Genomic DNA, 62,798 nt, shown 5'->3' with positions numbered 1-62,798 from the left:
CAAGGATTTGAAGAGATATTGACAAGGTGGAAGAAGCATTGTGGGTTTGAAGTGATTTGGAGGGTTTGAGGTTGTTCTTGAGCAAAGAAGGTAAGATGGTTTCCCATCACTTGAATCTAGCCTAGATCTAGGTTAGAACCATCCTATAAGACCTTGAAGGTGTGAAGAATGGGTTGGGAAAAGCCCCATTTGAATCCCCAAAGAATGGAGAAAGTTGGGAAGAAACAGGGTGTTTCCCGCCAAGACCGGTGGGTCCAACCGGTGGGCCCCTACCCGCCTGTGGGCACCCACCTGAGAGGGCAGGGGCCTTCTGGCCCAACCGGTGGGTGGAACCGGCAGGCCCTACCGGTGGGCCCCTACCCGGACCGGTGGGCCAGACAGCCCACCTGTCTGACCCACCCGTGTGGCCCCGAAGGTGATTCTTATGTCCGATTGGACCAAAATCGGACGTGTGACCTTATTTTGACGTTCTAAACATGATTTTGTCATCGGATTTCATTAATTTTGATCCTAAAATGGTGAAGTACTAACCTCGCTCAATTATGTTAGGTTCACCAAATCCTACCCGATTCGCACCGGATCTCACCCGTACCGAACGAGAATCCTTGTACGCTACAGGTAAGTGGGAGAGGACTCATGCATCATAATATGCTATGTAGATATCATTCCACAATTGATGTGCATATGTGTATGTTTACTTTCCAAATGCCAATTGAATGAGATTTTATATGGACATCATTGTGCATGTCATTGATAGACTAGATGCCGTAGTCGGTTGGAACGAGTGCATTGGTGGCCCATGGAATGGGACACGGAGGCACTATGCAATCGTACTATTGTCATATAGGAGCATGCGGTATTAGGATTTTCACCATCCCGTGCTACGACCCTTCCCAACAGGGGTTAAGGTGTTGGGTTATCATTTGGGGGGAAGCAGTGGTCGCGGGTGTCGGGTCACTGTGGCGGTTAGACATAACGCCCAACGGGTCATGTAGGACAGTCGGCAACCCCGGTGGTACATTTAAGAGGGCCAATCGTACTGCTTTTAAATTGCTGGAGTCAGCACCTTTATTTTCAGTAATTTACATTTCTGTTGAGAGCCAGTGGACGGCATTGTCTTTACTTTTCCGAGTACTCATGGTGGGCCTTCTCCGATAGCCCTATGGGCGTATTGCGGGAGGGAGTTCGCGGCTCGTACCCGGAGTATACGTGCACTGTGGTTGTAGTAGCACTAAAACCAAGGACTTAGTAATGTTACTTAGGTGGATGTGATTTAAAATGTATAGCATGGCATGTAGTGCATATGATGTGTTGTGATGTGTGGACTGCTGTGTGGTCCATCTTACTACTTACTGAGCTAGTGAGCTCATCCCACGTATACGCCCCTTTTTAGATGATTTTGCAGGTCATACATCTGAGGAGCATGGGGTGGGTCCCACAGTCGAGTTTCCTGAAGAGGACTGGTGGACCCCTGGAGTTAGAGCACGGCGCTGACTGCTCGTGTGAGAGTTGTGCTGCGGGACAGTAGTTCTGAGGCTGAGCTGAGCTCCACCTTTGAGGCCGTGCTGAGCTCCACTTCTGAGGCCGAGCTGAGCTCTACTACGTGATGCCGAGCTGGGCTCAACCCTTGATGCCAAGCTGAGCTCTAGCCTTGATACCGAGCCGAGCTGTGTACTCTGATTGTTTTGGTGGATTTCCTTATGTACTTGATATTTGAATTTTATTCTTTTTGTGTAAATATCATGCCTTCAGGCTCAAATGTATATAATTATTGTATCACTATCTGGGTATCAAGTATTATGGGATTATTCACAGGTAAAACTTTGTCTTCCGCTGATCTGAGGAGTTTATATTAGTTGTGCGTATGCTGTGGTGGAATACAGTATCTGATGATCCTGGCAGGTTTGGGTTAACCGGTGTTAACTCGGTCACTAGCCCGGTTCAGTGTGAACGGGTTGTGACAGTAAGTCTCTGAAAAGGGAAATTTATGAGCTCATCAAGGCCGGATACCTCAACCAGTATTTGAAGCAGAAATATGGTGGGTACTGGCCTGAGCTGAAGAGAGATGATGCCCAGCTGAGCCGAGGTATGGCCGAGCCATCCAAGGACCCAACCACTGACCAAGCTGACGCGTATGATAACCAGCCTGTGGGTCCAGCCATTCTAACCATCATGGGCGGACCCACGATGGAATCAGTCAGAAAAGTCCAAGCACACGCGCGGTTCGTATGCATCACGGAACAACCTGTCAAAGCCCTCATTACGGATCCACTCATTACATTCTCTGATCAAGATCTGAAAGAGTTGAACTGGCGTCACAACAACGCTGTCGTAGTTCAATTAGTGGTGGCAAACCACCCCTTCCATAGGGTCCTAGTGGACACAGGAGCCTCCGTTGACCTCATGTCCTACAAAGCCTTCACAAAACTAGGGCTTGGCACTGGGACCCTAAAGCCAGCTCCAGGACCCTTGTACGGATTTTCAGGCACACCAGCAGAGCTGGAAGGAGTTGTAGACTTGCCCGTAACCATCGAACAGGGAGCTTAGACAACCACTACCATGATTTCTTTTATAGTTGCCAAGATCGCCTCACCCTACAATGCAATCCTGGGCCGACCCGGTCTCAATGGCCTTGGGGCGATTGTGTCCACTAAGCACATGAAAGTCAAATTCCCCGCCAGCAATGGAGTTGGGGAATGCAAGTCCAGCCAGAAGGAATCCTGGGAATGCTATGCAAACTTCATAAAATCTGTCAAGAAACCATGCTCGGGCCTAGCATGTACAGTAGAAATTGTTGATTGCCAAGATGAAAGCCTCTTGACCCAAGCCGAGCCAGTTGAACATCTGCTTACTGTCCCAATCACTGAGGCCAGTAGACACTTTTATCAGTTGACAGTTTTATCAGTAGATCGCATTGAAATCCCATTGATTGGGTGTTAGTCTTGTAGATTTAATACTTTCAGCACCTTAGCTTCTATATCTAAGTTATTCAATTTTTATCACGGAGCGGATTATAGTCCAAGCAAGGTATTTGTCCCAAGTCCATGCCACACATCAATATACTATGAAGCTTCTCTCAAATATCTGACTCTTCTAAGGTTGAGTACAGCTCGTCGGCATCAAAGACCTTAACCACTAAGGCATAAAGACCAAGCTCCAGCTCGGTACCACAAAACCAGACCCTAGTTTGGCGACTCAAAGACCTTAACTAGCAAGGCACGAAGAACGGGCCCTAGCTCGGCACCACAAAACCAGACCCTAGTTTGGCGACTCAAAGACCTTAACCAATAAGGCACAAAGACCGGGCCCCAGCTCGACAGCAATTAAGACCAAGCTCTGCACCACAAGACCAGACTGTAGTTTGGCAACTCAAAGACCTTAACCAGCAAGGCACAAAGATCGGGCCCCAGCTCGGCATCATCTAAGACCGAGCTCTAGCTCGGCACCACAAGGCCAGACCCTAGTTTGGTGACTCAAAGACCTTAACCAGTAAGGCACCCAGATCGGGCCCCAGCTCGGCAGCAACTAAGACCGAGCTCAAGCTCGGCACCACAAGACTAGACCCTAGTTTGGAGACTCAAAGACCTTAACTAGTAAGGCACAAAGACCGGGCCCCAGCTCGACAGCAACTAAGACCGATTTCAAGCTCGACACCACAAGACCAGACGGTAGTTTGGTGACTCAAAGACCTTAACCAGCAAGGCACGAAAAACGGGCCCTAGCTCGGCATCATCTAAGACCGAGCTCTAGCTCAGCACCACAAGACCAGACCCCAGTTTGGTGACTTAAAGACCTTAACCAGTAAAGCACAAAGACCAAGCCCTAGCTCGGCAGCATCTAAGGCCGAGCTCTAGCTCGGCACCACAAGACCAGACCCTAGTTTGGCAACTCAAAGACCTTAACCAGTAAGGCACAAAGAACGGGCCCCAGCTCGACAACAACTAAGACCGAGCTCAAGCTTGGCACCATAAGCCAAGACCCTAGTTTGGCAACTCAAAGCCCTTACGAACTAAGGCATGTAAGCCCGAGCCCCGACTTGGCACCTCAAGCCCTTACGTACTAAGGCATACAAGCCCAAGCCCCGGCTCGGCACCTCAAGCCCTTACGAACTAAGGCATGCAAGCCCGAGCCCCGACCCGGCACCTCAAGCCCTTACGAACTAAGGCATGCAAGCCCGAGCCCCGACTCGGCAGCTCAAAGCCCTTACGCACTAAGGCATTCAAGCCCGAGCACGGCTTGGCACCTCCAAACCTTGCGTTATAAAGCATGCAAGCCCTAGCATTGACTCAGCACCACAAAAGACCTTAACGCAAGGCATATCAAAAGATTGAGCCCCAGCTCGGCACCCCTATGGCTAGTCCAAGGCTTAGCGCCTCAAGGCCACACTCAGACAGCTGTACTTATCCTTATTCTTCCAAGAAGTTACTCATTTCGATCCGCGCCTAAAGCACAAGAAAATAAAGAAAGAAGCACAAGAATACTGAGAGATGAAGACATCAAAATGAATTTTTCATTAACCAAAAATGGGGAAAAAGCCCTCAAAGTACATCACTACTGAAGGAGACATCTACATAAATATGGATATATATATATAAGGCTAATCTTGGGGGGCTAATCCACGGGCCTAGCTCAGCATAAGAAAATCCTTCGAGTCGGATCACCTCTTTACCAACATTGATCGAGCCGCAGAGCTGCACCAAAGTAGCAGGGATGGGAACGCACTGCTTATAGTTCGTCAGATTGTAGCTTGGCATCTTACTTAAGATGAACCAGATGGCATTGTTCGAGCCGACCTGAAACGAAGCAATGCTAACGTCATCCAATCACTTCTGATAGGCCTAGGGGTTCAGCCACCTCATTGGCCTCTAACTTAGCCCAATGTTGCCTTTCCAATTCGCCAACCCTAGCTGCGAGCTCCTCCTCCTTGCGAGCTCCCTGAGTCTCGGACAACTCATCCTAGAGAGCATCATTCTCCTTCAAGTTGCCATTGGCATTGAGCTACTTAGCAACCTCTTATTTTGGCTCTCTAGTTATCAACCTGACATCATTGGCACGGACCTCCTCAGATTGGGCCATTTTCTTCTAGACCTCCAGTTGGTCTGTGATCTTTTGTGGCTCCCCATGAAGGCACTTTGCATCCTTTTCCTTCGAACAAGCGACAACCATGTCCTCGAACCGTTGAGCAGCCTCGGCTGAGAAAGTGAAGCAGTGCATTTCGCATCGAATTAAATGCTCTAGCAGGTCGATTTGAACTGCTAGAGCGGGGGGCTAGTGATGAGGCAAAATATGTCCCCTTCCTCAGCACGACTGAAGTGTGTATGCAAACCTGAACAGGACTGACCTACTACCTCGACGTCCAACAAGCTATGCTACCACCTCGGCCTCCATCTGGCAGTGCTACCACCTCGGCCTCCATCAGGCCATGCTATCACCTCGGCCTCCATCAGGCCGTGCTACCACCTCGGGATCCATCAGGTCGTGCTACCACCTCGGCCTCCAACAGACCGTGCTATAACCTCGGCCTCCAACAGGCCATGCTACCACCTCGGCCTCCACCAGGCTATGCTATCACCCCATTCTCCATCAAGCCGTGCTATCATCTCGACCTCCATCGGGCCATGCTAACACCTCGACCTCCATCGGGCCGTGGTGTCACCTCGGCCTCCATCAGGCCATGCTACTACCTCGTCCTCCATCAGGCCATGCAACCACCTTGGCCTCTATTGTGCCGTGCTTTCACCTCATCCTCCATTATGCTGCACTGCCTCCTCGACCTCCATCGTTCCATGCTTCCACCTCGGCATCCATCAGGCAGTGCTGCCACCTCGACCTCCATTATGTCGTGCTGCCACCTAGGCCTCCATCAGGCTGTGCTGCCACCTCAGCCCGACGTCAACAACAAGGTTTCCAGAAACGTGTGTTCGTCCACCCCTATATTTAAGGAACGTAATCCCTATTCCGGAGGATAAGACTCTATCCACTACACGTCATCATAGACGTCACACGGTTGGCATTTACGAGTTAAGAGGGGAATATTTCCAGAATCACAGAGCCACTCCCCTTGAGGACTCCATGCCTAAACAGGACTCTTCACAATCATCTCCTACTGGCCCTCCATCAGCAGCCTATAAATACCAAGGTAAGCCTCCATCAGAGGGGATGGATCACTCACTCCTCTTACTGGGAAAGCTCTCTTGAGCATCTGCTGAGGAAAGATCTGATTTAGGCATTGAAGAGTACCCCGTTGGGTCAGCCCGGCTCTCCCCTATCATCTCTTCTGTGCAGATCAGCCAAAGCACCAGGAACTACAGGGAAGGTCATCCGGTCAATTTTTACCGTGTCAATATGTATCTAAAATTACGTCCTAACCATTCATCATCTAAGAATTTAAAGACACAAGCCACGCAATTAAAATTAAATAAATAAATAACAGAAAATAAACAACCCACGCAATTAAAAAAAACAATAAAGAAAAAAAATGCTGAAATAAAAATTAAAGTAAAAGAAAGGGGATAAAGCTTGAGAGAGACTCACAAGTAGGTTTCTCTACTTAGCCCGAGGGATGCATCATAATATGAGCTTCCCTACTTGACCAGAGAGTCACTCTTACAAGGGTTACTCTACTTGGCTTTAGGGAAAGGGAGACAATTAAAATAAAAACAATAAATTGATGGTTCTATGGCCAGGAGGGGCAAAGCCAACACATACACTAGCCATGAACCTTGGGGGAAAGGGATAGCAATAATGTAACGACTGAAATTGAAATCCTAAATTAAGAAAGAAAGGGTAGTCGGAAGAGGGAATGGGATGGGGGAGAGAAGACTATTAAGGGTGCCTCCTTACTTTAACTTCAACCCTTGAACTGAAAACTTGATTGATTTGAGATACTACTAATACTAAAAACCAGATCTGGAATACACCAAATCTGAAATTTCTAGTACTAGAGAAAATAAATCTAAAGAAAAAAAATGGAACTTGAAAGACATGCTTCATAGCTTGTTCTTGTCACCTAGAACTAAGCCTAGAACTAGAACTTGAAAATGACAACTTCAATTGCTTAAACAATAAAAATAAAAAAACTGAATCAAAAACAAAAGTGCTTGCATTAATTGAATAAAAAGAACTTACAAAAGTGTTTAAAGCATAAACCTAGAACTATAGCTAGAGAAATAGAAAACTAGAGAAAGAGATAGAGCAACTAAAAATGAAAACCTAGAAGAAGAATGAAGTGTCTCCCCTCTTCTTACATGAGTTGTATTTATAGGGAATGGGGAGGTAGGGTAACAAATTTCTTTTTCCTAAAAGGGAGAAACCCACAATTGGTAGTGAGATCTTTTGAGACCAAAAGTGCTAAGGTGGAGGAGAGAGAAGAGAGAAATAAACTTGAAGAAATTTCCTATAATTTTTTTTTATTTATTTCTCTTCTTTTTCTCCCTCAAGGGACGATTTTCCTTCTTTCTTTGTGTGATTTGGACAATCTTTTGGTGATGAGGAGAGAGAAGATTTGGACAAGATTTATTTCTCCCTTTTTTTTTCTTTCCTTTTTTTTTTTTCTTCTCTTCTTGCGCAGGAACCCCTTCCACGATTTTCCTTGCTTCTAATTTGATGTGGAAATACCCCCATGCCCTTAGTGCTTTAAGTGAGTGAAAAGTAGGAAATCTTTAACAAAATTCTCCAAAAAAAGACAACCATGAGATTCGAACTTGAGACCTCCTAGTGAGCAAGGGAATTTTGCACACCATAGCTCACTAACTACACTAGGAAGTTGTTGTTGGAGAGATATGACGTCCGATAATGTTTAAAGCCTTTAAAATAAAAAACCTGCAAAAAGAGAGTAAAACCCAAAGTAGCTCCATTCTAAATATATAAAATGCATGTTTTATTATCCTAGATTTCACACATAAATGTGCTCATCAGCCCTCCATCAAGCCGTGCTTACACCTCGGCCCTCCATCAGGCCGTGCTGCCACCTCGGCCCTCCAACAGGCCGTGCTGCCACCTCGGCCCTCCATCAAGCCATGCTCCCACCTCAGCCCTCCATCAGACCGTGCTGTCACCTCGGCCCTCCATCAGGCCATGCTTCCACCTCGGCCCTCCATCAGTCCGTGTTGCCACCTCGGCCCTCCATCAGGCCGTGCTACCACATTGGCCCTCCATCAGGCTGTGCTGCCACCTCGGCCCTCCATCAGGCCGTGCTACCATCTCGACCCTCCATTAGGCCGTGCTGCCACCTCGACCCTCCATCAGGCCGAGCTGTCACCTCGGCTCGACCAACCTGTCAGCTCAGCTCGGCACAATCAAGTAATGCACCCAGAAATGTGCACACATCCACTTCGACATTCAAGGGACGTGATCCCTGATCATAGGGGCGATGACTCACTTCTTATTTTACTGAAAAATCTCTCTTGAGCATCTACTATGGAAAGATCTGACTTAGGCATCGGAGAGTCCCTCGTCGGGTCAGCCCGGCTCTCCCCTGTCATCTCTTCTGTGCAGGTCCGCCAAAGCACCAGGAACTGCAGGGAAGATCACCCGGTCAATTTTTACCGCATCAGGGCCTAATGCCCTATAGCAGAAAAACCCAAACTTACCCAGTGGATAGGGGTTTCCATGGTGTACATATTGTACGTAGATGTCGAGATGCAATGGGGCCATGTGCTGGAAATAACCTATTAATATGATATTTCAGTTTTCACTAGTTGTACCAAATGGACCCTAAGGACTATTTGGTATGGTTGGTAAATTCTTCCAAAATTGTCTTAATTGGAGCTGGAGCATGTTCCATCCATGATTCCAAGGGCTTTCCCGCTCCAAAGAAGTAGGTAATGTTGAAGGAAAGCCCAAGCTTGAGGCTAGGCACATATAAGTTGCTGAATTTTTTGAAAACCCTGGACAACTTGTATGATTTGGATAATTGCATGCTGAATTGAGTTGGAATTTAGGGGTAGGAATTTGGGCTCTAAATTGACCCTATAGGTTGGTTTAGGCCCCTCCCATATTGCCAAGTTAGATGGCTTGAAGAGCTGTGCACATGTAAGGCAGAGCAGCCACAACAAAATTGATTGCAAGCTGATAGGAAAAACCTGTAGACAGCTGGTCACCAGCTGTTGCCTACAGTTGCCTGTGACTCTACAACCCATCTGCCAGTGGGGTGTCTGCAGAGCTCTGTAGCCCCAGCTTTTGCAGCCAGTGCCCTACCTACTAATGGGTATTTTTACACACTACTGACCCCGGTTTTGGTTCTATAAGGTGGGTTAGTGCAGGGCATCATTGTGGGTAAGTAAGTGGACTTGGACTTTGTGCATGGGCTAGTACAGGTCTATACGAGTTTGCATAGGGTTGTACAGAGAAGTACGTCTAATGGCCTACAACTATACATGCTAGTGTACTAATTTGCATACAAATGAATTTGGAACTTAAATTATTTAGGCGAGGATATGCAATTGAAGAGGATTTACCAAACACATCTAAATTGGGTAGTGAGTTCAGTGGGTGTTGACTTTAATTTGCAAAGTGTTTTTGTGTTACTTTTTTAGTTTGCATGATCATTGAATATACTTACTTTTATCTGTTATTGATTATTGTTGGTATTTGTGGACTTGTGAAGATGCTAAGTGGTGGTTTGTGTGACGGGACACGATGAGGCTAAAGGGGGAATTCTGGCACCATGTGCCCGGTGGTTGTGATTACTTGGTGTGATGGATTGTGGATGCACAACATCAGTTAGATTGCATATGGTTACACTATCACAAACCCTGGTGCTACAACCCCTTGTCAATAGGGGTTATGTACTGACTAATCCTAATGTGGTTGCCTGATTAGCATTACACGTAGACGGGCAGTATCCAGAGGCGAACGCAACACGATACGACATAAAATACACATGGTTGCGGGGTTACTAACCTAGAGGTTGGTTGGGGGACCAAGGTTCTTTCTGGGACCAACTGACTCCTACCTGCAACTAGCTTGTATCACCGAACCCGAAGTACAAGGGAAGAGGGTACCACTTATGTTGCGTAGCACTAATACCAAATATGGACATAGTAATGGATCTAAGGAAATTAGTGTAACCAAATGGACTCATGTTCATCATATAACTGTTTTAGGGCATGCATTGCATCATTTTAATTGTGTGTGCCTTCCCCTTATTGAGCATGGTGAAGTTCACCCAATTATTATTGTTGTTTTTCTTAAATGGAGACAATAGTGAGCTGTAGTTTCCAACACAAACACTTGTGGAGCTGCATTTGATACTTGGTTGGTTATTCCAGACACAGAGACGGAGCATGGACCTGACTGCGGGGTATGACGATTGTGTATATGGAGGCTAGGGCTACTAAGTGACTTCAGTAGTTTTATTTTGTAGTTGTATGTGTGTGTGTGTGTGTGTGTTTGAACTTGTAAGAACTATGGAGACGTACTGATTTTCGACTTTTGTGTATTTATAAGATCAGTATCATGCAGTTGACACCTATTATATATATATATATATATGATCTTAGGTTATGTATATGATTTAGTAATCTTCATGCATTGTGTGTGTTAGACTACAACTTTGTGCTCTTAGTGAATCAGGCTAACTGGATACGGTAAGGTGTCCAATGCTGTATGCCTTAGCCTATTGGAGGTTGGGTGTGACAAGGAGAGTGTTAGGATTTTAGGACGAAAAGAAAGAGAGAGTTGTTGTTGAACATTGGTGGTATTTTTTTGCTGTAACTGAGAGAGAGAGGTTGTCACACCCTACTTTCATTTGGATGCATATGGTGTGACTAGAATGCTTACCCATCTTATGACACTACTAGGATCTTTGATAGTAGTATTTTAACCGTCACAATCATAAAAAACAGAACCAAACTAAGATCATTGCAACAAAGTAATACTATAAGAGATCAACTCAATACTGGGAAGAACTAAAGTGATTATGTAATATCATAACAATTTTATATCCAACTTTCCATTACAATACATATATATATATATAGTAATGTTCACAAAATATAACATCCAAAACACAACGGAATGATGATAAACAACTCTATCTTCGATCATGGTGCAAAGTAGGCACAACTATCATAAGCACAATCTACGTTGTGCTCCTCGGCCTCTTATGTCCACCAATCACCACTATATTCGCCCATGGAGGAGGTGTCACTTATAAGTCATGATGCAGTTCATTTTATTATTATCCACCTAACATACAAAAGTTGGGTTAATGTCATCGCGACACATTAGGTAGTATCTCTGGTCTCGGAACTCGCACATTTGTCACCCAATGATACAAACCCTAGTCATGAATAAGAGTCTGCCGATCCCGAAATGCGTCCTCGGTCACTGATGAGCACATTTATGTGTGAAATCTAAATAGTAAAGCATGCATTTTTACATATTTAGAATGGAGCTACCTTGGACTTTATTCTCTTTTTGCAGATTTTGTATTTTAAAGGCCTTAAGTATTATCGGGCATCATATCTCTCCAACAACAACTACCAAGTGTAGTTGGTGAGCTATGGTGTGCAAAATTCCATTGCTCACTAGGAGGTCTCAAGTTCGAATCTCATGGTTATCTTTTTTTTTTTTTTTTTTTTTTTTTTGAGAATTTTGTTGATGATTTCTTGTTTTTCACTCACTTAAAACATTAATGGCATGGAGGGGATTTTCACATCAAATTAGACGATTGTCTAAATCTTCAAAGCAAGGAAAATCGTGGGAGGGGTTTTTTGGGCAAGAAGAGAAAAAAAAAAGGAACAAAAAAAAAAGGGAGAAATAAATCTTGTCCAAATCTTCTCTTTTTTCCACATCATCACTAGAAGATTGTCCGAATCATACGAAGCAAAAAGAAAAATCATCCAAGGGAAAGGAAAAAAAAATTGGCCAACAAGGGTTGTGCGCAAGATTTGAAGAGAGGGAGAAAAAAAAGAGAAAAATAAATAAAAAAAGGGAAAGAAAATAAGCAAAAAAATTATATGAAATTTCTCCAAGTTTATTTCTCTCTTCTCTCTCCTCCACCTTAGCACTTTTAGTCTCAAAAGATCTCACCTACCAATTGTGGGTTTCCCCCTTTTAGGAAAGAGAAATTTGTTATCTTACCTCCCCATTCCCTATAAATACAACTCATGTAAGAAGAGGGGAGACACTTCATTCTTTTTCTAGGGGTTTTTTTTTTAGTTGCTCTCTCTCTCTCTCTCTAGTTTTAATTCTTCTTTGTTTTTGCTTTTATCACTTTTGTAATAACTTTTTATTTCAATTAATGCAAGCACTCTTTTATTTTTATTCAGCCTTTTATGTATATGATTTATGCAATTGAGTTGTAATTTTTAAGTTATAGTTCTAGGCTTAGATCTAGGTGAAGATCACAAGTCATGGAGCATCTCTTTTTTTCAAGTTCAATTTTTTTTTTCAATATTTGTTTTCTCCAGGCTTAGAAATTTTAGATTTGGTTCATTCCAGATCTGTTTTTTAGGGTTGGCAGTATCTCAAATCACCAAAACTTTCAAGTTCAAGTATTGATTCAGGTAGGTAGGCTTCTTCAATAGTCTTTTCTCCCCCCTCTCATTCCCTCTTCTGACTACCCTTTCTTTCTTAATTTAGGATTTTAATTTCAGTAATTACATTATTGTTATCCCTTTCCCCCAAGGTTTATGGCTAGTGTATGTGTTGTCTTTGCCCCTCCTAACCATAGAACCATCATTTTATTGTTTTTATTTTAATTGCCTCCCTTTTCCTAAAGCCAAGTAGAGTAACCCTTGTAAGAGTGACTCTCTGGTCAAGTAGGGAAGCTCATATTATGATGCATCCCTCGGGCTAAGTAGAAAAACCTACTTGTGAGCCCTCTCTAGCTTTATCTCCTTTCTTTTACTTTATTTTTATTTCAGCATTTTTTTCTTTTATTACTTTTTAATTGCGTGGGTTGTTTATTTTCAATTATTTATTTATTTAATTTTAATTGCGTGGCTTGCGTATTTAAATTCTTAGATGACGAATGGTTAGGATGTTATTTTAGATACATATGTTTAGGATGATAGTTAGAATTAGATCATAATCATTAATCGGTTCACTTTCGTATTATTAAAAGAAGCAAAAAATATAGTGGCTACTCTCCCTGTGTTTAACCCGTAGCTACACTAATCTGTATATTTGCGGTTACATTTTAAATCCTAACAGTCGCCCAAAAAACCTCTAATAATCCCATCCTAGCAGCTACAACATCACCATTGATCATATAGGGCTAGTTTCCATTTCTGACAACAATCACATCATACCACGGAAGTGGTATCCCAGAAAATCTCATAAACTTGCCATAGTGGGTTATCCAACACCTCATCCCTATTGGCATGGGATCATAGCATAGAGTAATTATACTTAAACATAATAGTATACATACCTTTTATATTTATACAATTAGTATGGACATGCAGTTCCAGAATCACCATTGGCCACACTTCATTCCATGTCTAAGACTAGTCTAGCATATATGCAATTAGTATGGGATACACGGTGCCAAAATTAACATCTGCCACACCATTTACCTTATCTAAGCCTGGCCTAATGCACACACAATGTATGATGCAATCAGCAACACGACAATCACGGTATCCAAATTCCCTTTGGCCATACTTCATCTCGCTTATACACAACAATCAATCATATCAACAATTCATATATAATAATTTATATAGCTTAAATAGAGTATACATGTTATGGAATTTAAAGCACATGCTTGCAATGGCATACATCATTTTTAATTTAAGAGCATTGCAAAGTAAAGTCAGACCACCACTCACCTTGTCTACTGACTCGGTAAGAATTAACTCAGAAATTGTCACACCCCAATTCTAGTAGACCCAACTTACCATTAGGAATATCGGCGGTGTGAGTAAGACACATACCTGTCTTACAAACCTACCAGGATCTCTAATAGCAGTACCTTAACATTTTCACAATTTCACGTCACAAACCAACATAAGTAGTGAAATCAGAGTATAGTAGCGAAATCATAAATAATACGGGGAACCGTCTAATGATAATATAATAGCAATATCCGAGTTATTCTGTTACATTTATTTATGACATATAATATAATCTAAAAAATACACAATCCACAGTTATACCCAAAGTATCAAAGTATGATGTAAAATCTCACGATGCGGCGTAAGCACAGTGGTCACAAGCACAGTCCTAATTGTGCTCCTCCGCTTCTAGCATCCACCAGTCGCTCACACCATACTCTGACCCAGAAGATATTGGGTCAGCCGCTATTAGCACCACGGTACCTGCATCATCATCTAAAAAGGGATGTATACGTGGGGTGAGCTTTCCAACTTGCTCAGTGAGGGGTGGGATCAAGCACATCTAAGCAAGACAATAGAAGTAATAATTTATGATGCATGATTGTGAAAATTAAACACATAGACCATGATGCTCGTCATGCAGTTCATTTATTTATTATCCACCTAACAATACAAACTAAGTCTGATAAATACTACTGTGATGCATTAGGTTGTATCCTTCATCTCGGAACCACCATCGACTACGCAAGGATATAAACCCTAGCCATGAACAGAAGTCTGTCGGTCACCCAACAAAACCCTAATAACCCCCTCTTGATAGTCACGGCATCGGTACATCATCGGCCACGTCGGACAAGTTCCCACCTCCTACAACAATCGCATCATACCGAGGGTGTAGCATTTCAGAAAGGCACATCAAACATACCACAATGGGTTATCCAACACTTCATTCTCTGTTGGCAAGGGTTTGTAGTATAGGGAGTGATACCTAACCACAAATATGCTACATGCCTTCATAGTGATACATTTAGTATGAATTACACGATACCGGCAAGACCTCGGCCACAAAGTGTAATCCATCTCCAAATACAGTCCTGGGTACACGATACCAGTGAGACATTGGCCACAAAGTAAAACTCGAGACTGTTTACCTAATCTAGCATACATATCACAGTTGAGTATAGACTACGCGACACCAATGCCAATCATCGGCCACGAAGCGCATCCATTTCTAAATGCAGTCCTGGGGTACACGATACCAGCAAGACCTTGGCCACAAAGTGTAACCCGTGACTACAACTAACTCTAATACACATAATCAATGCATGAATGCAATATACATACGGTAATCACAACACTGGTACCACCTCGGCCACGTCAAATTCCATCTCACACATACAATCAAACACAAAGCGATCACGGTACCGGTACCACCTCAGCCACATCGGATCCCGTCATACATCTCCATATAGTTCATAACATGATTGTAAAATGACAAACGTAACATATCATCATCGTATTAGAGCAATTACAATTGAACATATAATTCTAAGCATGTGAGTAATTTAATAATAATAAACATTCTAAAAATAAACACAATTCATCCCTCACCTGGTTTACGATCGAGTGTGTTTAGGTTCAAGTACGGCCACCGATCGATCAAATAAATTCTGGCTTCGGGGCACGTGTGCGTCACTATCCTAGACACAAGGGAATCGTAAATCAGTATGCATTGAGAATATCAGGAGGGACCTACACAGGTCACCCCCAAAGGGTACAGACACTGTTCCTAAGTGACAATACTGTCACTGGAAACACCCATCGAAAACAGGGCATTTTCACCGAAAATATCAGTCCTGTTTCTAGTGGGGAAGTTAGAGAGCATATAAGGCTCACCTGTCCACTAGATATATGCCACCAAAAACAGACACAGTGGATCCGATGGGCTGTTTTCGGTGGTGGTTCAGGACAGTCCACCCATTTTGGGGCTTTTTGGCTTGGGCCTGATCGTCGAGATTTATTTCGTGGAGTTTATAAGGGATGTTTCTAGCGTCATTCGAAGCCAAGAAAATTCCAATTCCACTGAGCCGTTTGGGAGATTCGTCGATCGAACGATCGAACCCTAGTTGGTCTATGGGCAATACATATTATCGGAGCTCACCGGGCTTGGTTTGAGCTCGACAACAACACCAGGAGGGTAGAACACACATTCTACAACCTTAACATGGTTTGTACACTAAGATTCCACCCATACCTAGGTCAAAATGAAGAGAGAGAGAGTGGTATGGGAGGTTGTACTTACCTCCGACAATGATTCCTGCAACAAGGCGACAGTTGGCACCAAGGTAAGCCTCTAACCTTCTTCTTCTTCCTCTTCTTCTTCCTTCCTCTTCTCTTTCTCTCCTCTCCTACGTTGAGTACATGGGAAATGAGGAAATGAATCCTCATTTCCCAACTTATAACTTAAGTGGACCTTAGGGTCTGTTTGGGTTGGACCCCTTTTGGACTAATCGGGTAAAAATGAATTTCGGGGCACAAGGACCCTACCATTTAGGTCTGTAAAGTGCTCACGTCATGAGGAAGGTGTGGAGGATGATTTTGGATCATTCAAAACCATTTACTATGCGAGTGAAGGGAACCGCGGACATCAGAACCCCGACAGCAGCCTGTCAAGCCACCAAAAATAGGCACCTGATCCAGGCCTAGGCTGCTTCCGGTGGCTTGTTTCCAGTGGTCAAGATAGCTTGCTGTCTTGACAGCTTGTTGTCCCATGGCTGTTCTCGCACAAGTGGTTGCCCTCGGACATGCTCAAGGCCTTTCGACAAATTTTTTGATGTGTCAGAATCCAAGTGTGGGGAGTTGGGTCACTTACTGTCTGGAATCGGAAGGTATGAATTCCCTCTAGTTAGATAAGCACGCAATGCATGAACATGTGGGGTCAACTCTACCCCGTCAGTAATGCACATCTACGAGCCAAAACCCGATCGTACTTCCGATCTCCATTCCGAGGTCTGTCACAATAGTTCAAATTAGACCAAATTAGGGCACAGGTGTAACAGAAATAAGCATCCAAAAGTACCCCAATAGGCCTCACCGAAGGTTTGGTTTAGACCTAACAATATGGTGTAATTCAAGTATTAATGAAGGTGTTAAAGACCCCCCAAAAGGATTCCCTAAAAGATTCTAGGAACAATTCATCAAGACCCACAGGTAGGTGGACTAGTGGCTTCACCAATCTGTTGAATGCCCATCGATAGGTCAGTGATCTACTGCTTTGATTTATCGGTGGCAGTCCAAAGACTTTTTTGGGATAAACTCTCAACCACCGACCTTCTTAAGGCCATTTTTTGTCCATAGAAATTGTAGAGGATCATTCGACATTTCATTTGAACCTAACAGATCACATTGAGTAGCCTTTTATCTGCCTTAGAAATCAATTCTATTAAAGCTCATGCATTTATTTGAATCTTGGGGCTTAGTTCCTCTCCCTATATTATGTATAGTCGACTAATTTTAACTCCCTATTGGGGCTTAGTTTCTATCCTATACTATTCCGCTCGTGTCAGACAAAAGCTATCCAAAAGAGTATGCGTGCTGTAGTTTTTCAGTTGGTTGCTCTGCTAATTGTAGCGCTTTAACGTGTGGAGACTTTATCACAATCATATGAATCTAAAGAATTTCCTATGGTAGAATCGGGAGATCCGATTGAATATCCGTTGAAACCCAAAAAAGTGGGTTTATCACCCAAACTACCTATCCTAAATTGGTTGAGCTCGAATCTTGGGTTGGTGGGTGTGCATTGGAGTTCTACAAGCACAAAAGAGTGTGCTCATTTGAACCCCTTGGCACTAGGTTTAGCTCTCGAACCCAACTAACAAACCCGAAACCTAACTATTCAAAGCATGAAAATGGAGAGGGGGAGGTGGAGGAGAACCCCCTACCTTGCGTGTGCAAATGTGGGAGGTAAACACCCAAGTCCGGAGCTCTCCACTTTCTCCTTCTTCTTCTCCTTCCTTTCCTCTCTTTTTTGTCCCTCCAATGTTCTTTGGCTTAGGAAATAAATGAGCTTGAAAAGCTCATGAACCTATTTATAGGCCAAAGCAACTAAGGAATGTTTGGCTAGTCAAAATGTCCATATCCATTATTCTAACTATTGGATCATGTGGACCCACCACTTTGACTATATGAGAAATTAATTAAGTGCTAGGACTGGTGCTCCATACATGGGAAACTTGTTAGAAGGTATGACTGTGATACGTTGGGTCCCGCAACCAATAATTCAATTCGACAGTACAGACCCACCGGTAGGTCTACCCACTAGTAAGTTGATCAACCGGTGGACCATACTGCACCAGTTTTGACTATACTTCTTTGGAGCATTTACCGAATTGGGGATAGGGTTCATATGGGGGCTTGTGCACATAAATTGGAGTATACCCATTATGCTTGAGTAAAGTAGTAAGGCTAGGATACTCACTACTAAGGTTTCGGAGGTCTGAAACCCTTCCAGTTGGATTGGCAACACTTGCATTGGCATGAGGGGTCTTTCCGTCCCTATAGACAATGTAATGTTGTTATCCACCAGTCACCGATACTGACACTCTTTGGTGCATCACCTATCATTAAAAGTCAAATTTGATCGGATTAGGGCATGGGTATAATAGAGGCCTCAAGGAATTTCAGGGCAGGAATGTATTGGAACTCTAGTTATTTGGCATTGGTGGTGTAATAGAAGATTGGTTGTTGTTTGTAAAACCCCTTCTGAATGCATAATGCTATAGTGCAATGCATATATATAAACTATGTAATGCAATGGATAATGTTGTAATACTATAGTGCAATGCATCCTCATGTAATGTATAATTGATTAAAGATGTTATGATTTGTTTTTTCAATGGTTCATTAGTACACTTTTAGAAGTATTTCATGGAGATGGTGATAGGTATGGTAGGCTTCTCATTCAACTCTAAGGAAGCTTTTGAAAGCTACCCTTTTGCTGATGAAAGGGAAGGGATCCCATTTGAATAGCTCACGAAAGGGAAGAGATCCCATTTGTTCATGTGGGTGGGGGTCCCCTCTACCTACCTATAACTCTTCCCCTTCAGAATCTATTTCCAAAAACAGGTGTTATCAAACACCAATACCTGCTGAAATGTTTCCGGAAACAGATTTATTAAACACATTTTCAACTCCAAAAACTATTTCTAAACACATAAACAAAAAACTGTTTCTGTTGTTTCTAGACACATAAACAGCAAAAATGTTATTAAACATGCCCTTTAATTCTTACCCTTTAGGGAAAATGAAATCTTAAATGTTATTTATTTATTTATTTAAATCTTGGATTCCCATCTCTCAATCTTAGTCGTCCAACCCATTAGTTGTTTATAATTAATTCTCTCCACCGTCACTTGCTGCCCTGTTCCCTACCACTTTGCAACCCGCCACACTTTCACATGTTGGGTCATGTGGGCCCACCACCTTGGCTCCACAAGGTTTTAATTGATCATAAGGAGTGGTGCTCTATGCATGGGGTAACATACCAAAAAGCACGACCATGATCACAGTGCCTCATCACCATTAACTTGATATGGGCCATATAGATACACCGGTAGGTCTCACCTATGGATCACCATCCACTTGTAGGTTCTGTTGTACCGTTTTAAATAAATTTCTTTAATACATTTGCCTGATTGGGGAGGGGGTTTCTATGGACTAGTGCACAATAAATAAGGTATATCTATCATGCTTGAGTGGAGTAAAGCAACGGGATGAGGTTACTCACTACCAATTCGGAGGTTTGAATCCTTCCAATTGTCTTTGCCCTAGCACGAGGAGTCATGCAATCCCTCCAAATAGTAGACCGTTGCTATCCACTGTTCACGGGTATTGATAAAATCCGGTGCATCACATATTATTACAAAGTTTAAATTATACTGGATTTGGGTCTGGGGCTAACAAATCATTGGCGAAGAATTATATATATATATGAATGCTTTGATAATTTGATTGTGGAGTTAGATAACAAAACTCTTATTACTTATCTTCAAGAAAGCCCTTCGAAGTCATTGTTGGAGATTAGATCTGTTTTGGAAGACATCTTGCATGTATCTTCATATTTACTACTTGTAATTTTCTATGTGTTCCAAGGGAGATGAACAGCATTGCTGACCCCCTGGAAAGACGGCATTGTCGGTTTTGTGTATGAATCAGGCCAAATTTCGATCCATGGCTTGTGGAGATGTGTACAACTCCAGCCTTGAGCTCTACACGATGAGTCTAATAATACTTATCTTTACCCAAAAAGAAAAAGAAAAAGAAAAAAAGATATTGTCCAGCCTATTGAGGGGAGGGAAGCTAGAATATGTAGAGTTGCTAGCTTGTAATTCTGTGAATTGTACATTCATGTACCAAAGATGAATTAGGAAGACAATCACAAAAATAAATAAAGTAACCTTATAATTTTGGTTGATCGTTAAACTTGTAAGCTTGTAAAAGAAGTTCCAAACTTTAAACCGCACTTGAGTTGATATAAACAATATGATTAACGATAAACAGAGAATCATAAGAAAAAAATCTCAAACATTCAAAAACTAGAATGTAAATGGCCCAAGGAAACTTTGAAGACTTCACTTACATGGAGTGTTGTAGTTATTAGTGGAACTTTATTTTACGATTCATTTCTCACCTATTAAGAGGTTTATATGTAAAGTAGGTTTAATGCACAAAGCACAAAGCACAAAGCACAAACTTTGAAACATTTTATTTTTTTCCATTGGACTACAAGAAGGTTTCAAAATCCTTTCAAAATGATAGATAATATTTGCCTTTCCAATCAAAACAAAATTGGATGAAGAATGAAATTGAATGAAAGATTTGGTTTTAATAGTAAAAAGCGATAAATAGATTTTGGATCACAATTTTAAAGATCTACCGAAAAATGACTATGCATTTCAAATGTTTTGGTGTACCTTTTAACAAAATTTATTTATCTTAAAAAAATGGACAACAAGTGTTATTTTTAAAATAAGGATTGGAGCTACGAATGGAGAGACAAGGGCGAACAAGGGCGAACAAATGCCAAATCAATCATGCAATATTGGGTGTCAAGTGATGAATAATTCCTATTTCTTATCCTATTTTTTTTTTTTAATAATTGATCTAAAGATATATGAAAAAAAGAAGAAAAGGGGAGGTGTGGAAAAAGGAGAGAAATAGTCCTAAATATTATTGTTTATATTGAAAACAAATGATGCTTAATATATTGTCTTGGTCCCGTAGCTCAGTTGGTTAGAGCGTTGGTCTTATGAGCCGAAGGTCGCGGGTTCAAGCCCCGCCGGGACCATGATGATGTGCTTTATTATTACTCTTGTAATTGATAATACAATAATAACAATTTTCATTTTGATTGTGCTTTTACTAATCCTTTTGTGACAATTAAATGTTAAATCAAGATGAAAAATTTGACATCCATAATTTTAATACTAAAAGATCTCTAGCCTACTGTGGAGGTGCATTATTACCCTCCTTCTATTTATTTCTTCTCCTCATATTAAATAACTTCTCAGAGCGTTATACATGAAACTCTTTTGTCACTACTCATTGATGCACTCCCCTATACTGTTTGTTTAGAAATCCTTTCCCTTAAATTAAATAAAAATATTTATCACACAAATTATATAAAAAATGATAGATATACCCTTTTTTATATTCTAGAGGTAATCCTTGTCATTCCATGTGTCTACTATTAGTGCTGGTATAATCAGATTGTTCAATTTTAATAGTTTTTTAACGAGCAAAAGTGTTTCACGATGATGTGCTTTACTATTACTTTTGTAATTGATAATACAGTAATAATAATTTTCATTTTGATTGTGCTTTCACTAATCCTTTTGTGACAAGTAAGTGTTGATTGTGCTTTCACTAATCTTTTGTGACTCATAAGTGCTGAACTAAGATGAAAAGTTCAGCATCCATAATTTTGTTTTTCTTAAAACAAATCAAATATATCATTTACATGGTTGAAAATACTAAAGGATCTCTAAACCTACTGTGGAAGTGCATTATTACCCTCTCTCTATTCATTTCTTCTCCTCATATTAAATAACTTCTCAGAGAACTATACATGAAACTCTTTTGTCACTACTCATTAATGCACTCTCCAATACCCCTTGTTTAGAAATCTTCTCCCTTAAATTAAATAAAAATATTTTATCACACAAAATTTATATAAAAAATGACAATATACTTTTTTTTTATATTATGAGGTAATCATACCTTTTTTTTATATTATGAGGTAATCCTTGTCATTCCATGTGTCTGCTATTAGTGATGGTATAATCATATTGTTCGACCTCAATAGTTTTTTAATGATAAAAAGTGTTCCATATATGCATTATCATTATGTGCTAGAAACTTGGTTTAAAAAATGGGATTGAATCAGTCAGAATTGTTTGGATTGAATTGGTATTGGCCAAGATCGATCCCCAATATTGAATCCTGGTGGATTCAATACCGATCCATTGCTAAGGTTTAAGGGTAAAATTGGTAAAATTATATATACATACGTATATATATTAACGGGGTAAATTCGTCCGATCTAAGATAACAATCCCAAGTTTTAAAACCTTACACAAAAACTTTTTTATTTATTTATTATTATCCTCATATGTTGGTCAAAGTACTACCTTAACATTTCACCTATTATATATATATATATATATATATATTGGTGAAATTTCACCTATGATATAGAGCAGATAACCAAAAGACTATTAAATAAAAAACATTCTTTTGCATAATGGACTTGATTGGACTGTGAGACAAAAAATATGAATCATGTTAGTATTTAATTTGGGCTTAATTGGACTGAGACGAAGAATATAATCATGTTAGTATTAATTTATGTTTTTTTTTCCCTTTTTCTGCCCCTTTTCTTCTTGGGTGCGAAGAACGGGAAAATGCAGTTATTTATTTTTATCTTTTTTTCCTTTGGCGCGGAGAAGGGTAGGTTCATAAATCTTTTTTTGGGAAAAAGAACATTCTTTGGGCATGCGGCTCCTGAGCAAGTATGGAGGCTAATGAGGGGGAGTTATTTCACCATCCTTGATTTGTGTTTGGGTGTAGGGGCTACACGACCAAGGAACGTTCATTTTTTTTTTTTTGTGCAAACAAGATCCATAATTCAATGATAAAATAATTGGGCTCTCTTTTCTTCTTTTTACATGTTTATTATGTATACAAATTTTCATAAAAAAGTACAATAATAATCATTAGGAAGAGATCCCCAAACTGATAGTGTGGGGATGCTTTCCCATACATAGTTAGTAAAAAACAAGATCGACATAAAAATGGAAATAGATTGTATAGATTTTAAATGGAAAAAATTCCAAATGGTACGGTAAAATTTTTTTTTAAAAACAGAGAAGGGTGAAAACGAAACACATACGGTACATGTTTAAAACGTGTAGATTTACAAAAAAAAAAAAAAAAGGGACAAAAAAAGGAACTATACTTATATGAATCAAGGAATTATTACATAAATAAATGCATCTAATGTTCAAAACAACTATAACATCCAATATTATATATATATATATATATATATATATCTATGATTCATTATAAGTTCTATAACATGTCATCCAATATCATCCGACACTAATTCTGAGTTCATATTTTTCTTGGTTAAAACCAATTCCAAATTCATACACCATATAGAAAAACATGTCCATAGTCTTGTTGAGCAATGGGGCTTGGCTATGATATTATTTAGGGAAATTTACAGTGCTACCCCCTACAGAATGCCACAATTATAAGAACACCCTCTCTGTTTCACCAAATTAGATCAGACCCCCTACCGTCGGTCATTGTTAAGGAATATACCTTACATGTTGATATCAGCTACTATATTTTATTTTAAATGCCAAAATGCCCTTACTTCTATTAGCTGGTGAAGACAGTTTGCCATGATTACCAAGAAAAAAATCAAAAGAGAAAAGAAGCCTCTGAAGCGTCCGGCCCCCAAAACTTCCAGCCAGTTAGGGCTAATTCCATGGCGTTTCCAAACCCAACGATAGTTGGAAGCCTCTGAAGCGTCCCGAGATCAGCAATAACTACCAAATCGACCTCCTTCACAGAGAAGAATGAATCCTCAGTACAATACCTAATATCACAAACTTGAACAGATGGAACAGGGGGAGAAGATTTTTTAGAGAAAATATAAGACAAGTCAACGGCACGACGGGGAAAAAAATGAAATCGTAGCCTGCTGAAGGGATTGCTATGCTTTCCATTCCATGTTTGGTTCCAAAGAAAAGTACTTGAATACTAGGGTCAATAGTCTTGAGTTCATCAGAAATGGTGACGGTAGGGTAGATATGGCCACCGGTACCTCCAGCAGCAAACATGATCCATAAATTATCTCCATTTCTATTGAAGGAGAATTGTTCACCATATCAACAGCTAAGCAGCAGAAAAGCTTGAGATTTCTAAAACAAAAATAGAGTAATCAGACAAGACTAGAGAGAGAAAAGAGTATATGAGGAGAATGAAGCACTTACCTTGTGGTAGATGTCGAGAACGGAAGAGAAGGGTACTTGAGCTTGAGTTTAAGTAGTAAGATGGAAGAGATGGGAGTAAGTGAGAGAAGAGTCATGGAATCCATTGAAACAAAGGTTCAAGATGATTGAAGCTTTGCTTCATTCAATACATTCGTGTGCTTGTGATGTCAACAGTCAACCTCCTTCGCCCTTTGGGGTTGTAACATGTGAAGGAAACCAAACCATGAGAATGAGCTTTTATCATTTTCTGGGAATCTGCGTCTGATTTGTAGCTGGCATGACGAATTAGGTTGGGATTCATAGGTCAGAGGGGTTTTGCCTGTTCGCTATGAGTTCCTACAGATCACCGTGAGATCCTGTTGTCGCCGTCCGTTGTTGATGTTGCCACTGCCATGATCTCTGGTGCTTTGAATGATCGCCTCTGCGTTTGATGTCTCAATGAAGGTGAGTATAGGTAGGGATGAAGAGGAATTGGGTTAAAACATGAGTTTTAATAACAAGGGTATAACGGTCATTTAACTCTTTACTTAACAATGACTGACGGTAGGGGGTCCGAGTCTAATTTGGTGAAACGGAGGGGGTGTTCTTATAATTGTGGCATTCTCTAGGGGGTGGCGCTATAAATTTTTCTATTATTTATTGTTGTCAACATAGTCAACACAATCCTAGAGTGATGAATGTTCAGTTGGAGCTAGGAGTCATCACTTTAGAAACACTCTTCAACATATGTATCATATTATAACTCAATTTTAGGGTTTGTGTATTAAATTTTAGTTTAAGGTGATATCATAAGAAATATAGGCCTTTGAGTTATCTTCATGTTGGTGAAAGAATCAGGTTGATCGGATTTCATGATAGAGAGATATGGTCAATTAAGTAGAATTATGTTAAATAAGTCTTAAGTCTTAAAAAATGGAAAAAAAAGGGGGAACGAGTTTTAAATGTGTTTAAAATGGGAATGCTTTCTGTAATATCCCGCTTCTTAAACCCGGTCTGATTTCGCGATTTGAACCGGTTAACTATGCAGGAACCGAGCCAGAGGATATTAGAGCGGGCTCCTTATGGGCTATGATGGCACGGGTGACCTTAAACACCGGCTGGCCCGACAAGTCCGAGCCAGTGCCAGAAGTGACGGGAGTGCCCAAACCGTGTACGTGCACCTATCATAAGGCTATGTACGGATAAAACAGGTATTATATCCGTATTTTAAGATATATACGTATGCTACATCGTATGCCTGGGGTGGGGTTCGTGCCGAGGTCCGAACCCGGTCAAAATCCCAAGTTTTGGCTCTCAGGCGGGTATAACAGGTGGGTACACCCACCCACCTGAGTGACCCATCCAATACTATTCACTTAAGTAGGAATAGTATATAAAGCTTTATGATTTCTTTTCTTTCCATTTATTACCCTCGTACGTTTGGTGAGAAAAGTAAAGAGGAGAGAGAAAAGAAAGGGAAGAAGAAGGAAGAGGAAGAAAGGAAGGATTTCAGTGGCGCCGGAGCTCGATCTTGCCATTCCGGTGCCGGGAGAGTAGTTTTCAACTCTAGATCTACGGTTGGAGGTAAGAAAAGTTGGGTATTACGAACGTTCACCATACCCAAGCTTTAAACCCTTGATTCGAGTATGGTTTCTTGAAATCTTGTAAGTACCCTTTGAAATGATGAATCTAAGGTTTAATAGATGATTTATGTGTTGATCTTGAAGGATTTGAAGAGATATTAACAAGGTAGAAGAAGCATTGTGAGTTGGAAGTGATTTGAAGGGTTTGAAGTCATTTTTGGGCAAAGAAGGTAAGATGGCTTTCCCTCACTTGAATCTAACCTAGATCTAGGTTAGAACCATCCTATAGGACTTCAAAGGTGTGAAGAATGGGTGGGGGAAAGCCTCATTTGATTCCCCAAAGGATGGAGAAAATGGAGAAGAGAAAGAGTCATTCCCGCCAAAACCGGTGGGTACAACCGGCGGGTACCTACCCGCCTGAGAGTACCCACCTGAGAAGGCAGAGGTCCCTGGCCAAACCGGTGGGTACAACCGGCGGGTATAACCGGCGGTCATAACCGGTGGGTATAACCGGCGGGTAGACAGCCCACCTGTCTTACCCACCTGTGTGGCCCCGAAGGTGATCCTTAGGTCCGATCGAACCCAAATCGGACGTGTGACCTTCTTTCGACGTTCTAAACACGATTTTGACATCGGATTTCATTAATTTTGATTCTAAAATGGTGAAGTACTAACCCCGCTCAATTATGTTAGGTTCACCAAATCCAACCCGATTCGCTCCGGATCTCACCCGTACCGAGCGGGAATCCTTGTACGCTACAAGTAAGTGGAGAGAGGACGTTTGGCCTTGTTTCAAGGCATTTGTTTGGCATTCATATAACTATATCTAATCTAGTCATGTCATCATGAATATGCTATATTGATTAGTCATTCCACTCATTGATGTGCATATATGCTATGTTTACTTTCAATTGCAAATTAAATGAGATGTTATATGTTGAATGTGGGCATCATGGAGCATAATGCATTGATAAACTAGATGCCGTGGTCGGCTTGGAAACGAATGCATTGGTAGCCCGTGGTATGGGACACGGAGGCACTATGTAGTCGTACTGTCATATAGGAGCATGCGGTATTAGGATTCTCACCATCCCGTGCTACGACCCTTCCCAACAGGGGTTAAGGTGTTGGGTTGCCATTTGGGGGGAAGCAGGGGTCGCGGTTGTCGTAGGCATTACGCCCGGGAGTCTGTAGGACAGTCGGCAACCCCGGTGGTACATTCAAGAGGGCCAATCGTACTGCTTTTAAATTGCTGGAGTCAGCACTGTTATTTCAATTATTTACATTTCTGTTGAGAGCCGGTGGACGGCATTGTCTTTATTTTTCCGAGTACTCACGGTGGGCCTTCTCCAACAGCCCTATGGGCGTATCGCGGGAGGGAGTTCGCGTCTCGTACCCGGAGTATACGCGCACTGTGGTTGTAGTAGCACTAAAACCAAAGACTTAGTAATGTTGATTAGGTGATGTGATTTAAAATGAATTGCATGGCATGTAGTGCATATGATGTGTTGTGATGTGTGGACTGTTGTGTATGGTCCACCTCTCTACTTACTGAGCTAGTGAGCTCATTCCACGTGTACACCCCTTTTTAGATGATTTTATAGGTCATGCATCTGAGGAGCATGGGGCGGGTCCCACAGTCGAGTTTCCTGAAGAGGACTGGTGGACCCCTGAGGAGTTTGAGCACGGTGTAGACTGCGCATGTGAGAGCTGTGCTGCGGGACAGCATTTCTGAGGCCGAGCTGAGCTCCCCTTGGAGGCCGTGCTGAGCTCCACTACCGAGGCCGAGCTGAGCTCTTCTATGTGATGCCGAGCTGGGCACAACCCTTGATGCCGAGCTGAGCTCCAGCCTTGATACCGAGCCGAGCTGTGTACTTTGATGATTTTTGATGAATTCTTGTATATACTTGATATTTGAACCTTATTCTTTTTGTGTAATATCATGCCTTCGGGCCCAAATGTATATAATTATTGTATCACTATTTGGGTATCAAGTATATGGGAATTATTTACAGGTAAAACTTAGTCTTCCGCTGATCTGATGAATTGATGTTAGTGTGTGTATGCTGTGGTGGAATACAGTATCTGATGATCCTGGCAGGTTTGGGTTAATCGGTGTTAACTCGGTCACCGCTCCGGTTCAGGGTGAACGGGGTGTGACACTTTCCGTTTGCCTTCTTTTTTTTTTTTTGTATTTTTATATGGAAAAACATGTTTTAAACAGTAAAAAATAAGAACATCATTTTAAACACATTTTTGCTAAGTAGGTTCCCACACCTACCTTCTCACAGTTTGACCATATGGGATCCCACAGTGACACTCTATTTTCCTTGATCATGTGGGCCTCATACTCTTTTTGATTTATTGATGGGGGTGGGGGTGTTATAATGTTTAGGGTTTCACAATAGACCCTAATGGGTTTTCATACAGACAACTAGAACATGAAGTTGAATCAAACATAAATGATTGATTTGGAACTTGCACCTGAGTGTGTCGATGATGAGAGTGATGTAGTTTCTTACAATTCTCTCCTCTTGAATGTGGATCTTCTACAACCCCTTAGGCCTCCTAGAGTTCTCTCACTTTAGTTAAAAGTGAAAAAAAGTGAATGATGGCAAATTCAGTAATTATAATACTGTTATGCACAAAAAAACCTAAATCATAATGGGTTGGGCCAACATATCCCTAAACTTGAGTAGATCGAACCGGTTCATACAACTTGACTCTCACCCATTTAATTAATCCAAATAATTAATTAAACCCATAAATCCAACAATCTCCAAGTTGGGATAAATTAATTATAAGGATGTCTTTCAAATTGGTTTGGTCGTAGAATCTCATTACATTAACCAATTTTATTGTGATTCAGTTGAAAAACCACTCACATTGAACAACAACAGAAGATACACATCAATATATAACATACAACTTTCTATCATTACAAATATAAGTAAAATTTTCAACACAAATGTCTATGGGATATTGACATGGAAAAGATGACATATCCTTAAATAACATTGTTGTCATTCCATGTAGGTCCTTAATTGTGATTTTAACCTTTACTATAACCAATTGCCTTTAATGTAAAGTTCATATCTAACTGTAACTTTTCACCTATAAACTGTGATAAACATTGTCTTTGAATAATGTTAAATACTGCATTGTAAACTGTGGTAAAATTTCCTATAACTATGACAATTACTGTCTATATGCTCAAATGAAATCACAAAACAATTAATAAATGGAATAACCTTGCATAATATATATGCTAAAACATATATTTCATCAAATTGTGCCCCAAAACATACAAGCTAAAGTTTCAAACATAAACACATAGTCAACAAGAAAACAAAGCTCTCACTAACCAAGCATATTAAATGACTCAATATAAATGTCTGAACTTAGAGAAATCCTAAGTACTCTAATAGCTTCAACTTCTACTCAATCTCCTTTGCTAACTTGTGTCTGTGAGAGGGTAAAGTTTAGGTTTCTTAAGTGCTATGTTTAAGTCAAGAAGACCCAAATGCAATTTTAATTCCTCTACCCATTTGGATAGTTGTCACCGGTAAGAACTAGGATGGAAGACAAATAACTTGAGAGAATGACCATCTTACTATGACAGTAATAACAACACAATACATGCCAAATTTTAAAATACAAAACACAATATTAAAGCATGCAATATCATAACCCAAAGAGGTAGTGCAGTTGGTGAGCAACGAACTTGGTACGAGCCGTAAACTCGGACGTCCTATGTTCGACTCCCATTAGGCACATCTTGGGCCACTCACATGGGGGTGTTTAGTGCTCATCATTGCTCTCAGTGAAAATTGAATGGTTCTCATTCAGCCCCAATATGATCTGGTCTTTACGGTTATGGGGTCAGTATGGGCCCGCGGGACTAGTTAGGTGGAAGGCCTAGATACCCGTCGTTAGCAAAAGAAAAAAAAAACATGCAATATTATCAATGTGTTTTAAATAAGAATTATATTTAAAATTGTATCCCTATCCTTTGAGATAAGAATTCACTGATCCTCTTATTTCTTTATTTTAACTATGAAAAAAACACTAACATTTGAAAATTCAATTACCTTTGGGCAAAAGAAATCCTAAGTCAATGTCCCTTCCTAATATGTGAATATTTATTCAAAAACTTTAATTACATCATTTTTGGGAAAGTATCACCTTTAGTGTCAAGAAATACACGACTAAAATGAATGTTTGTAAACTTTGATGACATCGCCTTTGAGAAATGTCACATTTTTATTGTTGAGAAAAACACAATCAAAATGAATGCACCACTTTGGTGGATTGCTCAATCCTATCATATTTTTCTCATTGGAGATATATGTATATTTACAGGAACATATATTTAAATCAGACACTAGGACAATAAAAACCATACAAGAGTTACAACTGTAACTATATTCCTATCCTTTTTGCTAAGAACACACTGGTCCTCTTGTAAATCCACATTTACTGTTAAAAGAATAATAACTTTTGAGGTCCTCTCACTTTTGGATTTAGAAATCTCTAGGTTACTATAATTTTCTTTAACTTTGATGACATCTCTTTGGGCAAATGTCACTAACTTTGCTATCCTGGGAAAACCATAGAAGAATACGATGTGCCACTTTGGAGGATTCCAATTGACTATTTCATGGTTTCCTAGAAATGTATTATGCAACTAAGCATGTGCAGAAGCTTACACATAGTTTAATTCAAACATACTTATTCATCATAGGGTGTTTCAAATCTCTGTTAGTTAAAACGGGAACGGCAAAAAAATAGTGTTCGGTACGGACATTTTTAAACGGATCAAAACGTGAACGGGAAGATAAAAAATGCGATCAAATACGGAAGATACAACATAAAAAAAATGGGCCATACGTGTTTTAAACGTTTAAATTTGACCAATACGGCACCAAAAAGATGGTAATATACACACATAAATTTGTAAATAATTATAATAACATCAAAATTTTAAAAGCAACAATACTATCCATATATCATTCCATATTCACAACCTATTCTATCATCCAATCATCCAAACGCCAATAAAAGATTCAAAATTCTGAACTACATATTACAATCAAACCATCCATTTCAATGTCGTACTAAACCATCCATTTCAAACTTTTGATAGCTAAGAGAAGAAACCAAAGACAATAACAAATAAGATAGCTACTAGGAACAAGAAAATCAATCTCATTTCAATGATTACAATAGGTTGATACTTGGAAATGTTTAATAATGATGAGTCTTAGTGCACATTCAACTGCAAATAAATAGGGTGAGGCTAAAGAAATGGTTATGTTCTAGACAAGTTTCAGGTAAAAAAAAATCACGAATTGAGATTCCAAGGGAAAGACCCTTAAGAAGCAGAATTCAAGGATGTAAGTTGTATCGACCATTTGTGCATAAAGAAAGTTAATATTCACTAAATCCATAAGGAATTCAGAAGCAGTCCCAATACTTATAAAAAAAAGAATCCAATACTTAGCGAGTATAAAATATCTGTGAAAAAGCTTTAATGAGATGAGTTTCAGAATTCCAAACCATATTCACTAATCACATCATGATTGCATAATCACAATTACTTTAGGATTTCCGTAACATCCATTCTTCTGTTATTGAGCTGATAAATAATAAGTGTACACTAAGTACAACAACAATAGTCAGATAGATAGCCCCCCTACGGATATGAGCAAACAAAATGGGGTAGCAGGGAGAGTTTATCTCCTTCGGCTTTATCAGACTGTCGTCGGGAGGGAAGGTGTGAGGGTAAACGGTGACTTGGCATTCAGGAATCAAGATCAGACCTTGATGTCGAAGCCTCGAATTCAATATAAGGTTTCCGTTTCTCCCTTTGGTTTTCTTGATTTGGAAGACAAAAAGAGTAGAAGAAGGAGAAGGAGAAGGAAGAAGATAGAAGAGAGCCTGTAAAATAGTGATTTTTTAATATGGGCAATATTGTCATTTTAAATTTGTCCTTTTGTTTAAAAAAAAAAAAGCAAATGTGTTTTAAATGTTGAGGCCAGCCGTTTGAGTATTTTACCGACTCTTTGGGAATAATACAGGAGATTGCGTTTATAACGCAAAAAAAATGGTATGCCGTTTTATTCGCGTTTTAACTAACAAAGTTTCAAATATGACATGCAAGTATAAAATACCATTAATTTTCTACCTATGGCATTCATAAATTACTTTTCAATATCATGGTAATGACAAACTTATGCAGAAACATACATAAACAAAATTATAGTTTTGAAGCCACTATAGAACAAAGACAAAATACTATAATTGTTCCAAAATAGTTATGGAACAAAAAATCTGAGTCTCATTTTCTTGTATTAAGAGCAATCCAAAATATTGAACATCCTCCAACTGATAAAACCCTAGAAAACATTTCAGAGTATATAACCCCATCCTCCCATTGATTAGACCAGTCAAATATTAATCCACAACATCTCAAGTACATAATAAAATGGTATCATGATGACTAATGATATTTTATTATTATAAGACTATGAGACTCTTAATAAAAGTGATTCAAATTTGAAAAATATCATTAGGCATTATGTGAAGAATGCTTATTATGTCATTTCAAGTGATAAAATCCTTCACAATCTCACAATGACCAATAACAATAATTTTTCAAAATATTTATAATCAATGGCTTCTTGGTTCTATAACTAAACACAAATCATACTACTATTAAAAAGTACATACTCCCTATCTTTGGTATACTTTTTCAAAAAGACAAAAAAATCATTGACATCTGCTAACAGAAATTTTCAAATGACCAGAAAACCCCTCAAAATGGAAGATGAAAAATAATAATAATTATTTCTCTCTCTAAACGTGGAGAAGAAAGAGGGGAAGTAATTCTTGCTATTACTCCTCCTTAAATCTCTCTTTCTCTCCATATTTAAATCTCTATAATTATTTAAAAAAAATCTCACTCATCCTCTCACCCCTTAAAATGGAAGACGAAAATAATAATAATAATAATAAACTCTCTATGATTCTCTCTCTCTCTCTCTCTCTCTCTCCATATTTAAATCTCTATAATTATTTAAAAAAGATCTCACACTTCCTCTTTGATAGGATGAAAAAAAGTGGAGCACAAAGGAGGGAGAGGAGAGTGGGGAGGGAGTGAACAATTATGGAGATATTTACAAAGGTAAATATGAGAAGAGATATAAAAAAAAAAAAAAAAAAAGGTCCTAAAATCTCTCCTTTCATCCATTAAAAAATCTATCTTCCCATGGTAGTAACGTTTCTCTCTATAATTCTCTCTCTCTTTCTCTCTCTTTAAACGTGGAGGAGAAAGGAAAAGTAATTCTTGCTATTACTTCTCCTTAAATCTCTCTCTCTCTCTCTCTCTCTCTCTCTCCATATTTAAGTCTATAATTATTTTTAAAAAAATCTCACTCATCCTCACACCCCTCAAAATGGAAAATAAAAAAAAATAATAATAAACTCTCTATAATTCTCTCTCTCTCTCTCTTTAAATGTGGAGGAGAAAGGGGGGAGTAATAAAAAAAAAAGGCACATAATAACCCACAATAGGTATGGTTTTCCTTTACTTAATCGTGTGGGATAAAAAATAGGGAGATTTATAAAGACAAATATGGAGAGAGAGAGAGAGAGAGAGAGAGAGAGAGAGAGAATTATGGAGAGTGGGGAGGGAGTGAATAATTATGGAGAGATTTATTGCATAAAACGGTTTTTCTCAATCCTCTTTCATCGATTTTAAAGTTTTTAGTGCATGAAATCCTTTATTAATAACACCATTACTTCTCTTAAATTATCTCTATAAATATAATACACTATCCTTCCCTATATATATACCACAGAAAAGACAAAAAAGCAATTACAATATCCCAAAATTTCTCAATTTCAGATTTCTCTTATACTATAATAGCTTAAAATATCTCAATTTCATATTTCTTTTCTACTACAATAGCACAAAAATTTTCAACTTCAACTTTCTTTGCTTTTGGATCACTGGCACAACATCTCAATTTCAAATACTCCACATCCACAAGGTACATTTGCCAAACTAAACTTTATTTTTGTTTAAGTGGATCATTGGTTGTTGAAAGTCCAATAAAATTGGCAGTGCATGCCATTTATTTTTGTTAAGTATAAAAATTAAATATTGTGCTTATGCAAAATCTGATCGTTCTTCAATCAGTCTTTGGCTTTGAGTTTTACGACATGCTAAACCTTGTTGATTTTATAAACAATGTCTCTAAATTTCATTGTATGTCTTGCATCATTTGTCTAACATATTTCTTGGAATAGGGTGAATATGGTAAAATCTGATATAATGAAACATGCTTCAAATACGTAAGGAACATATCTGCCTTTTCTAGGAATTGTTCTATTGTTGATTGTTATTTTCATCTACAACATAGAAAGAGTGAAACGGTTTTGTTGTTGTCGATGTTGTTCTGGTTTGAATGTTATGATGATTTTTATTTTCATGTATAATTAGCTTATGGTAAGAAGAATATTTAGGAGCAGAGTACTGAAGAAGATGTTGAAAGAGTAGTTATCTGGAGCCAATGATGATGACAATGTTGCTAATGTTAAGTTATTCAGGCACCAATTGTAGCTCATTCCTTGCTTTAATTGATGTGCTTGTCACTTTGCAAGAAAGGGTGGAAAGTGGGTAAAAGGGTTTGGATGTATACAAAGCCAATTGTTACATATGAAAAAATATTTCATGCAAATTGTTTTAAACAAATATGTTCTCTCCCTCTCTCCAATATTTTTGTTCACACAAAACCGAAAAAAAAAATGTTTTGTCACACGTGCATTTGCACGTACGATTTTTGAATCCCTAAGATTCACTTCAGTATTTGTTTGAAAGAAGAAAAATGCCCAAATTCAACTTCTGGATATTAATTTCCCATCAATGCTCCCAAAGCTATAGTCTTGCCACGGCCCACTAAAATGTTGCTACTAAGCTCAGATGGAAATTTTGTTAAGGAACTTGCATTAGATAATTCATTGAAATTTTGTTGAAAAACTTGTATTTTTGTAAATATTTAAGTAAAAATTACATTTTATAAATATATACGAGTGTTGGGAGTAATTGCGTTAAAGTTTCTTCCATATAACATTGCATTTTTTTTTTTTTTGGAATCAAGTTTTCCGGCAGGTTTTCAAACACCGAACACCAATCTACTCCCTGTAATAATTGTGTGTGTAAAATTAGGAAAAAATATTTATGGGTTAAACTTAAAGTATTTTCTAAAAGCATAAATATTAAAAATTAGTCGGTTAAAAGTACTTTCTATTTGCCATTTAACGAATGCCAACACATGCATTTGCACTTGCAAGTTTGGTAGTATAATATAAAATTATAAATAAACATGTCATAGAACAAATGAGAACATTTAATATGACCTAAAATAATGAATTCAACGAAAAAAGAAAATTTGGCCTTAAAATGACATTTAAAGTAGTTTAAATAAAAAATAAAAAACAAACTGAATCCAAACAAGCCCTTAAGAGTTTTTTCATTAACCTTTTCTGGTCAATGTCGGCCAAGTCACCACTAGAGAACTTTTTTGATGGGTTTTTGGCGACCTATTGGAAATTCGAAATGTCTCAAATTTTTGGGTTACTGGGTCAGGTTTTCGGGTCGATTTGACTTGTTGTTCACCCATGGTTGGATTCCAATTGAATCAATTCGGTTTGAGCGGTCTGATTTTGGTTCGGGTTGAACCATGTGAACCACATGATTTGGTTCACTTGAATCAAAACAATTCATTTAAGTCAATAGGTCTAAGCCCATTACCCATAACTTAAGTAATAAAAACAGAATATGAGCTTAGCCCATTACTTATATTAAAGAACAAACCAAGCCCAATAAGTAAACTATGTTTTAGCTCATGGTTTAAGCATATTACGGAATTACTTAAAAAGTAGACCTAGCTCATGACTTAAGTTCATTACGAAATTACTTAAGAAGTAGACTCAACCCATGACTTAAGCTCATTATATATGTTACTTCCCACTCTTATTCCACAATACAATGGAGAGTATTTTAGGCCCCATATTTGGTAAAAGTCCCATCAAATGATTCTAAGTTGTGTTTCATATTGATTATGACATGAAAAAAAAAGTACAGGTGTTGAACAACCCCTTTTATTTTTTAATTTCAAGTTGGAATGGCTTCCCACCACGACTTTTAGGGTGGAAACACTACCATTATGGATCACTGAATGGTAGGTATTGTAGGTACTGAATCTAGCAATATTAGAGACTCACCCTCGATTCTCTTCTTGGCAATGCAACTTGGTTTCCAACTCCCATATGTGATGATCAACTTTTCACATTGAATGTGTAACAGAAATGCCCCCTTATTATATTTAGGGAGAGGCATAGGTATGCCGTCGGTATATGATAAGCTAGCGGACCTCATCAATGGGGATACATAATGGGGCACCATACATGATAGATATGGGGGTCATTTCAAAAATGGAAAAAGAGAGATAGGTACAATAGGTGCTACCTTATGGTATACCCAATCTTTTCTGTTACATTTAGAAATAAAGAATTTCTTAGCAAATAGTGGAGGGTATGCCAACATCCTCACTCTCTTTACAAGACATGAAATGATTTCTCCATCCGCTTTTTCTGAGCAAGTAGTGGAGGGTATGTCGCTTGCTCAAGGACCCTCTCCCCATGCTTATTAAAACAAGGACATTTTCCTCGTAACTTGCCATGTTAGTGCACTTTTTCTTCTAACATCTTCTAATGAGCAATTGCTTGATATGGCTCCATCCCACAAAGGAAGCATGCTAAAAGTTATCCTTTTGGTATTTTTTCTGTATTTCAAAGCTACACTACTAGAAGATTGTTTTTGTGTAAATGAAGATTTATTTAAATTGAAAGGGGAGGGGGGGGGGTTATCCAACTCTAATAGAGGTTCAACAGTTTTGGCCTTTCTTTAAAAAATAAAATAAAATACATAAAGTTTCAGTCTTCATCAACATTTTCTTAGGTGGTAGTGTTGAATGACTCACATTTGTGGAACTCTGATAAACATAATTACGTAATCATAGGTTGATTTCACCACAGTTGGATTTTTTTTTTTTTTTTGGGGTAGAGACCCTAATTGAAAAGTGCCATTTTCCTAGAAATACACCATATCGTTTTTGACAACAAGAGATAAGTCACCCAAGGATTTTCGCATAAATAATTCATTCCTTGTTTGAGACTATTGGAATTTTAAATGAATTTTTTAAATAGATGATTTAAAATATTAATTTATTTTTAAAAGTTTGGTTGGAAGATTGTGTCTTTAATCTATATACACTTAAATGATCAATAGATGTGGCTATTGGAAGACTTGTTGAATAGTTAACAAATGTATCTTGTAAGAAAGAATTGATGTTCAGACATGTGACAATATATTTTTCATCTCTTAGGGGATTGAGCTCATTTCTTTTACCATCAAGAGGAAAAAAATCTCAACTTTGTTTTCTTTTGACATTCTCTACCAATAATTTGTGTCCAATCGATTGCACCTTTGAATTATCCCAAAGTAGCCCAGTAAGTGAGTGTAAATGACTATTGAAGAGGCCTACATGGCTGCTTTATCTTGGATACTGATTCACAAGAATTCGGTTTTTACCACAGGGGATGGTTTACAATCTTAAGGAGAGCGATCAGTGACATGACTCAGTTCTATCGATTTCTTAAGTTTCTCCATGTTTCGTAAGTTCATGATGTAACATTTGGTAATTATACTCACTTGTTTGACTTAATTTATCTACTATATAAGATAAGTACTCTATTTCCTTTGTTATGTGTTATCGTGTACATACTTAGATAAATATTTCCAATAAAGACTAACCCATTACATTCACACCCTTAATTTGCCAAGTCACACTCACCCATATTAAACTGTAGCTTTACTTGAATTTAAGTTGCTCCTTTCCCTTTTGAACCCTCCAATTTGTGAAATGGCACTCTTCAAAATTCTACTTCTATTAAAATATAAACCTTTCCAAGGGGGAGGAGGTTGTCTTTAAAGTTTCGATTTATGAAGGTCACACTCGCATAAATTTGACTTGGGTTAAAACATAAAGCCAGATTGGATTACATTGTTTTGCTTAAATTGCATCATAGGTAATGGTTTGCCTACAAAGCCACACTTCTAATAAATAAAAAATAAAAAATTAGCAAAAAAAAATCACTTGTTACTGCATATTTTTCTCTAATCTGATATGTGCACAAAATATTTAAAAATAACCCTAATCTCTCTTTGTTCTTTCCTTTACTCATTTCTGTGTCGAAAATATTAGAAACTTTCCAATTAATGGGTTTAATTAACTACTGGGTTAGTCAATTAGTTGGAGTCTTTGTATATGAATCGTTTTGGTTAATCACACAGATAGCGATAAATCGATCCTACTTATTGTGGAAGTAAGTTAGGGTTTTGGATCAATATTATAATTACTATTCTATGGGTCCTTGTAGCTTTTGTGTGTGACACATTCCTCTTTCCTCCTACAAAGAAGAGAAATAAGAAGACATTCAAGGCTGTACAAGATCCAAGACGTAGTTGCATTATTCAGAGTCATATTGGAGTTTCTTATATGACACATTCGTCTCCAACATACGAATGGTAAAAGGTATGCCCAAATCTTTGTTGTAATCTATAGATAATCATGTCCTTGGTTTTTTCCTGAGTGGTTGTGTTATTAAAGGTTTCGGATTCGAACCCAATGTTTTAATCTAACCGGCAATTGTATTCCTATAAATTCAATACATGTCTTACCAAAAAAATATAAATATATATATATATATATATTCAATTGATGTTGTGTAGTGAACTAATGATCTCTCTCTCTCGCACGTGCACCCACACACACACACACACTCTCTCTCCTCTCTTCTCTCCCAATCCAAGCACTAAATCGAACCTAACAATCTTCTTCAATTGATGCTCAATTCTGACTGTACAATCATAGTTTTTATTTCATAATCAATTCTATATTAATAGTAACCAAACAGGTTCTGTTTTTTACCATAAATATTTTAAAAGTTATTTTCAATAAATAAAAAATAAATACAAATATAAATCATACCAAAGAAATCATAAATGTCCAGGGACGGATTCAAATTCTGTGGCTATTCAACAGCAGGTCGGCCGATGGATGAACCGTCCTAAGTGTCCCTGGTTCCACCACCACTATATGGTATTTTATTGTAGTATCTATGGTTTCTGAACAAATAATTATACATTACAAAGATCTCCAAATTCCCATACTGGTCGTTTAAAGTTCATAATCATGGCCGGAAGAAGGCAGGACATCCGAAGCCGAAGGAACCAATAAATTTTTGAACCACTTGACAGAATCTTTGGGATACCGCGTCAGATTGTTTCTGTAGTCCACAAAATAAAGGCCAAATCTAGATGTGTAGCCAGCAGTCCATTCCCAATTATCAAGCAAAGACCATACAAAATACCCCCTCACATCACACCCATCTTCCCTGCATTAATCAGAAATAGATGATATTAGCTTCTTCAGTCATTATGTGGTAGTTTGTTCTCATGAGGGATCTAGTGTTTTCAAAATTGGAATCAAGTAGGCTGGTTCGAACCGGATTTGGCCGAGCCACATTCTCATTTCACCCAACTCTTAAGGAAGGAACTGAATCATATTCTCACAGTCCGAATGAGTTCAGACTCTATTCCAAGTTTTAAAAACTTGGGCTTAACAGAATTGGTCTGGCCCATGCAGGGCCCGTACTAAAATTCAGGTTGGGAAAATGCTAATCTCTTACGTTCTACTTCTGCTCCATTTCTTTCTATACAAATTTATACCCCCCACACCCCCCCCCGCCCCCCAAAAAAAAAAAAAAGAAATCTAAAAAAATTTTCTTCCTGGATTTGCTTAAGAAGCAATTGGAAATGGTAAAGGACCCAATAAAAATAGGGAAAGAGTAAGGTACCCACTCGTATTCTCCACGCCCAAACACATGGGGAAGTGGAGGCTGGGCAGAGACATCTTTTCACAGTCCACCTCCACTTACCCATGTGTTTGGACATGTGGAATGCAAGTGGGTAGCATTTTTTTTTCTATAAAAATATTTCATTTTGATGCAATACCAAAAGGAAGAAGGTTTTCCGTTCGGGAGCATGGCTCCTACGTTTGCACCCTTTTGTCTATCTCTCTCTTCTTCCTTATAAGGAGGTGTTGATTAGGTACACATAGGCATAGGAGCCATTCTTCCAAACATAAAACACTTCTAGGTCTATACAACATTATTAAAAGGCATGGGATCACTGCTCCGCATAGAGCAAAGAAGTTTCTGGTCTACATATTTCTTACCATATAGTAGATTAGATGTGTCTTGAAATTTTCTAGACATGTAGACCCCAAGATCTTTTGACATGTCAAATCTCAGCTCAAATTAAGTTGGCCAAGTAACAAAACAAAACTTTGAAGAATATAGAAATTGAACATAAATATAGGAACACGTACTTGATAGCTGCTAACAAGTTTGAAAGGTAACCACTGTGGTATTTGATCCTTTTCTCATCCTTAAGAGCATCTTTGATAGAGATGAATATGTTATTAGAGTCATCCATCCCTGTTACCAACAATAATATATAGATTTACACATTAAGCAATATCTATTTTTTTATTTTTTTTGGGTAACGAAATTAAGCAATATCCAATGGTGTCAAACTATCGACTAACAACTTTGATTTAGAAGATACATATTTACCATTTTCTGTGATAAAGACTGGAGGATTCCCATACTTCTGCTTTATGTAATTCATCAAACTTCTCATCCCTTGGGGATATGAGTACAGCCATATTGAAGATGCCTATAATTCAACATTTAACCAAAATAGTTAACAACAATAAGATAGCAATTAATAGGAAATAATATTAAAACTATGCCATTTTAATTTTTTTCTTTTGAATTACCTTTTCTCCAATTGTTTTCCCATCTTTGAATGCTGAGTGAAAAAAGAAAAAAAAATGATTTCATCATGGATTAATTAATAAAACAAAAAAGAACATCAAAGGTCCAAAGACCCTTTAACCAAATGGTGAAGATAGTTATAGAGACATACGAAGTGTATCTGTACCAGAATCCGCCACACTATCATTCAACAGAATACCAATAAGATTGGTAAAATTGTTCTGTGCATAGTAAGTGGTGTAGTGATTTATTCCAACAAAGTCCAAAGAGCCTTTAACCAGGGCTGCCTCCGCTGTGGAAAATTTAGGCAAACGAGTTCCTACTCTACTTTTCATTGAGCTTGGGTAATCCCCAAAAAACAAGGGATCCATAAACCTGTAATTGGACAAATATGAATCAAATAACACAAGTAATTAGTACAATTATAAATGGCTATATATATATATATGTATATATTTGATATGAAAACTGTTAAGTTCGTCTCGAATTCTTGATCTGTTTTGAAGAATGACTCGTTTCAACATATTTTTTGGTGGGGACTTGAGTATATATTTTTCTTAGATCTGATAGAAGCAGAGGGGTTGGGCCGATAGGTCCAAGCCCAGGGTCCGAAGGATCGTCCCCCGACTTGGAGGAGTATATAATGTACTATTGTCTTGTCGAGCAAGAAATTGTAATTTGGGGGGTTTTTCGAGCAAGGGTTTTAGAGAGAGTATTTTCACCACTGTTTGGGTGTAATTTCTCTTTTACGTAATGAAACATCTTTTTCTTTGCCCGAGTACGAAGTATATATCACATTGATTTGTGAATCTTGTTAAATCTCATATGTGTTGTGTAGATCTGTGTTTGTTTATTTTCGTATTTGTTGATGTTTGCTATTACAAAAGTCCAAGTAATAATAGACTTATTTACCAGCCAAGTTGAAAATCCTGAGCTCTTTGTGCTGCTTCAACATCCTCAGAAGAATTCTTCATTGGTACAAACCAGATGACGTCGAATGATATCCCAACTAAGCCATGCTGTTTATGCTGTTTAAAAAACAAAGAAGAAGAAGATCATTCAAACACAACCAATGTCAGTTCTTCATTAATTTGGTGGCTCTAAAAAAACAGCATCTGCTCACAACTCTAAGTCTAACCGTGCCTCAATGTAGTGTTTTAATAATCTTATGGGATATATATATATACCTTGTATCTTTTCCGGTAAATATCAGCAACAGTAGCATGAGCAAGGAGAATATGGTGAGCAACTATATAAGGTTCAGTAGCTGAGTTTCCTGCTCGGCAAAATAGATGAAAAAGGATGGAACAACGTCCAGGAGCCTGAAAGCCTACATCGTATCCTTGGACTGAAAATGTATGAGGTTCATTGAATGTAATCCAGTGCTTCACACGGTCACCAAAATTCTTAAAGCATGTCTCTGCATAATTTGCGAAGTCTTCTCTGTACAGAAACTCCATTTTAATTTAGCCTTTAAAAATTATAAAGAAAAAAGAAAAAAAGAAAAAAAGAAAGTGAAATTTACATTATTTGAGGATGGAGCCATCCATTGTACTTGTCTGCTAAAGCTTGTGGAAGGTCCCAATGATAAAGGGTAATATATGGTTCAATTCCTGCATACACATTGAACCATTGATTTAATTTTTGAAACTATTGATTTTTCAAATTACTCTAATAATTTGTGTTGGTACCTTTGGCCAATAAAGCATTGATTAGATTATTGTAGTGGTCAATTCCAGCCTGATTTATTTCTCCACTGCCATCTGAGACCAACAGTATTATTCAGTCATCATAACAAACTATTTTTTTTTTCTCTCTTTAAATTAAAGGAAATTTTATCAACCTATTTCTCTGGAGTTAAAAAAATTAAGTAGTTTTTACATTTCCTTTTAAAGTATTAAAATTTCATTTATCTTCCTTTTAAATTTCTATTGCAACCAAACAGAGCCTTAGGTTTAATTGTTGCTCACTAGGGAAAATCCGAGACCAAGCAATTGAGAAGCGATAGGCATCCATTCCCATATCCTTCATAAGTTCAATATCTTCCTGTGAGTAGTAAAATATTGAACATTAGAGAGAGAGAGAGAGCGAGAGAGAGAGAGAGAGAGAGAGTCTCACATTATAACGGTGGTATTGATCAACGGCAACATCAGCATTGCTGAAATCAAGAATCTTACCTGCATCATCAGCACATGACAAAAGGTTGCAACTTAATTAGAAGGAAAAATTACCAATGGAATGCTGGCAACTAAGCAAAATGGCTTAGGTGATCGATCATATATATGCTGCAATTCTCGAATTATAAGATTTCTATTGGGAGTTTGGTCTCCGACTGGGCCGTCCGTCTAAGTCATTGGGTTGGACTTGGACGATTGGGCTACTCCACCAAGCTACTTGATGGGCCACCACTATGCAGACACTTTAGGACCGATCTGAAGCAAATCACATGTCAGGAAAGAAGTTCCTGTCAGGTTGCGTGCAGCCTGCTAAACACAGGTCACATGAAATGACTGCCTTACCACCTGAAATGATAAAGTCCCACCAATATTTATTTCCCTACCTGCTCTTGTGCAGCGCCATGCATGCAGCTTACCAGCGATCTTTGCCCAATACTAATATGTATCCAACTTCAAGAAAAACGGTGCCATACATTACCCACCTTCAATTGGATCAACCCATAGGTTCATATGAGCAGCAGATCAAGCTTTGCATGGGTACGTGTGTGTTGTGTGATAATATATAATTTATTTTTGGTAGAATATAGAAAAACAATATAGGAAAAAGCTCAGAATCTAACCAACTCAGAGTCAGTCATAGTGATGGTGCTTTGAACAATTAAAGAGAATCTTATGGTGGTATAATTCATGACTCTAAAGGAGGATCAATCCTGACTTTTGCTCAAGGAGGTGCTAATTTTTCAGTCCTTACTATGGAGCTCTATTCTATTTAAAGGAGGATTTCTTTGCGTATCGAGAAGGGACTGCTTATACGATGTGTTTGGTTACATAATTTGTTAAAAAGTCTTTCTAGTGAAACGTGATTTTTTTTTTTTTTAATTGTTTGGTTGTTTTTTGAGTTGGTTCTACTTAGAAATACTAATTCATTTGAAACACCTTGTAAAGCTAAATGTGATTCATCTGAGAAATAAGGTAAATAACAAAACTCATATTTGACACACATAATCCTATCCCTCATACAAATAGTCCATATTAAGTGGTGATTCAAAAGAATCACAAAAATCGGGATGGGTAACCAAACAGTTTTCTGGAAAATCTTAAAAGTAAGTACGATTCAACAGAAACGCTCTCTATGGACTCATTGCCAAATCCGAAATAAAACTCCAACGAATTATATAACCAAACACATCTATTCGGTCTGACTACATGCTTGCTGTGGACATCTCGAATGGAAAAATAGTTGGTCTATGGAATGTTGAAGAGTAAGATTTTTGTCTTAGTGCATTATCTAGTTAGGAAGGAGTTGATTCATGTGTGGAGGGAAGCATATCAACCGGCGGATCTTATAGCTTCCATCAATACTAGTATGGCTGAATTGATCTCATAATGTTTGGATTTCCCTACAAATCTTCTAGCTCTCGCAAGAGGTAATAGAGATCATGAATTTTATTATAGAATGCAAGGAGTCCCTCCCCTGGGGAACTGTATCTTGCTATTTGATTCCATTTGTTGAATTGGGGGGGGGGGGTGGGGGATGTCCCCCATAGGTATTGTGGGGCTCTATCTTTTCTTTAGGCATGTCTAAAAGTGGGTTCTAGGGTTGCCATTTTTTCTATAAATTCTTTCTCTTCTTTCTTCTTTTCAATACATACTACTTACCTTAAAAAAAAATAACTCAGAGTATCAATAAGTTGACGGAGAATGAAATTCATATAAGTACAAAATACAGGCATGATTGATTTTATATATAAAATGTTCATAGGATGGAGGTTAAAAGTAAGAGTGTATTTTTGGAATTCATCATATTGAATGTAGGAGTAATAATTATTGGGGGTAGGATGTTTTGTATTCTATCTCCCGGATTTGTGGGTTGATTCCAATGGGCCATTAAAAGCTTGTATGGCTCGAGGGTTTGAGGACTAGAGGAATAGAGGAATCGACCCAATCCTACCTGTTATCTTCGTTATTGGGACCTCAACGAACTGAGGGCCATGCGAAGGTACCTGAGAAAAATATTTTAGGGTGATATGATTCGCTATAATTTGTAGTGAGAGAATTCTATAAATAAGAGAAGGGATGAGGACGAGTGGCTGTAATTTTATTCTCCATTGTTAATGAATCAGTTCTCATCTCACCGTGAATGTATGCAATCTTACGGAACTACATAAGTTTTTATATTATATTTATGTGATTTTGTGTGTATATACATGTGTTTATTTGTTTTCTTTTATCGTAATTAAGTTTCAGATTCCTACTATGAAAATTGATTTATGGATTTTCCTTTTCTTCCATGGTGGAGGAAGATTTTCTTTAGTATCATTTGAATATCAAACGTTTAACTCTACATCCAATTTTGTAAGACTTTAAATACCCACTAAATAGATAGGTATCTTAATTCCCATAAAACATGAAACTTTTCCTTCAATGATGCAATTTAGCTTCTGGCGTAAATTAAATCATACCCTAATTATTAGCCATCTACCCCAAAAACACAAGAGTTCAAACTAAGATAAAATAATTTTTGGAAAGAAATAATATGGACATGTTTTAGGCACTCCAAAACATAGAAACCGTCTATAACACTCAAAAACTAACAGTGAATGTTGTTCCATCGCCTTCCTTTCCACTCAAGCATTACATTGCAGGTTATACAATTGAGATAGATCATCTAATTAAACACGTGATGAATTTAGAGAAAATCTACCTATTTAATAATTAAAAGTGTCAATAATGGACCGATAAGATCTCATTAAGGTAACCCAATAAAAGATTGAATTGAACCGGATGAAAATCACAAAACGACAGAAATAAATTTTATCCTATTGATCTGGTTTCAATTTGACCTAATATAAAATCAAAATCAATTCAACACAATAAAAAATCAGACCAAACCGACGGATTGACATTCTATACCTATCCAATGACTAAAAAACTGAATCATCTCTTTCGTCTTAAGTTGTCAACAATAACATAATAGCTTCTAAGTAATCTCCAAAACATTATTGCAATAAATAAAATTGTTTGGAGGTGGAGAACGTTATACCCAAACTGCTGTTTTATTACGTAATGTTCAAATCTTTGCAAGATTTAGACCATTATAGAAATAAGTGGAGGAACTTACCCTTCCATAGGATAGAAATAGACTACTGACATAATTTCCTACTGTTGTTAAAACATCTATTCTATCGAATAAAACCAACCGAGTTTTTCTTAGTTAAGAAGAAGGAGAGAGATTATTATTATTATTAGGGAGAGGGATAAGTATGTTGCCGATATTATGTATGCCAGCGGATAGCACCAATGAGATTACATGATGAAGTATCATACAAGAAGGATATGGGAGTCATTTCAAAAAGGGGAAGAGAGAGATAGAGACAATGGGTGCTAGCTTAGATATACCGACGCTATTATTTATTTATGTTTTAGGAAATTGTGAGACACCATTTATTTATCACCAAGAAGGGAAATGTTAGACTTCAAAATAAGGCAGGGAAGTAAGTGTTCTATAAGCTTCAGAATCTAGGGTTACTGCCCAAATATTTTATAGGGGCACCAATAAATAAAGATGGGACTTTAGGGAAGATATTGAAATTCCCATAGGTGGCTCATTCTTTTTTTTTTTTTTTTTGAAATAGGCGGTTCCATTTGTTTCAAGGTAAAGTGGCCAGAAGAATAAAAATAAAAAATAAACATATGGGATGCACAATTCTATGGCGGGGTTCACTATTTCATTTTCTAAAATTGTGAAATGAATTTTAAGAAGTATAAGATTTTGCTTACTTTATTTAATACCTATTTTAGGTTGAAACAAATGGAACCCCAAAGTTCTACCTAGAAAAAAAAAAGGAACCCCAAAGAAACAAGTGAAAGAAGTTCTATACATCATGGACCATATTACTGAAAAAGAAATTTGGCTGCTGCCCAGCAACCTTTGATAGCAACCAGGGAAACAGAATCGTAGGGACAGATTGGTAAATATATTTCTAGGGTGGAATTTTTCATCGTGACCCTGGGATTCTATTCCCCTATTTGTTATTAGGGGTTGCATCCAACCTGGGTAGTAGCCAAGTTTCGTTTATTGAGGATGTACTATCTAATAAAATAAGTGGAGAAACAAATGAAACTTGACTGCCGCACAGGTTGCAGCCAAGTAGCTGCAATCCCTGCTTCCACCATAGAAATGGAATCTTGAAGGGTAATTTTGAAAATACCAAAACATAAGACGTATTTTTGAAACCAAGTGGGAAGGTGAATTATTCCTTTCTTTTGACTGTGAGCAAGGTTTCTCAATTGAATAGCGAACTGGAGACTTCTTGGTGACCATGAGTTTTTTGCACACCACAGCTCACCATCTACGCTAAGCAGTTGTAGTTTAGAGCACTTGGTGGTGCATATTGGTGCTCAAACTCGATAAAGGCCACACACATGTGCACACATATGGACACACACAAACGCACAAACCAACACATGCACATGCATTCGTACATGCACACGTACACACATAAACCCACACATGCACGCATATACACATACATGCACATGTGCACTTTCACATGCATGAACAGAAGCTCACACAAGTACGCATGCATACACATACATCCCACACAGCTACACATACGAGCACAGAAACACAGACATGTGTGCACAGAGAGACAGATGCGTGGAGGGTTGCAGCTAAGTGCTCCCGGCCAAAGAAATGGAATCTCTTATTTTGAAAAAATATTATATCTTACGGTGTAATTCTTTGGCTGAACACGGATTGCAACTAGTTAACTGTCACCTGAGTAGTAGCAAATTTTTTTTTTTATAAAAAAAGATGCGGGGAGGAAGGGTCTCACCCAATTAAGAGATGCAGGGAGGGGAAGTGTACAGCACCCAATAAGAAACATTACCGAATGAGTGAGCAAAGGTGTCCCACACTGTTGGTCCCCTTCCATCTTCTTTCACGGCTCCTTCGTACTGCAAAAGTGAAAAAAATATTTGAAAGGAAAAGTTATCATGATAAGCATGGCCAAAGGTCGTTGGATCCTGAACGACACACACTCTGCATGCACAACGTATTCTATAAAAAAAAAAAAAAAAAAAGTGAGAGAAAAACTCATACGGAAATAGTGATGATATAGGGATATCATGTCAACACAAACTACTTCATTAAGGATGTAAATTTTTATTTTTATTTTTTATTTTATTTTATTTTTCTGATTTCTAATGCTTTCCTCGCTCATTTTGGCTGTATAGAATGTAAACTAAAGGAAAGTAGAAATAACGAAATAATAAGAAGAGAAAACAGAGTTGAATTAATTAGCAAGAGAAGAATTCGTAAGTCATCCACAAAACCCAAGGGATTCATAAGCCAAAAGAATGGATATTTGTGAGGGGGACACTCAGATTGAAAGCTGCTGAACTTCTTACCTGGTAAGCTGAAGAAGCAGTCCCAAAAACAAAACCCTTGGGAAAACTTCTCCTGCTAATCTCTGGAACCTGTGAAGTGCTTGTTTGGAACCCAAAAGCCACTACTAATACTAAAGCACAGATAAAGATATTACTCTTTGACATGTCTTCTCCAAATGATTCCCCAGTTAATGCTTATGTAGAAAGAATATGATTTTATGTCTGTGGGGTAGGTGGAGAGAGAGAGAGAGAGAGGAGGGTATTATGAAAGAAGATAAAAGAGCATTCTGAGTATGGAATAGAGCAGCTGAGATAAAGAGATTGAATGATGGGATGCTCTGAATGGGTTGTTGAAGACAACGGTGGTGGTGGGTGGTAGAGGCGATGATAATCGCAAATGCAAAAGGGTGGGGGGGGTGTTTAACGTTTTCTTTCCACACAACCATAGTCCCATTTATATATGTGGTAAGCTTACGTGGCACCATATATAGTAGGGCCCTATCTATGGCGTGTACAATAATTTGATCCTTTTTTGATTCATGGATGCAGGTTCAATGTTGTCCTCCATCTATGAGTTATTTACGTCTCTTTGAATAAACTCTCTTGGTTGGTGAATATCCATATTTATATATGTCTAGTTCTTTGGTTCATTTGGGTTGATCAGTCCCTGGATCAATTGACTGAGAATCATTTGTGTTTACTGTTTGATTCTCGTTGAGAGTGAAGTTGAAAGGTCTCCAACGTCACCACCTCACTGTCTAATCTTGTCAAGACCATGTCAACCTAAATTAAATATGTTCCAGATATATGCATTTGAATTGATCGTATACCTTCTTGTGTGTACACAAACGCAAACCAATATATAAATATATTTTCATAAATAAACATATCCACCAACCATTATCCACCAGTCATTAAATCCATGAAGTCTTTGACTATTTGTTGAATCCGCCTGTTGATTCATGGAGTTTATATGTATATGGCAGGCAACAAGTCAGAACAGCAAACCAAGGGAAAAGCCCAAATTCAATAACTTAAAAAACAGATAAGGGGATTATACAATAAAATCCCTCCCCGGGCAAATCACCACTAAGGGGAGGGATACAGCAAAACTTGGGGGTGGGGAAGAAACAAAATAAAAAAAGATACATCAAAAGGTTGGGGGGGGGCAGTGACGGGAAGATCTCAAGAGAGGCCAAGATGCCTATTTCTATTTGAGTCTAGGCAAACTTTACAATTATAAAGGATTTATATCTTGTTGTTACCAAGATTATAATTGTACCTATTATTTAATACAATATTTAGTGGGGAGTAACATTTATATAACATGTCTGGGCAAGAGAATGCTACCCGCTTGGTTGGCCATTGTGCTAGCACACAGATTAATGAGAGGCCATGTGAAGGCATTTTTAGAACATGGAGCGGCGGCAATACAGTCTATTCACGCCTACCACATAAAAGCATACATCTTTCTTTTTCCATATAGAAAATATGCATGTGGAGAGAGAGAGAGAGAGAGAGAGAGAGAGAGAGAGAGAGAGAGAGAGAGAGAGAGAATTGATGACTATTGATAGTTTGAATAAAAATTGCCACAAGCAACAGCAGTTCAATTTGAATATGAAGATATGAATACTTTGGAATAATTTACCCAAAAAAAAATATTATATTATCTTGACATGGATCTAAAATTGACTTAACAACTTAGTCATATAGTCACAAGTTTATTTTATCAAGGAAGATAAGGAAGGATACTTCAATTTAATCTAGTAGGTATTATATAAATCATACAATTAAATACATGAATCTGCAGAGTTTGTTCAGCCAGCTTACATGGCTTTTTGCAACTCTTCCAGTAAAATCAACTCGAAGACATGCATAGACATTTTTACTGAAAATTGCTCACAAAAAACATGTGCTTTCAAAAACTACTAAGACCTGCATGGTACATTGGTACATTCCTAAAATACTCCTTCATCCATTGCATGCTAAAAGCTTTACCTTCTTGTTCCCACTACACATGCTGATAGGATACGAAATGATTACAATAGTCAAGCTAGGTAAAAAAAACAGAGAATAAAGAGGTAAATTCACTGATACATTAATAGATAGTAGGGCCAGTCTATGCTCTCTAGTCTCTACTCTCAACCACCTAACATTCTAAAGAGTGAAAAGCTATACAAGTTAGGTTTTTCAATTACATGATTCCATTGAATCTCCTGACGCAAAATCACTATTAAAGCCATGCATTATATGAAAAAACAAGAAGGATGCATGCATTTCTATTAATCCAACAAATTCAATATGATCAAGAGTGCAAGATATTAAATATTTGTTATAGAGATGACTTTTCTACCATTGAAAATATTTAAAAAGTGGAATGTTGAACGAATTGGTTCAATCCAAATAATTTCAGTTTCTTTTATGTTAGAGATGAGATCACTTGTGTGTGATTTTCAATCAGCCTTAGAACCTGTCAGGTCTAACCTTTTTATTTTTTTTTTCTTGAGAAAATAACTTAGGATTGGCTTATCTGAATATGTTCTGGTGATTACTAGTACAAAGTGTTAAGTTTGTCTCGAATTCTTGACCCGTTTTGAAGATTAACCCGATTCGACATATTTTGATGGCGACCTGAATGGGAAATTTTCTGAGATCTGTGATGGAAGCAGAGGGGTTGGGCCGATAGGCCCAAACGCGGAGCCCATCACTGATCTCGTATGGGGGTGCGGGGGTGTAGTCCGCACGGTATGGTTCCACCGGATCGACCGCGATCCGATGGGTCGACCCGCGATTTGAAGTATATATAATATACTGTTGCTTGTTGAGAAAGTCATTGTACTCCAGGGTTTTCACGCAGCTAGGGTTTCAAGGCTAGTTTTTCATCGCCGCTGCTAGGGTGTAATTTATCTTCTGTATAGTGAATCATCTTCTTCTTCGCCCGAGGACGTAGCACACCACCCTGGTGTGTGAACCTCGTTAAATCTCTGTATCGTACGGATCTATTGTTTTTTTATTATTCGTGTTTCTTGGTGTTTGATCTAACACAGTATTTGGAATCAGGATAGGTGACCACTGATGCCGCTATGAAAATACCGATTCATCAATCTAATTCCTAATCCTTGAAACTATGACCATTTGTGAATTGCAACTTTCAAGTGTTACATTAAAATAAGAAAAAATGTTAGTCTAAAGCCTGCAGCCTGCAAACCTTGTAAGCAAATAGTTTTAAGGAAAACTACAGTTTATGTGCAAGTTTGTATGATGGAAAAAAAGGAGCTTTTTTCGAAGACACAGAGTATGAACTGAGTTTTCCAGACCTAACAAGCATTAATGATCATAAAATTAGTAGAAGTGTCAACTACGTACCATTCTAGGGAAGCACTTGTTGGATTGGAAGAAAACATAATGCGAGGAAGGGAAATAAAATTCGAAAGTTTCTCACCAAAATTCCTCTGAAGCTTCAATTATTGGTAGAGCTTCTATTCCACCTTTGAAAGATCAAAGAACATTAAGTAGGGGTGAAGTACACAAGATTAACCCAAGGGGGTAGCGCAGTTGATGAGCAATGAACTTGGTACGAGCCGTAAATTCGGACGTCCTAAGTTCAACTCCCACTAGGCACACCTTGGGCCACTCACACAGGGGTGTTTAGTGCTCTTCACTACCTTCAATGAAAGTTGAATAGTTCTCATTCAACCTCGATATAACCCGATCCATGCGATTGTGGAGTCAGTATGGACCCGCAGGACTAGTAAGGCTGAAGGCCTGGATACCTGTCGTTAGAAAAAAAAAAAAAAAAGGTACACAAGATTAAATAAACTAAATTACTAACACCTGGATGCAAGCAACTATCATCAAAATATATTGCCTAAGTGCTCACAACCACTTGAGTCGTTGTCCAAGTGGAACAAATTCCCATTACAAGACACCAAGTCCTTGGCCAAGTGGAAGGAATTCCAAATATACGAGCCTGAGACATTGCATGGTGAAAGGAATTATGCACCTCATTGATTTAGAACTATGATAAAATATGGAGGAGACGTGGGAGAGATGGGAAAGTGGGGAAATTTTCAATTAACGTGGATAGGAGAGGGGGAGGGGGAGATATTTAGTGGGAGATTTAGTTTCCTAGTAAAAGATAAGAGGGAGAGTTTTTTTTTCCCTGAAAACCCCCATTCCGCTGTAAGAAATGTCTTTTTTTTTATAAATATAACGAAAATCAATTAATGCCCCAAAATACAAGGGAAAGAGAGATTACAACAGCCAGCAAAAAAGGAATTAAGCCAGCCAAAAAGGAATTAGAAACAAAAGAGGAAGGGGCATCCTCCCATTAATTCCTAATAAATATGAATATGTAGTAGGATATATTCATCCAATATAATTATGAGATTAAATGTGGAGAGATTTTTAATAAAAATAAAATAAAAATGTAAATAGAGAGAGAGAAAGAGATTAGTGAAATTAAAAATTGTCAAAGATTTTATTATATGGGGAAAGGAAAACTAAACGAGAATAGGAAATCGATTGAGGTGAGAGAATTTAGAAATATATAGGGCCAATATTGAAGGACGGATAAAGGATTAATAACGAAAGTATATCAAATACATTTTTGAGATTATTATTTGATTATAAAAATCATAAATGGTACAAAAAAATATATGGAAAGTGATAATAAAGAAGTTAAGGTAATTAAATAAACAAGAAGGGTAAAGTAATCCTAGATACTAACCACGAAGCATGAGTATATGCGTTTATATAATAGTATGATATATGTATATATTTATCTTAAATTTAACAACGCAGTTAGTGAGCTATGGAATGCAAAAAGCCCATTCTCATTAGGAGGTCTTGAGTTCAAGTCTTCTGACTATTATCTACTTCCCTCCCTTCCTATATAAATATATGTATGTGTGAGAGATAGAGAGAAAGAGATTCTCCATCTTTTCAGCACGAAAAGGCTTCATTTGAAAACCAAAACAAAGGCGGATTGAACTGATTGATAGAAGCATTGCAAGTTGTGAAGGCTGTGTATCCAAGGATATCGAACAAGTTAACGGCTCTTATAGGAAATGTTGTCATGATAGAGAAGTGGAGTTATTGATTGGTGGATATAGGCATCGGTGCACTGGCAATTTAGGACACCGATTAGTTCAAGGGTGAATGCGTGGTGATTCAGAACCGCCTTGTGCTAACTAAACAGAAATTGTTTATCCTTGTCGACACACTTCGATAATTAGAGCTATTTAATGATTAGTAAAATTAACTTGCCAATTGAGTCCAAATTTCTTCTTTGGTTTCTTCTCCAAGTACTTCATAGCGTCCTCCATGCAAGGTTGTAGGACAGGTGTTTTTAACATGACTATCTTGTAAAAATTTGTTAGTTTATGGCAACTAAATTTCTTTGACCGTCGTAAATCTTGGCCATTAAACTCTCTCACACTCTTTCTATTCAGTGTACAAATGAAATTTGTATTTCGTTTATTATATATATAATCAATTATTTCAAATGGAAAAATATATCATGCAAATTGGTTTAAAGTTTTATGTTTTTATTCTCCCTTATCAAATGTGGATCCAGTGCATGTATCTCCCCATATCTCTCTCTCTCTCTTTCAGCCACTTAACAAATGCAAATGCACGTGTAAGTTTGCTTTTATATATATATATATATATATATATATTTTCATGTAATCAATGTGGGACAGGATCTACGTGCCACACCAATGGCTATCTTATAAAAGGAATCATTCATATGTGACTCGTGTATTTATAAAATAGGAGAGAAAAAATAATAAGAGAACCATGAGAGGGAATTAGACACCCAAGTATCATTTCAGGCGAAAAAGGGTTCACCAAATCAAATCTCATAGTAAAGGATTTACAAGAGAGTTATTGGATTTTTAACAATGATATGTGAGTGGGCGTGCAAAAGTTTTTTGCACACTATTGGTATGCAAAAACTTTTCCATTTATATATATATATATATATATATATATATAAAATTGGCGTTCTTCAAACAGGGCTACTTATTGCGCGCAGGTCATGAAATCCATGACGTCAAATCAACCCTTCTTTGGATAACTGTTGAATCTACCTGTCAACCTCTGGACAATATATATGTTTTGGAATAAAGCAAAGTTCAGCAGAAAAACCCATATTCAAAGACGTCTAGTCATCTTCAAAGATTTCCACACACACATACATACCATATTCTTATTGATTCTTAATGTTTCAAATGATTTGTAATTTTACTTTTTAGCTTTTTAGTATAACACGCCTATTTTTTTTTTTTTTTTTTTTGTCTTTTTCTTCCAATGAGGGTGAGTACTATCATGTCATATATATACTATACAAGTGTGCAAGGCAACTCTTCTAATAATGACATAATGACAAATTATTTTAAAATTATTTTTGAAAACTTTTTTACAACCTTAACTTAAAGAACTTTTAAGAATAGATAAGGGACAATAAATTGAAAGTGTCAAGATCTAAATACACCTATAAAGGTATCAATTAGAAACGTCCAATATATATATATATATATATATATATATATATATGTATTGCACCCGAGAGTGTCAACTTCGCTATCAACTGGCTTGTAGAAATCTACTGCACGAAGATGAAAAATGACCCTACATGTTAGTTTGCACCTTGTCGGTCGAACTGGAAGAGATTCAAACATCTCAAGCTTTAGTGGTAAGTTATCAAACACTTCCTCACTTGACCCCCATTGCATAGTAGGAACAATATAAAAAGGCCTCGCACAAGTCCCTAGGGAGCCCCCTAGGTGTTGGCAAAAATAAGTTGAAAGCCAACAAAGTATAGTAATTGTATTGTCCATTGGTAGCAACCACCCGCTGGATAGTGAACCTATTGGTGGCAATTTATTGGTGGATCTTGTTTGGATGAACTACCTTCTTTGCCCGTGGGACCTGTTACACGTGGAATGACCTACTCCACTCTTTCCCTCACACTATATGGGACCTACCCATTCTACTTACATGCCTTATGGACCCAAGGTGGTGGGCTCCTGTGGGTTGACCCATTGTTAAGTTGGTTTTGCCAAGGCCAAGCGCACAAGTAAACAGGCCCTAAGGCCCTTGCCTATATAAGGTGGAAATGAGCTTCTGAAGTTAACGTGAGAGGGAGAGAATTAAGGAGAAGACGATATGAAGGTAGACTATCGGTCATCCCTCCTCATTGTCGGCAGTTCGTAAAGGTAAGAGAACCTTTCCCAACCTCTTCCCTCTACATTTTTGGGTTTTTGGTAGGTAATAAGCTGGAGTTTTGTCGGATTGGAGGGATACACCTCAACTCTGGTAACTCTTGGTGGTCGGGATAGTGCACATTGCACTCCCCAGTACAATTTTCGAGCTCAAAATGAGCTACACGAGCTTTAAGATCACTTTGGCCCAAATGAAAAGTTAGGGTTTTGGCAGTTTATTTGGCATAATTCTCAAATGGCTCAATGAAAATATGATCATTCAAATATGAATGAAAAGTGGGGAGACCCTCTACAGACCCCACGGAACAAATTCCGATAATTACACTTGAGATGGTGAAGCCCCATAAAGTTCAACAACTTCTAGGTTTGCCACTGGTAGGACCATTACCAACTAGTGGCCAAGTACCTGTGGATCTGCTGATCCAAATCAGCCACTGTCACTTCACTGGTAGGACCCACCTGTAGGAATAGTCACCTACTAGTGGGCCTTACTAAATTGTCAATTTAACAGTTTTGTGGGACTTTGAGGGACTTTCTAGGGGACCCTTTCAGATAGTTTTTGACACATGTTAACTCTCGTTTACTTTTGTAACTAGGACATAGCCGATCACATTATGTTAGGCCTAGCGAGTTTAATTCGGGCATTTACTCTTAAGGAATTAACTCACTTGGTTAATATATAAGTTAAGTGGTAGTTTGACTTTCTTTTGGATTGTCTTAACTTTAGAATTGATGTATGCCATTGCAAGCATGTACTTTTATGATTTTATGACTTGTATGCCCTATTGAACTGTATTTATTGTGAATTATTGATTGATTATATATACGTGGGCTCCTGTGTGTCCAAGGGGAATTCTAGTATCGTGATTTTCACAATGTGGTTTGCATCATGGATTGGTGTGCATTAGATTTAGATATGGCAATGGATAATTGGTGTGGCTGATGTGTGATTTTTGGTATCATGTACATTATATTGATACTTGGAAATGGTATGCAGTGTTGCGGATGTGCGATTTCTGGTATTGTATGGCCATACTAATTGTATATATGCTAGATTAGACTTGTACATGTCATTTAGTGTGGTTGATGTGCGATTTTCGATACTGTACACCCATACTAACAATATCAATATGAAAGTTATGTAGGACATTATCATTAATCAAAATTACCCTATGCTATGATCTCTTGCCAACAGAGAGTGAGGTATTTGATAACCCATTTTGGTAGATCTGCTGAACCTTTTTGGACTGCCACTCCCACAGTATGATGCGATTGCTACCGGAGGCAGGAACTAGCCTGACGTGGCCAATATGTTATTTTCGGTGTCATGGCTGCCAGGAGGTGATTATTAGGGGTTTGCTAGGTGACCAATGTTATAATGTTGGACCAACAGACTTTAATCAACGACTAGGATTTGTATCACTAGGTGATCGATGTGCGATTCCGGGACTAGGGATATTGCCTAACATTTCGTAGAAACATGAACCCGACTTAGGTGATCTTGGGACTCAGGGATGTTGCCAATACAAATCAAATTTCAGTCTCATTTTTTAGATTTAAAATGATAGACCAACAGGGTCAAAAAAATACATTGCGATCCAAGGCAAAAAGACTAACCAACATGGGTGATGAGTGGCCCTATTGGTTACGGTGATAGCTACAATTTTCAGAACCCGATCATCACCAGAGGCCATTGCAGTGGTAGAAAGGAAAGAATTGGAAAAGAAAGAGACTAATGAAAAAAACAAACGAAGAAGAGAAGAGCTTATTGGCAATGAGAAGGAAGACCAGTAAGAGTTTTGGCACCAGATACATCACTAAGAATAGTCACGAGCGCAGAAGGATAGCTCCGACGACGATTGTAGGAAGCCTGGATAGCAGACTCTTGGAGATGACAATAAGAATGAAGAAGATAAAATATGAAAAGAACTTTATATAAACGCGAATTAGAGAGCATTAAATGCTCACCCATGATTGATGTAACGATGAGGGACTTGAACTGAGCAGTTGCAATGGCTCGACTCCCCTTCAGTTGAATCAACGCTTCAACAAGTGCCATGGTGCCACCTTATTCATCTACTTGTCATAAACACATCCATTGAATCACCTAAAGCTGTCACCACGAATGCATTCTGCCCAAAAAATCTGCAATGCATTAATAACAAAGATGCCAAGAGTTTCAAATCCAAAATGCGAACGAGTGTATGGCGGTTTATTTCCCCGATTCCTAAACAAAACGAGGACGGACCATAATCATTTCCCACAACTCGGAGAACTGACTAACGGGCCACAATCGTCTCCCACAGCTCAGCAGCTACCATCGATTCCTAAAACGAAACAAGGATGGACAACATTGGCTGCTAGACAACTTAAGCATTTAGCTCATAAGGTCACTCGAGCTGCTCTACTCCAATTGACCCTCATAGCTCAGCAGGAGTGGGGGGCATTCTGTTATTGTAAAAATATGCTCACCAATACCACCATGACACATGGAACCGAGACTCGAACTAAATGGGGCAAGGCCAGACCACTAGACCCAAACCATTGGACCAGTTAGAGATCAAGACAGATAGATCAAAACTAGTCTATATATCGGTTGCCCTAGATCATAAGACCTTCCTCGGATCTGTTGCTCGACTGTCACATTGCTGAGACATTTGCAGCTTAAAAACCACGTGACTAAGCCAGTCGAGGTTGCTTGGGAGACTTCACCGAAGATAAATAATTGTAGCCCGACGAAGAGGATACTAGAATCCCCGAGCCACGGAATCCCCTACAGGAATAACCAAGTGACCATGCTAGGCTGTGATACCCTACTTTTTAAACCCGGTCTAATTACAACGGTTGATCCGATTTAACCATGCAGGACCCGAACCAGAGAGGGTTAAGGCGGGTTCCTTATGGACCATGATGGCAAGGGTGACTTTGAACACAGGTTGGCCAAACAAGTCTGAGTCAGTGCCAGAGGAGACGGGTGTACCCAAGCCATGCACATGCACATATCATAAGGCCATGCACGGGTAATGCTAGTATGTAGCCGTATCCTAGAGTGCATGCGTATAATATACCTTGTGCCGAGAGTCGAATTCCATCAAAATCCCACTTGTTGGCCATTTTTCGGCCCTCAAGTGGGCGGTCACAGGCAAGCGCATCCGCCCACCTGAGTGACCCACCCATGTGGTTACTAGTGGTTTTAAAAAGTATAAATAGCATTATTATGTTTTAATTTTCTCATTTGTTACACTAAAGAGTTGGTGAGAAGAGTAAAGAGGAGAGAGAAAAGAAGGGAGAAAAGAGAACGGAGAAGAAGAAAGGGGAAGGAAGAGGAAGAAGAAATGGATTTAAGCAACGCCAAGGTATGATCTTCCCATTCCGACGTCGGAAGAGTGATTCCCAACACGAGATCTACGATTGGAGGTGAGCAAAGGCTATGTTTCTTAAACTTTCACCAAACCCAAGTAAAACCCTTGATTTGGGGAGAGTTTCTTGAGATGTTGTAAATCCCACTTGAGATGATGAATCTAAGGTTTAATAGATAGTTTATATGTTGATTTTGAAGGATTTGAAGAAGTGTTTACAAGGTTGGAGAAGCATTGGTGATTTCTTGAGCTAAGAAGTGATTTTGGGGTTTTAAAAGAAGTTCTTGAGCAAAGAAGGTAGGATGGCTTTTCAATCCTTAAATCTAACTTAGATTTAGGTTAGAATCATCTTGTAAGACCTTGAATGTGTGGAAAATGTGATTAGAAAAGCCCCATTTGATTCCCCAAAGGTTGGGAAAAGTTTCAAGGGAAAAGGCATTTTTTCGCCCTCTCAGGTGGGCTGGGACTGGTGGGCCGCACAGCCTGCCTAAGGGCACCCGCCTGAGAGGGCAGGCCCTCGGTCCCCATCGGTAGGCCGATCGACGGGCCGATCGATGGGCTGACCTGCCCGCCTGAGAGGATTGGCCCTCGGTCCCCACTGGTGGGCCGACCGACAGGCCACCCCGCCCACCTGAGAAGACCGATGGGCCGTGACAGGTGGGCTGTTCGACCCACCCGAGAGGCCCCCAACGTGATTTTTGTGTTCGAATGGATCCAAAACGGACATGCGACCTTCTTTTATGATTCTAAATATGATTTAACCATCAAATCTTATTAGTTTTGACCCCAAAGTGATGAAATGCTAATCTCATTCACTTATGATAGGTTTACCAAAATTTACGTTTCCCACGCCGGATCTCACCCGTACCGGGCATGAGTCTTTATACACAACAGGTAAGTGGGGAGATGACGTTTGACTTTATTTTAAGGATTTTTTGACATCATTCAATTATATCTATATTAACCATGTCATCATGCAAATTATATGTAGCTTAATCATCCTCATATGATTATGACATGTGTGTTGTGTTTTACATTCTCAATGCTAAATGATTGATGTACTTATGTGATGAATGGTGAGATCACTATGCATGATGCATTATTAGACTAGATGCTGTAGTCGGCTTGAAAACGAGTGCATTGGTGGCCCGTGGAATGGGACGCGGTGGCACTATACAATCGTACTATGTCATATAGGAGCATGCGATTTAGGATTATCATCTTCCCGTGCTACGACCCTTCCCAACAGGGGTTGAGATGTTGGGTTATCACTTGGGGGGAAGCAGTGGTCGCGATTGTTGGGTCACTGTGGCGGTTAGACATACGCCCGGCTGGTCATTAGGACAGTCGATAACCTCAGTGGTATATTCAAGAGGGCCAATCGTACTGCTTTTAAATTGCTGGGGTCGGCACCTTTACTTTCTGTCATTTACTTTTATATTGAGAGCCGGTAGTCGGCATGCTTTACTTTTCTAAGTACTCACGGTGGGCCTTCTCCGACAACCTTATGGGCATATCGCGGGATAGAGTTCGCGGCTCGTACCCGGGGCATACGTGCACTGTTGTTGTAGTAGCACCAAACCAAAGACTTAGTAATGTTGTTTAGGTGGATGAGATTTAAAATGAATTGCATAGCATATAGTGCATATGGATGTGATTGTTGTGTGGTCCTTCTTTTCACTTATTGAGCTAGTGAGCTCATCCCACGTGCGCACCTCTTTTAGATGATTTTGCAGGTCACCAGCCTGAAGATCAAGGGTCGGGCCCCGCAGTTGAGTTTTCCGATGAGGATTGGTGGGTCCCCGAGGAGTATACTGCGGGACCGCAGTATTGACGCCGTACAGGGTTTTACTTTTTTATTCTTTTGATGATCCCTTTTTGTGTACTTGATGCGTGAATTGTTATTCTTTTTGTGTAAATATCATGCCTGCGGGCCCACATGTATTTATCTATATACTACAATTTGGGTATCAAGTATATTGGGGGTATTTACAGGTAATTTAAGTCTTCCGCTGAACTTTTGAACGTTTATCTTAGGTGTGTGTATGTTGTGGTTGGGTACTGTATCAGATGATCCTGGTAGGTTTGGGTTAATCGGAGTTAACCCGGTCATTGGTCCGGTTCTGTGTGAACGGGGTGTGACAACGGTGGTATCAGAGCGTGATGCTCTATCCACTCACAATATACCATTTAGACCCCCGTAGAATCTATAATAGGAAATGAGATTGGGTAAATGTAAAAACTTTAAAGAGTTAAAAGCCAAGAAAATAAATAAATAAATAAATAAAATATGATTGCATTTAATTATTGCATTTCATGGCATGCATTAGAGAAAATTTACTTGGAATAAATAAAATGTTAGTTATTTGATTTCATAACCCATCGAGTACGAATTTGACGAAATTTCGGCAGCATAACGACGTTAAAACAAGATTTCCCAAATTTTTCATACGTAAGCACCTGATAGACAACATATATATACAAATAAGCATAATCGATAAAAGCTAACCACAAGTCACCAACAACATCATAACACTACTAGCAAATCCAATTACAGAGAAAAGTAAAAAAAATATATATAATAATATAAACAACATAGAGACAAGTAAAAAGCTGATTTAGACGGGCGAGCTAAGTCCTCAGAGACCCTCGTCATCGTCTAACTCTACTACTCCATCCCTCATAGGCCTCGATCTAACATTGAGCCGATGGTCATAGTAATCAAACCTTGAGTTCACTAGTTGTACATCCCTCCGAAGTCAGAAAAAATCCGCTGAAATAGCGTTGGTCATTGTGTCCAAATCCTCGCCCAATCTTAGGAAGGAACTCTCTAATGTAGCCTGCCTTTCTAAGATATTTTCTTCTCTAGTGGCACTCTCATCTAGTCTTCTCAGAAGCTGATCTTGCCCATCTTTCAAGGCCCTCATAGTAGTCATCATACTCTCAAAGTCAAAAGCACCACTCTCAGGTGGTGGGGCTCTATACTATGGGCCTGCAGCCCTCGCAAAGTCAGGATCAACGTCTCTCGAATCAAGAGGCTCCTCCTCGAGGATATCCTCGTCCAGAAAGTCCTCCTCCTCGAATTGAGGAACATAATCCTCATCTTCCTCACTAATTTTCTCCTCCATGGGGACATCCTCCCTGTGGGCATTCCCCCTGTCCCTGCCTCCTTGAGCTCCTGCCCTCTGAGGTACATCCATAGGAGCTTGGAGACCCATCTTGCGTAGGTTTTCCCTGCTAAATTTGTCTGTTGGAGTCTTTCCCTCCTCACCACTCAAATCCACCCCAAAGAACTCGAAAACCCTGGTGAGGGTCCTACCATATAGGAAACCTCCATCCTCAGGATGTGTGGCATGATGCTCCATAGTCTTAAGTATAATGTAGGGTAAGCATAAATGCTAGCACCTCCCTCCAAGGCCTTATAGATGTAAAAGGCTATGTAGGCTGCCATGAAGCCCACTTGGTTCCTATGACCTCCTCTAGGGAGCAAATTAAACTGAACCAAGTGAGTAAATACATGAGCCTTCGGGTTGAATGTCACCTCAGAATCCGGATGCACCTTACTGCCACTAATGGTCTCGTAAATGTGGTCCTGCATCTTCGAACTTAAGGATGGGCCCACGGGCTTACTCTGTGGGGGGCTATAGAATTGATGCCCAACTGATGACATATCTAAAATACTAGCAAGAGTGTCCACAGTCAAACGAATGTTCACCCCATTCACCATGCTGGTGATTGAGTACTCCCCATACTGGTAAGAG

At 38.7% G+C, this 62,798-nt stretch overlaps 1 protein-coding gene and 1 non-coding gene across 2 annotated transcripts; one reads left to right on the top strand and one right to left on the bottom strand.

Moving 5' to 3' along the window:
* Nucleotides 1-21,058: 21,058 nt before the first annotated feature.
* TRNAI-UAU lies at nt 21,059-21,132 on the top strand. Its single transcript has one exon. It is a non-coding gene; the product is annotated as a tRNA-Ile (tRNA).
* A 17,838-nt stretch (nt 21,133-38,970) lies between these two features.
* On the bottom strand, nt 38,971-48,837 carry LOC122079989 (beta-glucosidase 40). Its single transcript, XM_042646817.1, has 13 exons — nt 48,471-48,837; nt 47,951-48,017; nt 43,000-43,058; nt 42,852-42,927; nt 42,573-42,644; nt 42,407-42,494; nt 42,069-42,324; nt 41,794-41,909; nt 41,033-41,256; nt 40,884-40,915; nt 40,678-40,780; nt 40,431-40,539; nt 38,971-39,435 (listed from the first exon to the last, which is right to left on the bottom strand). The coding sequence occupies exons 1-13, from the start codon at nt 48,612-48,614 to the stop codon at nt 39,219-39,221; spliced, it is 1,563 nt and encodes a 520-aa protein (XP_042502751.1). The 5' UTR covers nt 48,615-48,837; the 3' UTR covers nt 38,971-39,218.
* Nucleotides 48,838-62,798: the final 13,961 nt, after the last annotated feature.

Source organism: Macadamia integrifolia, chromosome 5 (assembly GCF_013358625.1).
Source record: "Macadamia integrifolia cultivar HAES 741 chromosome 5, SCU_Mint_v3, whole genome shotgun sequence".
Classification (NCBI taxonomy): domain Eukaryota; kingdom Viridiplantae; phylum Streptophyta; class Magnoliopsida; order Proteales; family Proteaceae; genus Macadamia; species Macadamia integrifolia.
Note: the sequence above shows the minus strand (reverse complement) of the source record. Positions and strands in the feature narration are given on the sequence as shown.

Excerpts from the sequence above, each read along its gene's own strand:
- LOC122079989 (XM_042646817.1), bottom strand. The coding sequence starts at position 48,614 with ATGTCAAAGAGTAATATCTTTATCTGTGCTTTAGTATTAGTAGTGGCT. Across the intron at positions 42,495-42,572 it reads CAATGCTTTATTGGCCAAAG|GAATTGAACCATATATTACC; the intron begins GTACCAACACAA and ends ATGTGTATGCAG. Across the intron at positions 42,325-42,406 it reads TGGCTCCATCCTCAAATAAT|AGAAGACTTCGCAAATTATG; the intron begins GTAAATTTCACT and ends GTTTCTGTACAG.